Raw genomic sequence first — 57,133 nt, 5'->3', positions numbered from 1 at the left:
TATGTTTCTGTAAATGAATTATATTCCAGGGGCGGCCTTAGATAAGGCACAAGTTAGTTTAGTTAAAAGACGCCATATACAGAAAACTGAAATATTTTTCGCAGTGACGGATTTAAGTAAAAAGATCCAGAGAAAAATTGTTATTAGGTCGGTCGTTTTTTTAGGTTAAAAATTGATTTTTAATACCAAAATTGGAATAATTATGATAGTTCGGTCAATAAAAGACAAGCTGAAACACCAAAGAGTCGAATTGGAACGGATAAACTTGGCTTCTAGTGTTCTAGCTTTTCTTTTGACGTCCAGGCTTTCATTTTCTTCTAAGAATGATGATTTTAGAGAAACAGCAATAAAATGTAGAAAAATTCAGCCAGGACCTTGCCAATTCGTCATAATAACCGAATTAACTGTTTGTATTGACCTAGGTCATAGTCACGGGCTTAAATAAAGGTCAAATAAAGATTGAAAATTTTATAGTTAAAAAAGATCTATTTCTGGGGCCTCTTTAAAGACAATTGCTCGTTTGTTGTTCGGCTTAAATCCGCCACTGTAACTTTTGCTCACTGCTCAGTTAAGGCTGATACAGATTACTATTTGACAAAAATACTATTGCCTGCGATTTATAACAAATTATGTATTACTTATTAGTCTCCAAAAAAAACAAAAACAAAAACAAAAGAATTTTAATGGATTAAAAAAACAGATTAATTATTATTAATTAATAAAATAATTATGTATATTTAAAAAATAAATATATAGTGTAATTATGATTTTATAATCAAAAAGCAAAAATATAACAATTCAAATTCATAAATACCGCTCTTTATATTACAGTTAAACCTATCTAAAATCATTTAGAATCCTTAACAAATCGATGATCGATTGATTTATCCTCGTCTATTTTATCCTAAAAGTAGATATCGATTTATACCGTTGTCATTTTGACCTTAGATTTTTTATCTTCGTCAAATTAGTCCGGGAGAAATTCTTCCTTTAACATTTCGTTCCCTTAAATTTAGTTTCAGAGCTTTATTGATTCAGTTATTGATCAATTAGACGGCGTTACAGCATTTTGAAAAATTTACAGCATTTTGGCAACGCAAACAGCCCATCTTTTTTTAACGAGAATGCTTCCAGGGACGACTCAAATTTACAAAGTTGAATTTTACGGAAAATGTACATTATTAGGGTTGCCACCTCACCAGATTTGATCGTGAGATCCCGATATTAACATAAATCCTCCAGAATTCAATAAATAAAGATATTTTTGGATAATTCGGCCATATCGATTTATTTCACTATTTCCCGTCCCGACTTCCCGGAACTTTGAGATCGCAACCCCATGCATTAGCCTCCAGACTATAAGAAAAAATTTGTTTTTTTTTCCTGCAAGATGATACAAAGTTTAATAGCAATCATGAAAATTTGCATAAATTAGCATAATATTAATAAACATAAATATATTTATCTTCGGAATTTCATTGAATTTCAATCACTTAATTAACCAAATGGTTCCTTTTATTATACTCAAAATTTGAAAAATCTCATATGAACGCCACAGTACCTCCATATAAGATGTAAGATGTTAGTTTTGTTGTAACTTTAATCTCTTTGGGTAAGGTAAATGAAACTTTAAAAGTAGCTTCAAATAAAAATTCTAACAACGTCTCAAATTCGATCCGAAAAATCGCCCTTCGAGTGGGATGTTGTGCAATATCTCAGAAATTATGCATTTAATCATCAAATGAATCCGAATTTTGCATTAATTGGAAAAAAAATGGGTTATATCCAAATGGGCGACAGTAAAAATGCCTTTATTTCTTGAAATTTTTTCCCTTTGAAAAAATCGAGAATTTCCCGTTCGAAATTCGATTAAACTTGGGTTATAGGGAAATTAAGACCCAAAAAATACAAAAATCAGATTTATTTAACGATCTAGCGAGTATTCTTTGAGATATCGCCTATAATCGTGCACGAAAAACTTATTTCTCAGCAATTCTTAGAAAATATTCACCTAATTTTCCTGTGAGGTAGATTTTTACGTTCTTCACGAAAATTTGGTCAATTTTGCAATTAAAGACAAGTAATTCTCGCCATTTGCATTTTGAGTTTGACGTTTGAAAATAAATATGTAAATCATCCTACAATTTGCATTATCTATCGACTGTATAAAAATGTTTGGTTAGTTATCATTCAGAAATTTATTTTACCGGTTAATTAACCAAATAACTTACCGGTAAATAACCGGATAATTGTCCCCTAGAATCACTAGTTTATACCAAAAAGAGTCGAGTCTTAGAATAAATTAGGGTAGCGTATCTTCAAGTTCACTTCTTTGCTCTTAAGAGTCCTGTTGTTCACTCTTTTATTTCTTATAGGTCGGTAATTACCTCAATTACCCCTATTTGGAATCGCTCTTGGACCTTAGCCTAGGAAAACGAAGACGTTACCCTAAAAATAATAGGTTGAAAAAATCTGAAAATTTCATTACTCGAATCAAAAGTTAATTTTATTTTAAATCGAGCGTAAGCAAAATACTCATAACGCGAGTGCTGGTGGTTTAAAATAACTACTTGCGTTATTACATGTATATGGAAGTAAAGATAAAACCCCCTACACCCAGTTTTTTCTTGATTTTTCATTTCTCTCTAACAGACAGTGTCAACTAATAGTTCTATCTCATACAACGTTTTTAAAAGTATACACAGAGATTCGAGCTACAGCTTCAGATGAAACAGGCCTTATGTTTACTAACTCAAAATGTTTACGAATGTCAAAATAACAGAATAAATTTGTTTCAATGTAAAAACATGTCTTAAAACGGTTTGTACTGATTTTTGATTTTAAAACCATTAACATTCATCATTTTCAATCAAATTTTAATTGAATTTTTCACATATCATTTGCACAACTAATTTTAATAATTCACACCTACTTATTTGATACAATTTTCAACCTCGTTTTTTTAATTAAGTGCTCAAAAATTTTGTGGGTTTGATTTTATTTTTTAGATTTTCAAATCAAATGTTTTCCAAAATGTATGATTTACATTCGATTCCATATGAACGTAATTCCAGGGAAAATCGTGGTAAGTTTTGTATTAAAAAATGTTTCTTATTTTTGTATGTTTATATATACCCTGTGTATACGAAAAAATTTACAGGTGTTTGAAAAATGTTTTATTTTATCGGTTTAATGTAGTTGTTTGTCCGTTTGTGTAGCTTTTGGCAAAATTTAATGCGTAAAAAATCATGGGCGTCCGCACGATTTTATCCTAGAATAGGACAAGCCCTGATTGCTTAGAAAACTATTTGATATTATAAAATTTATCAGGGTCATTTTACTGCTAGGTTAAAAGGACGATGGGTTCTTTGTAACCTATTTTTGTGGCAATAATTATTTATGACTGACAGTCGACGATTTTTTTAGTAGGCGCTCCTAGGAAATACGACAACGGTGAAGAGAGCCGGACTACTTTCAAAATGGACTCAAAATTGAATTTCTATCGGGAGCTCGAATTATTTGGGATTATATTTGATTCATTTAGCCAGAGGCTGCAACTATTACTGCAACTTTGCACCGTAAAATATTGTGTTTATTCCAAAAAACTGTTAATACTAGCATGATACCAACCCGCTTCGCCAGGTTTAAAAGTAAATACCGCTGCGTTATAGCCTTCACCTCCTTTTCTCTCACTTATTCCCCTTCCATAACACTCGAAGTAGGGATAAGGATTGTTTTACACGTAGAGCCTAAACGGATGAACCGATTTTGATTTGTTTGGTTTTGTTGAAAGATAATTTGATGGTGAGTGTTCTTAGCTATGTTTCAAGTGTGAATTTAGGGTTACGTATCCGAAAAAAATAAAAATTGGCGATGATCTTCCAAATCGGCTCAGTTTGGAAAAGGCTTAAAAGATATAGGCAATTTAATGGAGAGTGTTCTTAGATATGTTTCAAATGCGAGTTTAGGGTTCCGTAGCCGAAATTGTAAATTTGACTTATGGGTTAAAATTACCGTATCGAAAATATACGTATTCTATTTTGTTCGATTGTTTGTCTAACTGTGTTCTAAGATAAAATTGTCTTTGAATTTTAGATCGTACAAATACGAAACATGCAAAATGCACATGCTGTCCATATGGCTATCATATCGATCTAGATTTTGTCCGATATTGCGAATCACTGGAATTGGATGGATCAGTTAGTGAACAAGACAGTGCCGCATTTCGACGTCGTGAACGTCGACGACAACGGCAATCCATGGAAGTACTCTTAGGTTTAATTGCAACACCTGCAAATACACCACAATCGTGTAACGATGCGCAACGAACCAACGAATGGATTATACCCGAAAAGAATCAACAACAATCGTACATGGTCGACGAAGCTTTACAAGATGTCGTCTCCGATTTTGAGCGTACCTTAGCTAGTCACAATAGTCTGGAAGGTAAGTCACAAGCAAAAAAAAAAGATAATCTTATTAGTTGAGAAAATAAGCCATTGAAGGTCGGAATTTAATAGTGAAATTCCGATTTTTATGGGCCCGGGCGCAAACTGTTTGTATGAGGGTATAGAAAAAGTTAGTTTGGTCAGAAAGTGTGATCTTTAAATGCTCTAACAAGTTCGTAATAACCAAACGGGTCCGAAACCTTGGATCTATCAACCCTGGGAGATATCCCGACGGAGACGCTTTGGCCTCTCGCCTCGACAGATTTCTACAGCTTCATCCGATTTCAATAGCGCCTCTTACCCGAGGATGTCTCGTCTTCGGGTGACTGGTCGTTCTCAGGGAGAGCACAAAGAATTTTTGGTCTAGGTGATAGGGATCCACTTGCGGTACCCCTCTTTCGTTTGATTATTATGGCCTAATTAAATAATGGATCGTATATTTTCAGGTGGCCGTCCAAACTACAAAGATCATCGAATGAATTCAACGAACAATGGTCCTAATTTATATAAATCAAATTTTAATTATCCAAAATCATCATCACAACAAAATTCCGAATCAACATCCGCTCTACATACAATCCGCGAACAAATGGCATTAAGTTTAGAACGTATGCGTAATTTAGAAGAACAAGTACAAACGATACCTATTTTACAAGTACAAATATCCGTATTAAAAGAGAAAAATCGTAATTTAATTGCACAATTATTAAAATATGAGAAAAACGATTCATCGTTAATGGTGCAATCGTTACATAATAAAACGTTACATAATAATAGTTTGTCACGGATACGTTCGTCGTCATTCTCCGATGTATCGATTAAAAATCTAACACCAAAACGAGACGTTGGTATTACTTGTACAGTGATAACACGCGATATTGGTGTTGGAAATGGGAAACAACATCAAAAAGCTCTTGATTCCAGCACCCAAACGGTTCAGAAAGCTTTGACGATTTCGAAAACATCACAAACTACATCGATATTACCGGTAACACGGCATACAATCGGAATACAAGCGATTAATGATACATCACAGCTACATATCGCGGAAAAACGTGATATCGGTGTACAGTGTGTTACAAGTAAAACGGTACATGTTGGAATTAATGTAAAACCGCAACAGAGTAACGTACATACATCACCAAAACCATCACCAACGGTTAGTTTTATTAAATTATGTTTTTACTTTAGTATTCGAATAGGTTAGGTTAGGTTAGGTTAGGTTATATTGGCTGTCCACGAAGGGCACATTTAGGCTATAGAGCCCATTTAGTACTCGAACAGATCGGTATAGTATTTGAGATTAGTGTCATAACGACTAGTTCTATTATAGCCAGATTCCGAGTTCAATTAAATGCTTCATTGACCATTTTAATATAAAATTGTTTTGACCTAGGTCCATGATGTTGGAGTGGGAACGTCTTCAGTATCACTAAGTACTGTTTTAAATTCATCGATGACACGGAGTAAATCGTTTAACATGGGTGAAAATCAATTGAATTTATCAAAACGGATGCGATCCACTGGAACACAGTATACAATGGATAATCGTATAAATCGTAGTACACAGACCCAAGTACAGCGTGTACCAAATAAAACAGAAGCATCACAATATGAAATACCGTCGGGTACGTTTATAAATCGTGGCTGTCAAAGTGCACATGTACAAACTGATGTTAAATCATGTGATACGATTGATTTACGAACAACGGTTGATGTTGGAATTGTGGCAAATTTGACAACAGTTCCGCAGCCAGCAACTACAACTAGTAATCTAAAAAGATCTGATTCTTCGTCGTCGACGTCATCACCGACTGTGTCACGTATACCTAGACCTCAAACGTTGGTTTCGACGCCACCTGAACAACGGAAATTACAACGACAGATAACTTATACAAAAATTCCAGCGGTTGAAGTTGTTAATTCTGAGCCGAGTGAACAAAAACAGTAAGTTTTATTTTATTTCAATCAAACTAAGGGGGTTTTAATCAGCAAGAAAGCTCAGGATAGTAAGCAGTTGTGGCGAATTTAGGGGTGGCAAAGGAGCAGTTGTACACAGGGTCCTCGAAATAGGGAGCCCTAAGATCAGTAACGAAGACTAAAAAAGAGGAGAAGAGACAAATTTTTATGGAAAGGTCCCAAGTTCAGTAAAAAATGTCTACATTTAGAGATTTTTAGGGCCCCTAGGGAGATTTTGTCCATTGGACCTTTTTCCTTAAATCTGTCATTGGTAAGCGGTCTTAAAAACCTTGAATTTGTCAGTATGATAGAAAGCTTTTTGAACTCCCTGTATTAAATTGAATTTTTTTTCAGTGATGTCAGTGAAAAAATTGTAGAAAATTCGAATGAAACTCATGAAGAAAATGATATGAATAATACGACCCAAATTTTAACAACTTCGTACTATAATTCGATGGATCTGCCAGAAAATAGTTATTTACTAACAGATTCATCTGACATGAAACCACGTCAAAAGTGAGTACATTTTTTTCGAAATCATGCAATGCTTAGAACTGTAATAATTAAAAAGATTGCCAGTTTGAGCTCTAAATCCGTTTCTTATTGATTTAATAATTTTGTTTTTAGGGTCCAACCAAGCAAAGAAATGCGTGCAGCTATGAAAGTGGTCAATGATTTCTTATTGAAGAATTCGAATAAGAATGTAAATCATTTGAAAAGTGCCAGAAATATTATCCAACAAGAATGGTTTAAAATATCTAGTACTGTTCATGCGAATCCAATGGATATCGAGGATTATATGGATGCTATAGAGGAAGTATCAAATGAATTGTTACATTACGTTGTTAATATGATTGATAATAGTGTAAGTTGAGCTTTATACACAAGGCCATCTCTGTAAACAGCTAGTATTTTTTAGAACTGTATATAAAGAAAATAATACTAATACCGCAAAATAGGTCCCTTACACCCGAAGGTAAGACGACTCCGGATAAGAGATGCTATTTTAAGCAGATGGAGCTATAGGATTCTGTCGAGGCCAGAGGCTACTGAAAATGCCTACGGCTCCTCCGCCGGGATTTCTCTCAGGTTTGATAGATCGAATCCGTTTAAGAACATATTATTAAGGGTCTAACCTTTTAAAATATGTAACTACAAAAAAATCGATTTCTTCAAATTTCTAGACCAGAATACTGCCTTAATTGCTAAAATTTGGGCTTAGAAAGGCGTGATTATATATTTACGGAGTCTTCTATTCGAAATTCGAGTTTCAGAGTATCAAATACCTATGTACTATCAATATCTCGCCGGGAAATAACATTTTTTTCCAGTTACAAAGTCTAAATAATTCGAGGTACCGCGTATTTAGAGGTTCAGCGGAATTGAATGGCTTTTTTTTCGACTTACTGAGGATTACGACTTAACGAGTCTCGAGTTATCGAGGTTCCACTGTTGTAAAAGGGAGGAGGCTGAACTGTAGAAGTCTGGCAAAGCCTTTTTATCAAAATTTAATGAATCTTTACCTTCAATACTTGGCCTTAAAGCGTGTACTCAGTTCTAAGAAATACAACCTGTAATATTTCCCCCCTAATCATTATTTTTGTTTGCAGGGTAATACAGCAATGCATTACGCAGTATCACATGGTAATTTCGATGTAGTGTCAATATTACTCGACTCAAAAGTGTGTATGATTAACTGTCCAAATTCCGCTGGATACACCGCAATTATGTTACTCTCCTTAGCGGAAGTTCGTTCACCAACTCATTCGAACGTAATACGCAAACTTTTCCAATTGGCTGATGTAAATATCAAGGCAAAACAACATGGTCAGACTGCGTTAATGTTAGCCGTTTCACATGGTCGATTAGATATGGCGACCTTATTGTTAGAAGCGGGCGCAGATGTCAACATTCAAGACGAAGATGGCAGTACAGCATTAATGTGCGCCGCAGAACATGGTCACATTGATATTGTACGATTGTTCCTGGCACAACCAGATTGCGATTCCTCCATACAAGATGTGGATGGGAGCACTGCTTTAAAAATCGCTTTAGAAGCGGGACATCGTGATATAGGTGTGTTGTTGTATGCACATGAGCGCATGACTAGTGGAGCATCACCGTATGCGTCGTTACATCGTCAACGGAAAACTGCTGCACGAAGTAAACCGCCATCACCTAAATTACCACGATCACCAATTTCAACGACACCCTCGACGCCCAAACATTGAATCTTTTTATTCCATTCTTATTTTATTCTAAGATTTTGCTCTCTTTATACACTGTTGTCCAAAAAAAGTGTAGCACTTAAGGGGCTATTCTGGTCTGGTCTAGTTTAACAAATTTTTAAAATTTTTCGAAAAAAGTCAAGTGCGGCGAAGAGCTGTAGATAATTTCGTTGACATTTCGGAAAAATTTGAATGTTTCTAAGTGCATCACTTTATTTAGCCGACATTGTTGTTTTAGAACTGATTACAGAAACATTTAATTCAGATCTAGAACCATAAAAAGAGGACAAACTCGAATGCATTTATTATATAATAAGTTCGAAAATTTTGGGAATGATAAAATATTCCGGAAAATTCAAGATAAACATCCGTCTTAGGAATTTAGACTCTCATAATAAATTATTCGCGTATTCTTCTCTCGTGGAGTTTTTCCCTGGGCAAAGACCTTATTCCACAAGTAATATATTGTACTTTTCCAAGGTGATGGCGGAGGGTGACAATTTCTAAATCTTTCTGATTTTTCGAGCCTCGAAAAAATAATACAAAAGTCGTGCCATTCGATGTTTATCATGAAATATTTTAATCATTACAGGACTTTTCGAATACATTGTATAAAATAAATAGGGTCCAATTTTTTTGTTAGGACTACATTGTGATCGAATCACGTTTTTTATTTTGACCTGCATGCTTTTAACCACACAAAATTAGAATATTCTAAGATTCGAACCTGTGCCTCTTAACTTCCTAATACCTTTAACTGATCACAATGGAAGTCTAAGGGATTCTTTTCATGCTTAATCCTCATTTTATAACGATTCAATTTAGTCTTTGTAGTCACAAGGTAGCCCATTTTCTCATTCCTATCACAATTTTCGAAACCTGAAGGATCTAATTTTTTAAGAAAATGTGACAACTTTCTGAGTTTTAAAGTTTTTCTGCACAATAAGAAGTGCATACCGTGAGGTCCAAAAAAATGGACCACTCGCAAATCTTCCGTCATTTTAATTAAAAGTGAAATACTTTCAGCTCTTAACGAGTTGAGAGTCGAAAAAATGGACCACCCTGTGACTAATTTGGATAATCCAAATAAAAAAAGCATGAAAAGAGTCTTTGATTTTTTAATTTAATTTAATTTCTTAAAAATGATTTTTGAAACCATATTTTAGAACGATTTTTAGAGAAAAATTTTAAAAAATTTTACATGAATTTTGTACATAGATTTTTAAAACAAAAAAAAATACTACTTAAACATTAATTTTTATTTTTTAAGTTCGAAACAAACGATCAACACTCGAATTCGAATTCGATAATTGAACAAATTTCTTAAAATCATGGTGAAAATTTCAAATAAGGGAAAAGCGTTCAATAAATTTACGCTTACAAAAAATCTCTAGTATCAAATCAATTCCGATTTTTCCAGAAGTATGGACAGGGAATTTACTAAATTATAAGTCACTTTTGTTTTTAATTTATTTATTTTAATTTTTTAAATTTCTAAGTCGTCACCATGATTTAAGGTGGGGGTAATTGATTTAAGGTGAGCCGTAATATTTGATGGTCACGGTCATTATGAAATGACTGTCAAATATTACGCCTGGCCCTAGATTTATTAAAATTTTGGTGTGTTACCCCTTAAAGGACTTTGCACAACTCTTACGGAAAAACATTTCAGTGAATTCGAATACAATCCTAATAAAGAAACTTCGTGATCCATAGACAAGGAATGAAGTCTTAGTTCGATGGCGTTTCTTTGTTGAGGCCCTATGTTCTCCTCAGGATTAAAGGACATTAGTCAAGTAAATCATGAGAAACTTCGAAAATTCGTCGGTGCACTCGAATACAATCCGGTTTTTCTGTGGGAAAATTCGGGTTTTCTGTCACAAAACAGAGGTCAAAATAGACAAACACACCTTTGATAGTTTTTATTTGCAGAGTGATCTGAAAAATCATGAATTATCAGGGAATAGGTATTATTGACTGGATAAATTCACCGAAAGAGTTTTTCCGGAAGAGTTATGTAAGCTCCTTTGCGAGATGTCGAGTATTGAATGCATACAATTTGTTCGTTAATTTTAGTTTTCAACGAGTTGAAAATTGTTGAGAAAAATTAAGGGTAAAAATGTTTTTCTTTTTTTATACAAAAACTTTTTCTTTTATATGAGGGGGGGGGGGGGGGGAAAATAACGGTAGCTGAGAAACAGTAATTGTTTTTATTGTCTCAATTTTTAAATGTGTTTGCATGTCGACAAATTCAATGGAATTAGAAATAATAAAATTTTAAATTTTCGTTTTAGAATTTGTCTGTCTGTCATATACAGGATGTTTCAAGTAAAAGTGTCATAATAAAAATTCCATTGAAATTTGTTTATTTGTATTAATCGAGTAGCTGTCAAACCAAAATCTACGTTATTTTCGCAAATTTTTTTTCACTTGGCTGACGTAGTATTTGTCTCATACTTGAAATAATTTTCGGGCGTTACAAATCGTGAAAAACAGGAATTGTTAGTCAATATCATTTAAACAATTTCCCGGATAATTTTTTGGCATTTTCCTGGGAAAATTATAAAATTAATCCTGACAGTATACCACTGCGGATTTTCTAATTATTGCTTTGCGAAAAAGACGAATTTTTTTTTGGTTGAACAACTACGGTGATATAATTGTTAACGACTTTTTGAAATTACTTCGATAACATTTGGAAATCGTAAGTAATTTACAGGAAGTGATTCTAAAATTTTATTGTTATTGGAAATTAAAACTCTATCCGCAAAGCGGTTTTACAAAGACGTCTTCATAATTTCTTTATTTGTTAAATACAGTTAAATACAGTTAAAACTGTTTATAACGACATTGAATTCGGTAATTTTTATAAGCGATTTATGTATTTTATCACCTAATTAGTCCATTTCCGGTTGTCTGTCCGTCCGTAAACAAGATAATTCAAAAACGAACAGATATATGAAGCTAAAATTTTCATATCGTGCTTAGGACGTAAAAATTGAGGTTGAGTCATTATAAAAGATGTCGTTATAAGCGATTTTAACTGTATATCTAAATATATATTATATATTATAGATGTTCAAATTTGAAAATATGGGTAGAAAGAAAAATCAAAAGACAAAGGTCACAATAGGATTTAGAAATGTGTAATAATAGTCGGTAATCGGTATGCTTAGTCCGTTATCTGATCTGCGCTGACCACGCTCACATGACAGGCTCACTAGAAAGCGTGTTGTTATGTGGACATTTACATTAAGGTTGTTGTTAACAAATGTTTAGAAACGCGCGTTTAATGGCTGGCAGGTAGCCTAAGCATACTGAATGGATGTTAATTGATGTGACAAATGGTAGGGGAGGGGATCGCAGTAAACTAGGATTCTACCCATGTTGTCAAAATAGTCCAAGAGAAATAGACATTTGTGGCTTTAGATTATTTACGTCGTTATAACGGATTATGGTTTTATGTGTACACTTTATCTAACGAGGATAATTTTCTTCAAAATGTCACTAAGAGCTAATTTTGATACTCTCCCGAAATCGAAAATTCACAAACATTTGTAAAAGGAGGAAAAATTGAATGTTTTACTACCTGAACCAAATGTTGGTGTCAATGACTTGAATATAGATATTTAGGCAGTGAAAAATGTGGTTCAGATGTACCGGCGATTGATTAAGGATAGTGAATCAACTGTTATAAATAAATACCGACTCTGGATGGCCAAATGGAAAACTGAATGTGAAAACAATTCCGCCATACCAGAGTCGGTAGCTCATCTCATCGAAGCATTCGACCAAGATTTGTACCCTAATATAAAAATGTTCTTACAAATACTGACAACTCTTCCGGCGAGCCTAACTATCGCAGAGAGATCGTTTTCTATACTTCGCGGGGTAAAATCCAAAAAGTGTCACGTTTTTACTTTTTCGGAGTGTAATTGTATTTGGATACAGTGAACATATTCAATCAATTAGTCGTAATAACGAATTCGTCGTTATAATACGATGTCGTTATAATTGTCGATTTTGATTGTATATATGCTGTTTCTATTGGACTAATATATTATATAAATATGACTTGATTCATATAATTATTGTTGATTAATTAATTAAAATAAAACCCTACTAATGAATTTAACAAAAAACCAACTCTGATATTTGTTTAAAAATATATAATTCTTGTAATTAATAATTATTAATTAGACTGAATAAAAAAATAAAAATAGTAAAAAATACGTTGTTTTGTTTATTAATCCATTGAATTGAATCTTGAAAAATTTTTAGAACAAATTTTTCTGGAAATTAATTCAGACTTTTACCCTCATGAGTTGATATTAAATGACCACAATATAGTTAGCGTGGAATAAAATTTATTAAATCATATATAAAAAAATTGCTCTCTAAATGCTCCATCAGATTCCAAAATTGCTCCAATTATTAAATTATCAATTAATTAAATATTTGCAATTAAAAATACAAAATTTTATTTCTAATATCTCAGTAAATTGATAGTTTTTCCAAACGTTTTTGCTATCAATAAATTGCTCCCGTTTATTTCTTTCGGGATATAACAATAACGATTTATAAATATCTATTATTTTTGCATAATTAATTAAAATTAATAATTGCAATTCAAACAGGTATGTGATGACGTCATTCACAAGGAGAATGTCATAAACTGGGGGGAGCGGGAAGGGAAAGAAAAACAAAAAAGCAATAATAATAGAAAATAAACAATCATATATATCAACGGAAAATATCAAAAAATTTGCTCCGTAAATACTCCTTCATATTCCAAAGTTGCTCCAGTTATATAATCAATTCAATTTTTAAACAAAATTTTCCATTTTCACGAATTTTCCGGAAATTTTTCATCGATGTTATTTGGAAAAACATTCTAAGCAAGAGGTTCAAGAGATGCTCAAAATTTTCGTCCTTTTTGCCCTAAAACCAACCATTTTCGAGATATAGCCAATTTTCCATTTTCACATGTCACTTTTTCAAAACTAATTTCACCAAAAATTATGAAAATTTTTAACATTTGTATTAGGAGAATATAAGTTACAAGGGAAATAGTAGTACCTGATAGGGAAATGGTAAGTAAGTGTTTTCACCCTAAAAACCTTTTTCTTTTTTCTAGTATTAATTATTATAAAACTTTTAACTATTTGTTCGTTTCGTTTCGTTTCGTTCCAGTTACATAGCGAATTATTTGCACCTTATGTGCAAATAAAAAAGAAAGGATTGGAAAAATCAATTTGATAATTTGTAGTAAAGAAAACATAACATAGTAAATAAGTTTTATTTAGTTATTTAAATATTTTAAAAATTTAAAAAATTATTTCAGTGAAAAAACTTAAAGGATTACAAAACAAAATACATCTAAATGCCATCTATGGTAAACTTGTTGAACTAACATCTACGATGGTGGTGCCATCTATGGTAAACTTGTTGAACTAACATCTACGATGGTGGTGCCACCTATGGCAAACTTGTTGAACTAAACATCTACGATGGTGGTGCCATCTATGGTAAACTTGTTGAACTAACATCTAGAGATTATAGAACATGCTTCATGCTGTTAACTTTCAAATTACAAAGACTTTTGTAGTTTGACATTTCTTTCACAGATGGTAGCACTGTATTAAATATATAAATAACCAGTTTATTCTACCAGTATTTATGGTAGAGAGTTTTATAAGTTCATCGTTCTTCTAAGAGATGGCCATATAAATCAAAAGTTAGTTAAATTTTTTACTTTTTATATTCTTTACTTTTAAGGATGTACGAGCGCCAGGGTAATTTGGTTATTCTGGACTAAGTCTAAATCTATTCTAAATTTTAGGGGGGTTGCTCGATTATTTAAATAATTAAATGACTTCAAAAGTAGGCATATTTAACACTCATCTTATGGGAAAACGGTAGAACTAAGTATGAAATCCTACTAAATTTCATCATATTTTTCAAATTTGTGATCAAAATTAACCTAGCTCTAATAGATTTCAAGAATCTGGAGTCCTGGTCCCGGAAATAAGCACATAGGTGATAGCCAGCGAAAAACTGACACCATAGCTGAGAAGAATGACCCAAAATTAGTGGATTTCAAAAAAAATTACAATAAGATCAAATCGAATTCGCCTGTGTTATTAAAAAAATCAAATTCTTTAACTTTATGACGTCATCAGAATCAAAAAAATTAAATTTTGACTATCGCATCCAAATTTTATCCAATTTTAATAAACTAAGTATGTAATCCTACTAAATTTGAGACATACTTTTCAAATTTGTGATCCTACGTACCCAAAACCTTGACCTATATTGCTCATTTACGAACTCGACCTTACTTTTTACGTCCTTAGCACGTCCTTAGCATGCTATAAAAATTTCAGCTCGATATTTCTTTTCGTTTTCGAGTTATCGTGTTGTCAGACGGACAGATGGACAGACAGACAACCGAGAATGGACTAGTTGATGATTTTATATGAACACCTATACCAAAATTTATTTCGCAGCATCAATAGTTTTAAGCGTTACAAACTTGGGACTAAACTCAGTATACCTTGATATATATTTTATATATACATGGTATAAAAATACTACAAAAGAATATTTTTTTGAGAGATTTTAAATAATCCAAAAAAAAGTTCCTCAATAAAAATCGATCATAAAATTTTTACAAAAAAATTTCGACTCGAATCACTCATATGAGATGATTGGTTAGAAAAGTTAAAGAAAATTATGTTATATATGTTATAATTCCAATGGAAAAACTATGAAAAACTTTGTATAAAGATATCTCGATAGTATTAACAAATTATGATTTTCCAGTGGATAGACAGGCGCGTGAACAGGAAATGAATGAAGAGTATGCGCATATATCCGGGGCGCTTATATTTCATTTGATACAGATGTTTTGTATCAGATCCAAAGCAGACGTACATACCGGAATACCGAACCGGTTCACGTATACAAGCACCTCTGGTGTCTATATTATGTACCGCGAATTTTTCGCGGGAGTTTTTTTTGTACAACAATCAAAACATTTAAAATTTTATGTGATACTTAAATATTGAAAATTATTTTTCAATTTTATTTATAATTTATCTTTTATTTTTTATTATTAAATGTGATTTATATATTTTTTTTGGAAAATCACTTTTTTAACAAAAATTTTCTTTTATTTATGTGCGTGTACCAAATGAGAGATTATATATAAACACACGTGGAAAATCATGTCTCGACGAAAACAAGCTAATCCACGATCGTTAAAAGGTAAGGAAACTATAATTGTTGATTAATACCTTAAAAAATTTAATTTTCCTCATAATTTAAAAAAAAAATTATCTAAGAAATTAGGATCTCAGATACGAGGATATCTTCAAAAAATTATGTGAGCTAAAAACTTTTTTTTTTTTTGAGAATTCGATGCTGTTAAAGTATTGTTTTCTTGATCATAGGCGTCCCTAGGATCAAATTATTCGGGGGGCACCAATAGTAGAAAAAATGAATAGTTTATTGAAAACAAAGTTAAATAAAAAAAAATCGTGCTTAAAAATCATAATAATTAATAAAAATACAAAAAACATTCACCTTTTCTTAAAAATTGTAACAAAAAATTTAAAAAAATAGTATTTTTTTTATAATATTAATAAGAAGAATAGAAATACAGCTTTTATAAAATTATAACAATAATAAATTTGCCCTTAATGTAAATCAATTCTTCTAACATGCCTAGCAAATTTTTCGACCAACATATAATTACCTACATCTGACATCAGCTCAGCATGTACTAAATTGATGGCCATTGAAAGACGTCTTTTGTCTTTCAATGGCCATCTAAGTCAATCCTGCTAGCCTTTCCTCTTTCATTTTACTCCTTAGATAGATTTTCAGACGTCTGGGAAGACTTTTACTTAAATCATATTTTAAAAACAAACCAGCATGTTTGTAAAGTGACGGTTTTTCGATGGCATCTTGAGAGTTCCTAAAGTTATTAATTGAAAAGGCTGTATATATTTTGTATCCATTTAATTTGTAGAATTAATTTCGTTTTTAAAAATTCGAAAATTTGGGGGGGGGGTACGTGCCCCTCGTGCCCCCACCCTTAAGGACGCCTATGTTCTTGATGAGAAAATTTGTGGAATTGTAACCATTAAAATATGAAAAAAGCACCATATAACGACGATTGGGAAACTAATAATCCCACGGGAATTTCATAAACGAACGAACAACAGGCAAACAATGTGAGTGGAAACACTTACCTATCTTGTTTTCATTGTCTGATCCTTAAGGATTAACTTGACAAGCACCTACACTGTTGCCAATATTTCAAAATATTTAAACAAAACGAAAAAAGGAACAAAAATTTTGCATTTAATAACGTTGTTTTATCTAGTTGGTAGCATTGAAAATAATAATATTTCAGTTCCTATGGGGTGAATTGAATTCCTACATGAATACCTTTGACTCAGTTTGTGGGAATACTCAAAGGATTTCGAACAAATTCCTTACGGTACATATTTTCCGGTAAAATACAAAAATATTTCAATTAAAATTTCTTTTGTATCCAGTACAGGAAATCAAATTTTCTAAGAATCGAATCAAGGAAGTCATCACCATAAAACACAGATAATGACGAATCAATTTGATCCTCATATTAAGTTTGATTCAGGTCCAAAAATTACGAATTGATCCTTTCAATAATTTGTTAGTTGATTCATTGTTTCATTGAATAAAAATTTTTGATTTTGGACGATTACAACAGAATTTATGGAATGTTTGAAAACTTTTAGGAATATTTTTATGAAAAAAACATCTCAAAAAAAGTTTTTTAAATAATCTATGTTGAAACGAACGTAACTTTTGAACACCTTTCGAGAAAATGTTTTGAATGCATTAATCGCTTCAGTTTTAATTATATTTTTAAAATAGTAAAACCTTAATACTTTTTATAGTTCATTTCTAATATAAATTCAATTACATCTATACACCCATTTTCATTTTTAAAGATAGAGATATCAATTTTCTTCGAAGGAGGATAATGGATTTACGGAGTATTTGTATGAAACAAAAATATTAAAAATAAAATTTCCGATACCGGGAATCGAACCCGAGCCTCCTGGGTGAAAGCCAGGTATCCTAGCCACTAGACCATATCGGATTGTGCTTGGAATGAAACGTGATTTCATTTGATTATTAATGATGTCCAATACTTGATAAAATATGTTCACTTTGAACAAACTTTCCGGATCTTGGAGACGCTTATCTTCACATTTAGTTATGAACCATTTTTCTGCTACACCGAAGCCTTCTTGAGTCGGGGGCCCTTGGCATTTCGCCAGCCATACCACCCTATGGTTACGATCCTGTGAAAAACGAACACACATACATTCTTTTTCAAAATATGGCGTCTGGTGGTCGCCATATTGAATTTTTATAAATGTCATATCTTCAGTAGAACTCGCAAGGTTAAGACAAATCGAATGACGTCTGAATCATCAAAATCGGCCCACGCGTTTGGCCTTTAGTATGCAACAAAGGAACACCAGAATGTTCGATTTACATCTAGGTACATAAATATCACAGAATGCATGCGCTAAGCAATGCATCTAAATGAGAGGTATTATATAAATGTGTTGCAGCTTCGATATGCGTTGAGATAGTTTTAAGACGCTTGGAGAGTGGGAGTTTCTTAGTTGAATAGATGAACTACAACAGAGAAGCCACGATACAAGTCACTTTTGCACTTTCATATAACACCTATAATACCTCTTACTTAGATGCATTGCTTAACACATTTACTCTGTCATACTCGTAATATTTATATGCCTAGATGTAAATCGAACATTCTGTATATAGACTGATAAACACATTACCACTCCTTTGTGTTGCTCAGTCCGGTAAAAAGTATGACTCTTATCCAAACACAATACGCATTCATGAAAGAAATGGACTATAAAATAAATAGTTGATATATATTGTACAGTATAAAAAAGTATTATAGTATTAATAACAGAATTAAAACAAGATTGTATCTATTTTAAAATGTTTCTATTCGAATTTTCTAACTTTTGATGGAGGTTAGGGTATACAATTCGAACTCGAGTCATGTTACTGTTAGAGTATGAATATTATGTCAAGTAAAAAAAAATTTCTGACGCAAAGAGATTTAAAATGAATTGCAATGGTAATTATAAATTTATAATTGTTACCAGTTTTATTTTAAATTATATTTATTTGTAGCTACTGTAAACAGGGTGTACCATTAGTCACGATCAATCTCCAGAAAATTAGTCTATCAAGTCAAAATAATTCGAAAAGTCCTTGAAAGTTTTTTTTTATTCGATGCTCCATTAACTTTATTTATGGTTTCGCTAAATATAGTTTTAATTTTCATAATAGGGAATATTCATCGATGACATATTAATATGTGAGCTGTCAGTTGGTGACAGTTCAATGTACTGTTTACTACAGGTGTAATATCCTCCTATGTAGTAATTATAGTATATATCCATGGTAATACCATACAAAATATAAGTAATTAATACCATACAGTATGTCAAGAAGTCTGACAAGCTACATACTATGACGTCACGTCCGTTTTAAACTTTGAATTTCCGTTTTAGAAATTTGAATTTCTCTCACTGAATTTGTACTTTTATTAATTAATTTTAAGTAATTAAAAAGATATTAATTACTACAATAATGGTTTAGTTCAAATGTCCAGCCAATAAAGTTACGGGAAAAAAATATTTGAACCAAATTTCGTAAATATTCCCTATTGATGAATTGACTTGAGATTGTTCGTGACTTCTGATACATTTTATAAGTTTTAAAATATAGTATTAGCGATTAATATCCAAGTATATGCAGGGTATTTAAACATTCACTTGTTTTGAATAAAGAACAATAGCGTTTGTTGATTTTCAATAGAACTAAGCTCTTGGTACCTAATTATTATTTAAAAAAGAAAAACAAAAACATTCTGTAGGTGTGTTGTAAAAGCAGCTAATACCGGCCCTGCTATGGGATTTAGGGACTAGCACTGGAGTGAAGTATACAGTTCTCAGTGTGCTCAGTGCTCAGGTGGTGGTGCACTGCGGGCCGACTAACAAAACTTTTCTATCCCAAGAGAATTTCATAACATAAGATCTAATATAAAACTAAACAGTGGCGGCTCATATGTTTTTCATTCTTTTGTTTTCACTTCGTAAAAATGTTATATGCGCTGTTTAACATAATTATATGTCGTATGACTGAAAACACTCTCTGACACTGAATCTACACTGTAAAAAAATTTACTGGAAGTAAACACGTTTACTTGGCTATTGATGTTCTTGTAACAAGTAAATATTTTTATGATTTCAATACTTAATTCAAGAAAATCTTGTAATCAAAAATTTATTCACAGTGTATAACTTATTAATTAATTTAATATCTAATAATAATAAAAATTGATAAATCTTAAAACCTAATACTTTTTTAAAAAATGGAAACCGCTAATCCAACCGCTTAACAAAAAATAATCGATATTGATTCGTATTGCTTTGATTCGAAAAACACATTTTTTGTTTAAGTAGTGCTTTATTGGTTGAATTTGATTTTGAGGAATGTATTTTTTATTAACTGATTTCGTTAATTATCTCGTAAATTAGGCCTCAGATCCAAATTTGGTACAGAACATTTTCTTCTTTTTTTTTCTCGGCTAATTCAGGAAGCGAAAGTTCTGCAGTCAATAACAGAACACCCTGTATAACTCGTAAATGGGCAATTTAATGGAATAATGGACACAATATAGTTCGTGATGAAAATATTATAATAATAATTCATAAATCTTCGGACTAACATTTTTTTAAAACTAGCGACTCCGGTTTTGAAGAATTTTTGAGTTGGTAACCGAATCGTGCGGTACCGTATGCACTAATTTGAATGTAAATAGAAATTCTTTATAAAATGTAGAATAAGTTTTTTGATAGCAAAGACTTGTGTTCTCTAGAGGTACCAGCTATGAGGCATCAGGCTAAAATACTAACACCAATCCAAAACTAATACTTTTGTGTTATTTGAATACCTATATGATATGCAACTAATATTACATACAAGATATAACAGGTATGCAGTTTATGCACTACACAATGTACTCTTATTCTATTCACTGGGCTGTATAAAGGGCCCCGCACAAACATGATGGAAATTGGCTGCTAGATAAATTATCTGAATTTTTGCATGAAAAATAGTGAATTGAAACAACGAAAAATCATTTTCGATTCACTCATAAAGCAATATTTCATTCTCATTTCAATATAGGAAGTTAGGGATGTTTTGTTGTAACTATGGAAGTGGAATTCAAAATTATTTTCATTTCACAATTAACACATTTTTAGCGAATTTTCGAAGGAAATGGAGCTATTGCTTTTGTACTGATGATAGAATTTTGAAAAAATTTCTTAAATGTTCATCGATCCTACCTAATAGATTTCAAAAATGACTAGCGGACCCGACAGATGTTGTACTGTGGAAACTGCAATTCAGTAATACCTATACTATGTCCTAGCCTTCGGTAGTGGAGCTGAATAATAATAAATAAGACCTCAATAGTATTTATAGTAAGTTGTAATAGTACATAGTAAGTTGTAATATAATAATAATAATAATAATAATAATAATGGGGTTTAACCTCCGTTTCTCTGACATATACGCCTATAACAGAGGCCACTCACACCATTATTTGTTAATCTTTATTTATTTAATTACAAACATATTTACAATTACATTTTTGATGTGGGTGGAGTCGGTTACTTCGTTCTTATCCAAGCAACGACAATGTGATCAATTCTGCACCTCTATTAATTATAAATTGTTCACACTGCCGCTGCCTGGATTCGAACCCGCAACCTAAGTTAAATGGACAAACAGACAAAGACAAACGCCTTAGACCGCTCGGCAATTTAGGCTTTAAGTTGAAACTAAACCGTTAGCGCAAAGTACAAAAAAAAAAAAAAATGCAATATTCGTTTTTAAGAAAAACATGTTAGTTTTTCTATCTCTGAGGGAATTTGCTTAGTTAACGCAGCTCCTGCTCTAAGAATTTTTTTCACTTTGATATGTAATTTATTGGATTACAAGGTATTTTTTTTCAAAGTTCCGGACTACAGGGGGTTTTTGTGAGTACTGTAAAGTCCGACAAATTCGATTATTCGACACCGCACCTTGTAAAACGTTTGTCGTATTAACACGGGTCCACTGTATATTGTTCCTGATATTGTAAAGAGATGTATTCTCAAAAGTTGAAGTTTTCCCGAATTTGAGCGAAGTGAAAACCTCTGTTCATTCCACTACAAGTCTAACGACAAAATATACACAAATAAAATCCCTGTATGTTCGTCTCTGGTCTCTGGTGTACGTACTACGTACTCGTACGAATATAAGCTTGTTCACTCCACAAGAGAATGCCTCTAGAGTGGTAATGAATGGATATGTATTTCCATGTAAAAGTACTTAGTCGAGGCGCCCGAGTTGTCCTGGTGGCCGATTGAGGTCGCGGGATTCATCCAGATTTTCCTATGTTATTTCTGAGCCTAAATGGCCGAGCGGTCAAAGACGCTAGTCTTAGAACGTTGGACTATTTAGACTAAGGTTGTGGGTTCGAATCCAGGCAGCGGCAATGTGAACAATTTATAATTAATGGGAGTGCAGCTCCATCCACATCAAAATGTAATTGTAAATATGTTTGTAATTAAATAAATAAAGATTAACAAATAATGGTGTGGGTGGTCTCTGTGATAAGGCATGCGTCACAAAAACGGACGTTTAACTTTTCAGACAGTATACTTAAATATATGTGCATCCCGGAAATGCAAAACAAAATCGATTCTTTGAAAATTAGAGCTGGATATAACCCCTTAAATAAGCCAAAGGATCTGTGATCGAAATTTTTATGGTACTCGAAAACGAAATGATTTCGAGCTTTTCCCCCTGAAGTTGAAAAAAAAAACTTGGATGAATCGACCTCAATCAACGAGAGGAATGAGTCGGGCGCCTCGATTAACTACGACTAGAGATGTATTGTAACAGAGTATACGACTACGACCCATATATATGAAATAGTTGATGGACGGGAGGGAGGGATGCATGAAAGGAGTGGGAATGGGAGCAGGTTAAAACAGGTGGGAGGAACAGGAGGTTTGGTGTATGTACGTATGTATACATACAATAATGTAACAGAATGTTACAACTAGAATGAGGTGGAGGCACCTAGAACTACTCAAACGGCGACGGCGACGGCAGTGGGTAACAGTCTCCCATGGGAGTCATGTTCCCGCCGTTCTCATTTCTATACCGTCACCAAACTCCCTGTCGCCTCTGGACTTGTGGTGATTCCCATGGGAATTCCCTTCATATCCAGGACCGTAATATAATATATTAAATTTATACTTAAAATATAAAATAAAATTTTGTTTAATTTTCATACGAAAATACATATTTAATTATGGAAGCTAATTAAACTGGAATCACATTATTTCGACAGTTTTTTAACTGTTTTTGTGTTGAATGTTATATCCATATGTGAGCTTATATTATCCAGCCTGATAAAACAGGATAACAAATATTACTATATAGTTATGTTAGTCCTGTTTGGAAGCAGGACAACAAAGATACCCAATATAAGCGTATATTATTATACATGTCCCACAGGATAATGCACAATTCAGAATGCGCTACTGTGGCCAATAATGAATCGACATTTCTAATTCCCATCGGAAATATATTTACTGTGTACACCAAATGAAAATATTTTTCAAATCATTTTCTTATTCAGTTCACCTAATTATACAAGGTATTCTAAATAAGCTTAATAAGCTTAAAAATATTAATAAAACAATAGTTTTTAATGGGCAAGCTTTTACTGTATTAAAAAGTAAAAAATAATTTTATCTATGAGTCACTCATACCTGACTATTTGTAAAAGCTTTAGGTGCTTAATATCAAGAATGAATCGAAAAATAATTAGGCATGTGGAGTAGATGAGACATTTCGATTAATTATTGATATTACGGGCCTCAAGCTTTTACGAATAGTCGGGTATGAGTGGCTCATAGATAAAATTATTTTCTACTTTTTAGTACAATAAAAGCTTGTCTAGTATTTTTTGTTAAAATTCTTAAGACTAAAAAAAATGTATATATAGTGGAATCCGGGAAGTGGATTAAATTTGACTTGCAAGATTTGATTACAGACAACGGGACAGGTGAAACTAAATAAAAGCTTGTAAAAATCGATGATATTTTGACAAAAAAATGGTAAAAAGTGGTCTGGGAATTGATACTCTTATTAATAAACCGTATATACAATTCGAATAAAAATTTTATTTGGTCTAAACTATAGATTTTTAGTATTTTTTTAGCAAATTACATCTAAACCAATACTCGACTTTATTTTTGATTCCATGCTAAATGTTATATTTATAAAATAGGAAAAACAAATTTAAAAAAATAAGTTTAAAAAAAAAAATATTAAAATTAATTTAAAATTCTTTTCGGTTTAATCTGCTCATTTAAATTTTTACCATTTATATATCAAGGTATACTAAGTTTAGTCCCAAATTTGTAACGCTTAAAAATATTGATGCTACCAACAAAATTTTGGTATATGTGTTCATAAAAATCACCTACTTAGTCCATTTTCGGTTGTCTGTCTGTCCATCTGACAACATAATAACTCAAAAACGAAAAGAGGACGTTAAAAGTGAGGTCGAGTTCGTAAATGAGTAACGTAGGTCAACGTCTTTGATCCTTAGGACTCATCTAGAAAACCGTTGGAGATAGAACAAAAGTTTAAATGTAAAAAATGTTCCTTATAAAAAAGTAAACAACTTTTGTTTGAAACATTTTAGCTTAAACATCACTGTTTACCTGCGAGGGTGCAAATTGTATAATATGTTATATGGGAATATCAGTTATATATGTGTGACATGTATGTATGTGTAATGTGACAGAGTAATCAACACTGTCTTTACATGATATTTCAACAATTAACTCAATCAGATGTTGGTTTCCACTTGTGTTTTTTTTTAAAATCAAATTTTATAAAGTATCACTTATTTTGTGAAACCCAAGTGAATGCAACTTGTTAAATATTTTCATAGGTACATCCGTAAAATCCGTATGGTATAAAATGTATAAAGATTAATTAAAAGCGACTAATGACTATCGTGTAATTAATAATCCAATATTACTACTAGATATTGGATATATATATATATATACTAACAGTTACACTTCGTATAGGTGTAGGCAATCTCATAACATAACTGTTACTAAATATTACCCTTAAAATCCTATTCAGATTAGAGTGTAGCACTACCACTGTACAGAATAGTGTGCCTAATAAATTAATATATTTATCACCTTTTGCACAGATGAGACCAACAATAACCTACTAACCCCCTACAATAACAAATATCTCCCATCTTTACACCCCCTCATAGGTACGGTACTGCACAATTGTACGTTTAAATCCAAAAAATTAACCCTTTTAATTAACACAAATATGCTTACACTGAAAAAAAAATTTCTTAATACCAGCCGAAATAAGGTTGTCACGAAATTAGGTTCTTGTATGGTGTCACGAATGTGATACAACTACCGTACGGGGTTGAGTGGTGAAGTTGACACAAACGCATGAGTTGTTTGTATGAAAGTAATATACTGTGTAACTAATTTCAAATATTATTGTTTTGAAATGCAACATAGTTTTAAATAATCCTTTTTTGATTGGTTCTACCATAATAAGTATTATAACAAAATACTGATGTGATTGTTACAACCACATGAGCAGGTTTATTAAGTTTATTTAAGTGTTTACAGCTTAACCAACTGCGCTATCGATGGTTGTTACCTAAATACAATTAAATAAATAATCAATATTTTTATTTCAAACTCTCTGTTAACTGGTAACAACAATCTTCATGTAGTTGGCTCAATCACATATGGAAATATTCTTTTAATTCATCGATGCGCTTTATTTACACGATTATATATTCCAAATAAGTACAATTTTATTTTCCATCAATAAAATGCATGACTTTAAAACTAAAATCAATCTCTTTCATAGAAGTAATGATTTTGTTTATTTAACTTCAATGATTTTGTATCAATGAATTCATATTTTAAATTAAATCCCATTCTATTGTAAATAAAAATATTTAGCTTTCGATATTTCTAAAACTAATATCGAAAAATGTTATTCTTATTTTTGGTCAACATTCATGAAGTTATAATAAATTTAATCATCAAAGTTGTAAATAAGGTACATACAAATAATTTCAAACACAAGTCTAAACTTGCCTTGGCGCTTGTACTACTTTAAGAAATTTTAATTGTAATTTTAAAAAATAAATATATAATTTACAAAAAGGATGTGTGGAGGCGGTTGACGGGTATCGGGTGAACTAGTTAGACACTTATTAGTTCAGATAATGGGTTGTTACTTGAATTTAAAGCCGCAGTCATGTGAGATTATTAAGTTCTTTTGTATCTATCTATTGTATGTTATTAGGGAAGAAGCTTAATGCATAAATAACATTATTTGTATTTGTATCGAACCCTAGGGAGCACATCATATGTATACACCGGGTGTAAAAAATGTAATTATCCCAAAACTAGTCAATGGTTTAAAAAAAAGTTTTAAGACTACGTTGAAACATGCAGGATAGTTGTTTCGGGATAAAATTGATTTCAAGAGCTTTTAAGATGATTGTTTCCCTACAGTATTGTAAAAAAGTTTTGGTTTATTGCACGGTACATACATATAAACCAAATACATGCTTTGTAGTCAAGTAATGAGTTAATTTTAGCTTTACAATACCACGCAACTACAAAAATATATAATATATTGTGTGCAAGTGATGCTTATAAATTTGATAATATAGATATCTCTCTTCAATCATTAATAAACTTACTATAGTCGTCTCTGTTTTCTGTTTTCTATATCATGGACAATCTTATATTTTGATGGTATTATTATAAACTACAAGATTGTCTAAATATTTTAAATAGTTTCTTATCACACTCTCTACATCTTTCGATATAGAAATATTCAATTGAAAAGAATAACTTATATGATTCATCATTTTTTCAGCCAACTTTGAACGATAAAAAAATTAATAAAAAGCCCGATGACCTAGAAATTTTTTGTGATTTTTGTAAACTTTGTTCATCAAAAAATGTATTTATAAAGTTTTATCCAATCCTTGCATACCTCCATAACTTGATTTTTTTTAAACATTTTGTGTTTAGTAATTTTGGAGTACCGTCATTTTTTTACACCCTGTATAAATATATATATATATTCAATAAATTAATAAATGTATGATGTAGGATTATCGAGGCAGAGAGGTTTTCCAAATATAAATTTAAAATGAGACGTTAACGTTATCGTATCGCGAGTAGTTACACTTTTATTGCGGGATTATTGTTCATATTATAAAATAAGTATTTAAACTTTATCTGAAGGGAATAATTAATATTGAAAATTATATAGTTGCTCTCTTTTCTTTTTTTTTTGTGAAAAGCTGAAAATGGCCAAATTTAAAAATAGTAAACAAATAAAAATGAGGGCACAAATTTAAAAAATATATATTTTCAATTTTGATAGTGAATTATGTTAAGTAAGAATGAAATTTTTCCATTTCTGGAGTAATTTTCAAAATATCGAAAATTGAAAATCATAATAGGATATTCTACTATTTTTGAAAAAGTACCTCAAAATGTTGATTTTGCTAAAAAAAAGCCACCAAAAATTTTTTTCGGAACAATACACAAACTTTCTTGTCAAAAACTTAAATTTTAAACCTTTTTTAAACTGTCAAAAACGTGGGCATCCAATTTGGCGACATAATATGGGTATCATTACACGAAATAACACAAATAAGTTTGACAGATATATTCATAGACATCTGATTATAATAAATATAAATACTGATTATTTATGGATATATTATACCCAGCTGTCTACACTGAACTAACTGATAGTCTATGGCTCATACCGATATGACATCACAGAAGGGCTTACACGAATTTAGGTAACGTGATATACAGTTTAAAAATTACGATTTTCCATTTTAATTTTTTAAAAGAAAAAAGGTCTTTTATGACTCGAAATCAGAATATTTAAGTATATTTTTACATAAATTTTAACTTTTTTCAAATTGTATGATTTATTTTTGACTAACGATAATACCCTATTACTTAGTTTACGATATTTTTAGAGCCTTTTTTTACATTTACGTCATACAAATTGCCTAGGACACTAGTTGACTAGTTACGTGACGGCCTGCCTACTTACGTCCACAGATAAGGACCTAATGAAAAGTCAACATTCATTTTAGATCAAAATTATTTCTTTATGATAAAAAGTTTACAATAATTAGATTAATTGTTGAAGTAACGTAAACGTTAATGTTAACTAAAGTAGTAGCTGGTAGTATTGTGGTGGGGGGATAATTTTTAGTGATGCATAAAAAATAGACATAAATTAAGATGATAAGCTCAATAAAATTTTCCAAAAACAAAAACAAACAAAAAAATTGTAATAAAAGAAAAATATAATAAAAATGAAATGTAAGAAAAAACTTTGAAGTAAATTTTAATTTGTTAGAATGAAACGACTATATGTGTGTTATGTTCGTATGTATGTATGTATAAAATAAAAACCGCGCGCGATGCTAATCATACTCGAAATACACAGTATTCAAAAACTATTCTCACATTTTAACTGATTTATCGTTTTCTGTAAAATTGAGGCATGCAAATAAAATTTTAACATCCCGTCAAATTTTGAAATATAATATAATAATATAATCATGGGGTTTAACCTCCGTTTCTTTGACATATACGCCTATAACAGAGGCCACCCACATCATTATTTGTTAATCTTTATTTATTTAATTACAAACATATTTTAAAATTACATTTTGATGTGGGTGGAGTCGGTTACTTCGTTCTTATCCAAGCGACGACAATGTGATCAATTCTGCACTCCCATTAATTATAAATTGTTCACACTGCCGCTGCCTGGATTCGAACTCGCAACCTAAGTCTAAATGGACTAACAGTCGAAGGCAAACGCTTTAGACCGCTCGGCCATTTAGGCTCTGAAATTTTGAAGTATAACGTTTCAGTTTTACGTAGTTTTCAAAAATAAAAAAATTTCTATTATTGAAACTATAAAAGTTATTATTACAGAAAATTTGTTATTGGTCTATAATTCCTTATTTTGTACCCCAACCGCAAGTGATACTATTCTGGGATAAAAATCCTCTTTTCAATAATTTGAACTTCCTTACCAGATGGAAACTTTTTATTTCGAATAAAATATCAGAGCAATACATTGCGTTTAGTCTCCGAATGACTATGAATGATAGAAGATTGCCAATTGGTATGCAACTTTGAATTGTTGGTCTTTCATACCGATAGCAGCTGATAAAAAGGTGGAAATTTTCCCAAGGTTGAAAATTTGTGGGAACCTTTGAATAGTACGTTTTTTATCTTAATATCACACCAACCTCATGCGATAATTTTAAAGAAATTCTGAAAAGAGAGATTTTTTGAAACAAAAATTTTATACCTTAAAGTTTGTTTTATAAACTGTAGATTAAAAAACAAATTCCCATAGGGATAAAGAAGTTTTTCTAAAGTCAAAAAGCAAAAAAGATGGTTAATTTTTGGGTAAATTTTTCGAAATGTACATTTTTTGAAATGAATTTCATCATATACCTACCTATTTCAGGCGAAAATCGAAATTCTGAAAATAGTTTAAAATGCATAAAAAAGTTTATGGATCAATTTTGTAGAGTTAGTGTAAAATATATGAATTCGAGTATAAAGTTTTTACAAGGTGTTACAAGACTGATTGGGCAAATATGTATTTACCTTTTCTGTAGATAAACACATCTCGTAAATTTAATTAAATTTGAAGAAGATAATTTATTTTGAAATAGAGTCCTCTTATTTTATGTTCAAACACATCTCGTCTCATTTAAAGCGATTGATATTCCACCAATAATTAAGGAGATATATAAGAATTGAATAATATCAGGGATTTCAATAAAACTTTATAAATACATTTTTTGATTAACAAAGTTTACAAAAATCACAAAAAATTCCTAGATCATCGAGCTTTTTATTATTATTTTATCATTCAAAGTTGGGTGAAAAAAATGATGGATCATATAGGTTACCCTTTTCAATTGGATATTTCTATATCAAAAAATCTAGAGAGTGTGATAAAAAACTATCTAAAATATTTAGACAATCTTGTAGTTTATAATAATACCATCAAAATATAAGATTGTCGATCACATAACAACAAAAGTTTAATTTAATTATGAGTTAATCAAAGATCCAATTTTTTTATGAACAGAAACGACTATAGTTAGTTTATTGATGATTGAAGAGTGATATCTATATTATCAAATTTATAAGCATCACTTGCACACAATATATTATATATTTTTGTAGTTGCGTGGTATTGTAGCGCTAAAAAGAACATATTATTTGACTACAAAGCATGTATTTGGTTTATATGTATGTACCGTGCAATAAACCAAAACTTTTTTACAATACTGTACTTTTACAATCACCTTAAATGTCTATTTTAATAACATTAATTATGCGTTAGAACAAGATCAAAGTACACAAAGTATGCTAGACAGAAATGATGGTGAATTATGTTATAACTTGACAATTTAAGACGAAAATTAAGAATATAATTTTTCGATATGTGGTGTCATTTTCAAAATATCGAAAATTTTGTTTCATTATTGAGCTTTCGATATTTCGAAAACCATGGCAGAAGTTATAACAAAATTATTCATCAAAGTTGAAAATAAGGTACAAATAATTTCAACCACAAGTCTAAACTTGCCTTGGCGGTTGTACTACCTTAATGTCTTATCAACCTTGAAAGTATTCCCATTATAATAAGTATTTTTTAGACAGGAGATTTTGTGAGACTCTGTATAGTATACACATAGCATAGGAAGAGTATGTTATAAGTACAAACGTTACGAATATGGAGGTAACATCGGCCACTAGAGAGATCACCAAATTTCCCGCGGGAATTTGTTAATTTTCTGCCGCCATGCGCATAGTACACTCATGGGAATTAATATTCGCTCCAGCACCATACTATGACAGACTTACACATCGACCATATATTCACAACACAACGTAAACCAGACAGACATAACGTTATTGCGATAACGTAACGTTGTATATACACTGAGAGCTATATAGCTCGTACGAGCGACTATAATATTGCAGTGTTCTCTTGTTGCCTCAAAGCGAACAAACGATGAATATACTGCTATACATATATACATATGAGAAAGGCACATGGGAAAAACATTCTATGTCACACACACTTTCAACTCAGATATTTTCAATTAATAAGGTTTTAAACGAACTTTTCATCAGAAATTTCATTCTTTTATATACAATAAAACCTTTAGACGAAAGAAGATATCGTTCATCTCATTTTCGTCTCAGAGCCTAAATGGCCGAGGTAGCCACCCGGAGCGTGAAATCCTTGAAATATGATATACAGTAATCTCGATAATATTAAAAACAGAGCTATTCCGAAAACTGAATTGTATGAAAAAATTCATTATAAATGATCAATAAAATTGAAAAAAAATCCACTCCCACTCCCACTCCCACTCCCACTCCCACTCCCACTCCCACTCCCACTCCCACTCCCACTCCCACTCCCACTCCCACTCCCACTCCCACTCCCACTCCCACTCCCACTCCCACTCCCACTCCCACTCCCACTCCCACTCCCACTCCCACTCCCACTCCCACTCCCACTCCCACTCCCACTCCCACTCCCACTCCCACTCCCACACCCACTCCCACTCCCACTCCCACACCCACTCCCACACCCACACCCACTCCCACTCCCACAACCACAACCACTCCCACACCCACTCCCACTCCCACACCCACTCCCACTCCCACTCCCACTCCCACTCCCACTCCCACTCCCACTCCCACACCCACACCCACACCCACACCCACACTCAACCCAACCCAACCTAACCCAACCTAACCCAGCCTAACCCAGCCTAACCCAACCTAACCCAACCTAACCCAACCTAACCCTACCTAACCCAACCTAACCCAACCTAACCCAACCTAACCCAACCTAACCCAACCTAACCCAACCTAACCCAACCTTACCCAACCCAACCAAAAATTACAAAAATTGTGTTTTTTTGAATTTTTTATGATTTTTTCGATTTTTACAAATTGCAAAAAGTGTAAAAAAAGTTTTTGTTTCCGATTTCGATAAAACTAAGTTTATAAGGTAATTTTGACCCGAAAATTACAAAAATCGTGTTTATTTGACCATTAAATGAGTAATTTTCGAGATATTTTATGAATCTGACCGTAGAGCCAACATTTTCATTCCGTTCAGTCACTGAAATTATTCCGCATTGAATCTAATTATTCCGAAATTGTCCGTTTCATTTCAATTACGATTCATTACTGTTTCGGACACACAGTAATAAGTTGGACAAAGACCCAAGATATTTGTAATTCATTTTATTACATTAGTTTTTTAACAAACTGTTCGAAACAACCACCTTTCCGTTGATAATTTCTTTTATCAGCCACTCAATTATTTTCAAAGGCTGAGTGTACCTTCTTTATGCATATACCATGCACTAAACCAGTCCATCGCAACCATGGCCCTAGGCATACCGCGAACGGAATTGGTTACGCCTTAACCAACTGAGCTACTAGGGTTGACTTTGCACTATAAAATTAAATTTTCGATTAAAAACACACAAAAAAAAGTGACTTAGCATATTTTTTCCACGTACCCTTCATACACATATACATATAAACTATAAACTCATACATCGGTACATATCCTCGTCGAACTTAGCTCTATTTTCATACTGGTTACTCCCAGAACCTCGTTCGGATCCCATGGGATCTGTCATAATTTATTCTTGGTAATACTGTGTACAATATTATATGTATTCTTCATAAAATACACCTATACCACTCATATCCCGTTCTCCCCTGTCTACCCTACTCCGTTACTCGTGTGCCACCCATAGTACTCAACCCGACTGTTCCACCTTCATCTCGTGTTATCTCATCAAGTTACTCATCTAAATTCAGTTGTATCTGTATCTTTATCAGTATTTCTGTATGTATAAAGTTTAAGTCAAAATCAGGACCGACCTAATCACTCGACTAAATTGGCTGTAATTCGGGAGTAACAGATGATAGCATCGGCAGTCGTATGATCTTCCTGGAGACGTATTGACATATTTCAATAACAGAAGATTTTGTTATGCCACTATTACAGTAGAGCTGATAAATGAAATTGTCAGCGGAAAAGGTGATAAAACTCATATATGGTATCACAAAGGTTCTCTATAGCCTAAGTGTGTCCTTCGTGGACAGCCAATATAACCTAACCTATAGTGACGTGTATTAATAATTTGTGGGGAATTTTGTAAAAAATCAAACTATCAAATAAAAAAACTGGTGGTCCCATTTGAAAAAATGATTTTTGGCATAATTTAACACTTGTTGAATGAAAGTGATATTTAAGATACTTCAAAGAGGTCTTAAATAAGCCGGATATGAACGTTTTACCCAATTTAGTATGGAAGTTACAGCCTTTAATAACACGTCTATATGCTGAAAAATTTCTAATAAATATCGTTTATCTCGGAAACCTTAACGATTGAGTGGGTCAGTTTATTAGAAAAGATACTCAGAATAATTTATGTAAAAGTAAATAGGGCATTCCATTTAAAATAACGATTTAAGGGCCAACTTTCGGTATAACCGGAAGTGTCGCAGATCTTTTATCGGAAGTGTCGCATATATTTAATTTCTCATAAGTCAGACTAGGTAATTTTTGAGATATCGCTAAAAATCGATCCCAGGACTCGATTTTTTCAAAATCTACCAGCCCAATCGTTAAATGAACTCGATTTTTGAATTTTTTGGGTCAAAATTACCTTATAAACTAAGTTTTATCGAATTCTGAAACAGAAAATTTTTTTGATTTTTTCTCAACCCAACCCAACTTCAAAAAAATTCAAAAAATTTAAAAAAACACAAAAATTTTGTTGCTTCGGAATTTGATGAAACACAGTTTATAAGGTATAATTGACCCAAAAAATTCAAAAATCGGGTTCAATTAACGATTAGGAGGGTAATTTTTGAGATATCGCCAGAAATCGATCCAAAGAATCGTTTTTCTCAAGAATTACTTGTCTAATCGTCAAATTAACCCGATTTTTGAATTTTTTTGACCAAAATTACCTTATAAACTGAGTTTTATCGGGTTCTGAAACAAAAAAAATTTCGCGACTTTTTCGATTTTTTCTAAGAGGTAAATCTTAAGAAAATTTCAAAAAATTCCGAAAAAATTTCTGGTTCCGATTATGATAAAACTCATGGAGGTAATTTTGACCAAAAGATGCAAAAATCAGATTCATTTGGTGATTGGATACATAGAGTTAGAAATATCGCCCAAAAACCGCATACAGGGATCGACTTCTCGGATCTATTTCAGATAACGCACACAACAAATAAGGATTTTAAAACAAAAATTAATTGACAAAATGCTGTCTTCACATTTCGCAAACTCAAATACTTCCAGCTCCTGTTCTATGTACAGGTATATCATTCTTCTGATTATTATGATTACACATATCATATACGTATATACACACATTCCCCTCACATTCTTACATTGCTCCCACCCCTACCCCAATCAAATTACTACTTTACCTTTATTTATTTATTTATTTTATTCTTTTTTTTTTTAGAATATATTATTATGCATTATCTTATGAGTAATGTTCGTAGCGCAGGCTTCAATTTTATACTTCAAGTGGTGTTTTTTTTATGTGCAAAACAATTTTGGAAATACTTGAATTCGCTAATTAGTTTTGGAAAAATGAGTTTGTTTCATTTTCTATTCATTTTTATGATATTACTTTATGACAAGTTAAATAAATCTTCTTATTAAAATGTATGACGTGCCTAAAACTTGACTGCCCTGCCAAAAAACGAACTAAAAAGTAAAAAACAAGTTTTATTTGTTAATTTGACTAAACAGATAAATAAAATCGTAGGACCCATCTTGTAAACCGTTAGAGATAGAACAAAAGTTTAAATGTAAAAAATGTTCCTTATCAAAAAATAAACAACTTTTGTTTGAAACATTTTTTCGTAAACATCACTGTTTACCCGTGAGGGCGCCAATTAGGCGGAAATTTTATAATATGCACTATACTTGATTATCAATTATGTATGTGTCATATGTTTGTATGTGTAATGTGATAAAGAAATCAACACTGACTCTGCATGGTATTTCAACAATTAACTCAGTCAATTGTTTGTTTTCACTTGTTTTGTTTAATTTTGAAAAAATTAAAAGTTGATATATTTTGTTTTCAGATCCAGAAATTGATCAGGCATTATCGCCATCAGTATGTTCAAGTGACTGTGACGATGGTAAGTTAAAGTAGAAACCATATCTGTAGTAAACTATAGGGTCTTTCAATAAGAGTGATACTTTTTAAAAATTTTAAACATTGAAGTTTAGTAACACGAACAAATTATCATTTCCATATTCATTCAAGGCTAAAATTAAAGTTAAAACCTTTAGAAATTATTGAAAACAAAAAAAACCCCGTTGTGACCGACTAATTAAGGATGTATGAGCACGGTAGTGGGGGCACAAATTAAACAAATATATATTTTCAATTTTGATGATGAATTATGTTATAACTTGACAATATGACACGAAAAGTAAGAATACAATTTTTCGATATCTGGAGTAATTTTCAAAATATCGAGAATTGAAAATTTTGTTTAATTATTAAGCTTTCGATATTTCGATATTTTTTTCTTTATTCTTATTTTTCGTCTACATTCATGAAATTATAAGAAAATTCATCATCAAATTTGAAAATAAGGTACAAATAATTTCAACCTCAAGGGTAAACTTGTCTTGAAGCTCATACCTCCTTAGGCTAAAAAATAAAGCACAATTTATTTTGATACGTTTTTCATATTATAAAAAGTATCATTCTTTTTGAAGGACCCTCTAATTAGATTAGAATAAATACGTAGCTAGGTGATTCTAATTAAATAATGAATTCGGATAAAAGTTTTGTTTTGTTTAAAAGTGTACCGCTGTAAGTGTAAAATGTTTGAGTGCAAGTGCAGACGACACTCGTGACTCGACACAGAGTCAGTCTCATAATCTCTTTACATGCATATGAAATCAGTATTTAGATTCGTATGTTATAGGTAACGTAAGTTAAACTATAAGGTAGATATCTCATACTACAGTTAAACCTGTATAATGTGTTGTGTGGTGATAGTTTGGTGTCAAACATAACAAACAACCGAAAGAAAAGTTTTATACTAATACAGAGATCACAAGTAGGGTTGCCATTTATCCGGTTTTTGGACATTCCTCCAGATTTAAGCAAAAAAATTATATTTATGTTTGAAGTTAATAATTTTTAATATTATCAAAAAACGCTCAAATCGGATTAGTTTAAGGAGATATTCAAGGATTGAATAATACTAGGGATTTCAATAAAACATACATTTTTTGATTAACAAAGTTTACAAAACTCATAAAAAATTCCTAGGTCATCGGACTTTTTAATTTTTATTTTATCGTTCAAAGTTGGCTGAAAAAATAATGAATCATGTAGGTTATCCTTTTCAATTGGATATTTCTATATCAAAAAATCTAGAGAGTGTGATAAAAAACTATCTAAAATATTTAAACAATCTTGTAGTTTATAAAAATTACCATCAAAATATAAGATTGTCGATGATATCAAAACATAATTTTACTTTAATTATGAGCTCATATGATTGAAGAGCGATATCTATATTATCAAATTTATAAGCATCACTTGCACACAATATATTATATATTTTTGTAATTGCGTGATATTGTAAAGCTTAAAATTACAAGCATGTATTTGGTTTATATGTATGTACCGTACAATAAACCAAAACTTTTTTACAATACTGTAGGTTTACAATCATCTTGAAAGTTGGCAACCCTAAGATTAAGTGAAATAAAATGATACATAGATGATATTTGATAAAATGTGATAGAAATTATTTTAAAATGTTTTACTCAAATGGAATCCCACATGTATAATAGGGTGATGGGGTGAAATGAACCAACACCACCAGTTAAAAGTGTCAACTAATATCCGCCAAATAACATTTTAAAACTATTTATAAATATATTGAGTGTGAAAAATTTGTTAAATAATAATACTAAAAAGTAGAAAATAATTTTTTCTATAAGTCACTACATGACTTTTCTGTAAAAAGCTTGAGGCACTGCGAATCTTTCATGATATTTTAAATTAACGAAAAAGCTTGTAAAAATATCGATTAAAGTTGAAAGTTTCGAACAGGTCTACTTGGTGTTTGATCTTTAATTTGATTTTCAAGGAGATTTTGTACCTAGCTTACGAATTCCAAGTAGAAACACTCATTTTTGACATCGATAATGACTAGAGTACAAAAATTTTACGTCAAGACATGCCCTGGAGTAGCATTGAGTCGGAAGGTTTCGAAAATCGACTTTGACAACCTTAAACAACGACGAAAATCGACTTCAGGGTATATTTAAAAATCATCAAAATCAAAATTGTCCTAAATGATGGCTTTAAAATATACCTTGAAGGATACCAGACTTAATATTATCCCGGAATATTGATACATGTTTCGACGTCGATTATGCCAAAATTTCAAAATCAATATAACGACAATAGCTATATTTTTCTTGCAAAATTTACTAAAAAAAAATTAATCGAATTAAATTTATAAAATTTTATGAAAAATTTATTTGACTAAAAAACTAAATGATTGTATACATTTTAGTTTTAGTGAAAATATCAAAATCACCAAAAATGTTTTTAGCAGAGCATGTCCATGTAATGTACACAATGTCCATGAGTTCATGTCCATATGACAATTAATACCAAAACTGTCAACGTATTGCAAAACATTTGACTAAGTGAACAAACAAACATATACACAAAAAGATAGTCCAGATAGATACATTCACATATTATTATAGAACGGGATAACAGGAATGAGGAATGTTACAACGGGAATTGTCCATCCAACTAAAACTCTCAAACTAAATATCAAACATTCAAAAATATTTTTCATGTTGTTCAGAAATTCATTCAAGTCTTACACGTCATTTTTTTGTTTTCATTCAACATTTTATATAAGTACATTAATTCATTCTCTTGTGTAGTACGCTCAAAAACACTAACTATCCCACAATTTGGGTTCACCATTTATAGATATTTTTTGTATCAAAAAGTACACTTCGAGCGTACTTTGAAATTACTGACTTTCAATTCGAAATTTTGAGATCATTTTCAATATTCTGAACAGATTAAACAGAAAAATTATGAACGATTGCTGTGTTTACAACTTGTCAGCCAAGAATATGAATCAGATCGTTTTGTGTTGAATTTACGATTGACTTTATCTTTAGCTTGTATTAATTACAAATCCGGTGTACAACGACCTTTCACGATTTTGTTTTTGTCATCGAAAGATAGTTATGATTTTTTTTTTTCGATACACACACCATCTGAACAAGTTTGGCAGTGAATATTATCCATTTTTCTCTACTATTAACGTGATAATATTCGACTTGACTCAGTATAAAAACAACAAGACGAAAATAATAGTGCTTTATGTGCGTAGATCACTAATCGTTATAAATTATGGAGATCAACTCACAACTGATCAATCAAACTTGTAGTGTTGGTGTATTTAAATGAATAAGAAACGAAGCTATTTCGGTAAATGTCGTAGTTTGTCCTGTTGTAAAAGACACTGTCTTTAGTCTGTCTTTCTATGCGTTCGTATGTGTGTCATTTTATTATATTTATACGAACGCACACACGTATGACTATGAGTGCACACATACTAATATTTAGACAAGAATAGTTCTTTGCCTGGAGGTACTCAGCAGCGCTAGTGTAGCGCAATGCGAAGTTACTTAAAATTCAGTGTATGCCGTATAGAATTATATATTAGATATCAGAACAAGATTATACATATTTGTCTGAATTATGTAGGGTAGGCAGTGTCTTCCTGTCTATATGTAATGCACGGCACTGTTCAATTGTTTATTTTAAATTGTTGGAATTCCAATTTGATTCGTTGTGGTCTTGAATAGATAAATGAACAATATTCAGAATGTTTTGAAAACAAATATATAATTTTGTAACAAATATAATTTAATTCATTTATTCATTATAATTTGGTAATTTTTAGTAAATGTACTTAGATACAGTTGGTAATATTGCACCTGTACAGTAATATAATGATTATATATTTGGTACTATGTAGTGGGTACTGGTCTATACCGAACGTCCCCCAATTTTAAATTATCTAGCGGAAAATTTTTTCATCGAATTGCTTTTGAAAAAATAACCTAAAGGAGAGTTGCTTTACTTGAAAGAATCATATTGATCTAGGCTTTTGAAAATCAACTCAAGTTCATAATCGATAAATTAAAAACTTTTTAGAGGCTTTTATTTAGTTTCACCTGTCCCCTTGTCTGTCTGTAATCAAATCATGCAAATCAAAGTTGATCCACTTCCTGGTTTCTCATTTAGCTGAAATTTTGCATGCACATTTAGTTTGGATGACAATGCTTGGCGTCCTGATGAAAGTTGTGGCGTCCATACCCGACTATTTGTAAAAGCTTGAGGCGTTTAATATGAAGAAAGAATCGAAAAATAATTAGGCATGTGGAGTAAATGAGGCGTTCCAATTCATTTTTGATATTTTAAATTGAGCGCCTCAAGCTTTTACATATAGTCCGGTATGAGTGACTCATACATAAAAATTTTTTTTTACTTTTTAGTACAATAAAAGCTTGTCCCTTAAAAAGTATTTTTTTTTTTAATTTTTGGTGTCTTTTTTAAAATGGAGGTAGGGGACAGCTGGTATATAGTGATCTGATGTGATGATAATCATAGTCATCTCATAGTTCGTGTATGAGTAGACAATGTTTTTGGTTTGTTTTCAAATCATTGTCCAAAATTATTATATATCAGTGTAGTCCAAGAAAATTAGCATAGATATTTATGTTTTTTTTTTGTTTTTTTGAAACGAGGACTTTCTCTACACAAAGTTGTAGGAGAATATTTGAACATTTTGAAACAACTTTTAACATATTTGTGAAAAAAAATTCTTTGTATACAAAAAATTTATAGGCCTTGTTAAGATGCTTTTCTGATACTCAATGATTAAAATAATACTTGAATAACATATTTATGTCAATTTCTTTTTTGTATTCGATATTTAAAATATAAACATTCAAATCCTAAAAAATAGTCGAAAATGAATACGTTAATACAGTGCAACCTTAATATAACGAACCTCAATATAACGAATTCCTCGATTTAACAAATTTTTCGCAATCCCCTTGAATTGTCCATAAGAGTCAATATAAAATATACCTCTACATTACGAATATTTTTTGCAAACAGTCTCTTTATAACGAATTTTCAACTATAATAAAAAATTTAAATACCTCTAAATAACGAAATTCGTCAATTCAAAACCTTTATATAACGTATAAAGTCCCACCAATATATGACAGTTAGTATGCTCCATAGTATGTAATTCATGTCGCGAGAGGTTCCGACACTTTTTTCCTCTTTATAACGAATTTTAGACCAACTTAACCTCAATATTACGAACCTCAGTTTAACGAATTACTTGATATAACGAATATTTACTGATTCCCTTCAGATTTGTTATATCGAGGTTGCACTGTATACAGGGTGTTCTATTATTGACTGTAGAACTTTCTCTTAATAGATAAGCTGAGAAAATATGAGATGAAAATGTTCTCTACCAAATTTGGATCTGAGGCCTAATTTACGAGATAATTATCCTACTCTTATTATAAAAAATACATTCCTCAAAATCAAATTCATCCAATTTTTATCGATAAAAGTTCTTTTTCGAGTTCGAATGCTTGGACTATTAGTCCAAAATGATAATATATGAGTATTAGTATTCAGATTTAGATCAGTATTAGTATGAGTACTATCAGTACTATCAGTAGGTACAATATTAGTTTATTAGTTTAGTTTATGTATTTGTATCAAATGAATCCAGACAGATGTTAAGTGTAAAATAATGTTCAACATTTCAATATACACACATACATATCTATGGTACATATACATACCATAGATATCATACATACGTAGGTAAACGTACATTATACCTTTCATCTATTACACATTTTGTAACTATAGTCAAAATCGATTATAACTACCAATATGTTATTGCGACTAATAGTTCAGTTCTCTTATCAGCCAAAAAACGAGATTAACTTTTTTGAGATACATACTTTGTGACCATGAGCTTTTTTGCCACTACCATCTTTCTCAAATTTCATCGAGTGAAATTTTAATAATAAGTCAGTTTTTTCCTAATTCCACGACCTGGACTCCATATTCTTGAAACCTATTAAAGCTAGGTTAATTTAAACCACAAATTTGAAAAGTATGGCCCAAATTTAGTAGAATTACATACTTGGTTTATCAAAATTGGATAAAATTTGGATGTGATAGAGCAAAATTAAATTTTTTGGATTTTGATGACGTCATAAAGTTCAAAAATTCGATTTTTTTGATAACTCAACCAAATTTGATCGTATCTTATTGGAATTTTTTTTGAAACCCACTAATTTTGGGTCAATCTTTTCAGCTGTGATGTCAGTTTTCCGCTAGCTATCACATATGTGCTTAATTCCGGAACCAAGCCTCCACATTCTTGAAATCCAATAGAGCTAGGTTAATTTTGATCATAAATTTGAAAATTATGGCCCAAATTTAGTAGACTTACATACTTGGTTTATCAAAATTGGATTAAATTTGGAAGTGATAGAGCAAAATTAAATTTTTTGGATTTTGATGACGTCATTAAGTTTAAAAATTCGATTTTTTTGATAACACAGGCAATTGTTATCCGATCTTCTTGGAATTTTTTTTGAAACCAACTAATTTTGGGTCATTCTTTACAGCTGTGATGTCAGTTTTTCGCTAGCTATCACATATGTGCCTAATTCCAGGACCGGACTTCCACAATCTTGAAACCTAATAGAGCTAGGTTAATTTTGATGACAAATTTGAAAAGTATGACCCAAATTTAGTAGAATTACATGCTTGGTTTATCAAAATTGGATTAAATTTGGATGTCATAGAGCAAAATTAAATTTTTTGGATTTTGATGACTTCATAAAGTTAAAAAATTAATGCCTTAGACCGCTCGGCCACTTAGGCTCTGACTGAACTAGTTATAATTGATTTAGACTCTATTTATTATAACATACGAACCCATCCCCTCTTACTTTTGTCCTGTATTCCCCCTGACTCCTACCTGGACAATAGCATAGTAGGATGATAAACCACCGACATAGATCATATTTGATAGTATTGCCATTACCATTTACATTACATTATAATAATATAAATAAACATCAGATTTAATTGTATGCATTTCAAAATTGTTTTTATCAATTTATTTTGCATTTTAACACACTTCATAAATTTAATAATCAAATAGCTAGATGTCACAACAGATTAACTGACGCTTGTTGACCAAGATCCAAGTCACCATGTAACCTTGTTATCTTTGGGGGTAAGATTGGTTTTAACCCATCCCAAGCCCATCACATAAGCATATGTGATGGGCCACCCACATTATTATTTGTTAATCTTTATTTATTCAATTACAAACATATTTACAATTACATTTTGATGTGGGTGGAGTCGGTTACTTCGTTCTAATCCAAGCGACGATAATGTGATCAATTCTGCACTCCCATTAATTATAAATTGTTCTTACTGCCGCTGCCTGGATTCGAACCCGCTACCTAAGTCTAAATGGACAAACAGTCGAAGACAAACGCCTTAGATCGCTCGGCCATTTAGGCTCATTTTACATATTTTCGGGAATATTTCGAGATGTTTGAAATTCACGGCATCATTCTTGGGAAGAAATTTCGCTGGACTTTTATAACTTGTTAGAATCGTTTCTGATATTCTGTATTATTTATTTTTTTTAAATAAAAACAAACAATTGACTGAGTTAATTGTTGAAATACCATGTATAGACAGTTTTGATTACTCTGTCACATTACACATACATACATGTCACACATATATAACTGATATTTCTATATAATACATATTATATAATTTGCACCCTCGTGGGTAAACAGTGATGTTTACGAAAAAATGTTTCAAACAAAAGTTGTTAATATTTTTATAAAGAACATTTTTTACATTTAAACTTTTATTCTATCTCTAACGGTTTACAAGATGGGTCCAACGAACCCAAAACCTCGACCTATGTTGCTCATTTACTACTTGACAGCTTCAGACAACCAAAAATGGACTAATTAGGTGATTTTATGACCACTTAAAAAAATTTGGGACTAAATTTAGTATACCTTGGTATAAAAATTGATAAGAATGCCGATCAATTTTTCTAAAAAAAATTTCATCTTGTGAGCTTTGTTGTTGTATATTTTCCGATATGCTTAATATTTTCGTCATACACCAACATATTTGCGTATGAATGGATGTTGGGATCAAGCATACAAACAGCAATATAACCTCAAAGTAATGAAATTTTGTGCGGTAAACTACACTACAAGTACAAAAAGTCCAATATAGTTTATTAAACCTAATACATAATAAAAAATCTTTTGTGTGTTACGCACATGTACTCACGTTACTTTCATACACAATAATAAAAACAAATAAGACATATTATAGTGAAACCTGGTTAAGTGTGACATCAAGGAGCCTGTAAATTTGTCACACGTATAAAGGTATTCCACTTAGCCAGAAGCGTCTCAGATATCCGGGTATAAACAAATATTTGTCTTATTTACAGAGGGTTCCATTAATAGCGCTACTTTCTCCACAATTTTAAACTCTTCCAACCAACCATTGCTGCAACAAAAATTATGAATATCCAGCCTTCAAGCGAAATATTGTGGGCTTTTTCCTTAATCATCGGTCCACTTACTGGAACGTAATGCATATAAAATTCACTCGATGTCTCAGTTACAGAGGTAACTATGACGATTAAATCGAAAGAACAAATCCAAGATATAAAGGTTTGCTTCGTCCCAATAACAGAGGTAATTCCGTGCCTGAGACCTTAGCATCACTACCAGTTGTGGAAGTTTCTAAATTATTCAGGTTCTACTTAACCAAGTCTCATTGTATCTGTCTATTGAAATTGTGAACAAATTGGGGAATAAATGAAGCCAACGGGTAACTGCTAGTATTGGATATATACGAAGGTAACACAAAGTCGTAGCCAAAAAAAAAAACGCACACACACAAAACTGAATGGGATTTTTAAATAAATTATGAATAGAAGATGTTACGAGAACGAGATATTACGTAATAACAGAGATGAGCAACGAATACGTTTTATTAAGGTAAGAATGTGGGGGTGGGTTTGGGAGTATAATAACAAGAATAGAAGGGGTGGTGATATGTCTAAAGTGTGCGATGAGATACGCAACGAAATAAAGGTGCCGAAAATATAATAGCATACGTGAGTAAAATTATAATATTCTATCAAAAAAAAATATATATATATATACACAACACATTCCTATGCATTTATTGTTATTATGTCATCAAACACGACTGCGACACACTCACCGTTCAACTTAGGCAACATACATAACATTAGTCGTATATTAAACTTTCAACAGTGTTTACAAATTTAATACTCGATAAGATTATGTTTTTTTTTTTGTTTTTGTTAGACTTTTTATGTGAGGCTGAAAAATTTTCATGTAAAAACATTTTCACTTGATAAAATATTTCAATATTAATTCCATTAACTTAAATGTAGGCAATATTATTACATTAAGGTAAGTAAGCTTAAGACTGTTCTATACACAGTTTTGATTGGACGTGAAATCCTTGGCTGACAAATGATGAATCATATAGGTCATCCTTTTCAATTGAAAAATATAAGGTTGTCGATGATATCAAATCAATCACCATAAGATCGAAGATACATCATTTGATGAACAGAGACGACTATAGTTAGTTTATTAATGATTGAAGAGCGATATCTATATTCTCAAATTTATAAGCATCATTTGCACACAATATATTATATATTTTTGTAGTTGCGTGATATTGTAAAGCTTAAAATTACAAGCATGTATTTTTACTGCAACTTGGCAAATCCAGCTTTACATTTTTACCGCACACCACTCTATTTTCAAATTGTAAAACAATAAAGAAATTTTATAGGTTATATTATTAGTTGAAAACCATACCACAAGTATTTGTAATACATAGTTAAGTTCAGTATTCGAACTGAGGAAGGAGTTCTTTCTACATGATTCTATGTTATTATTTTAAGAGTATCATATTACCTCCATGTTCTGATATACACGTGATTACTTACTTAACTATAGCATTTACTATGAGTATCTTCTCTGGAGGTGTGCCTTCGATCTCCAGAAGCCCGGACAAAGTTATGAATATTTTGGAATTAAAATATTTCTAGCATGAAAGCAATTGTCGACAAATTTGGCCTATTTTTTAGTCTTAGACTGAGAATAGTTGTTACCTGTGAGATCCCGATGTTGCAGAACTTTTGCAGAAATTTTGCGATGTTGCAGAGCTCGTTACTCGCATTTTTTGCGAGTAACGAGCAGAGATAAATTTGTGAGTAACGTTTCAGTACGGTCTTAGCTCACAAAAACTTGCAAATTCTCCGATGTAGTCAGGTTTCGTCGGGCATATGGGAGTATTGTGGAGTGTTTAAATAGGATTTATTTTTTTTATGTTATCCTTGTTGTTCCAGCTAGAGTATTAGAGTAGGTATCTGGCATAGTGAACACAAACATGGGACTGGAACGGTGATGGCAGAACGTAGAATGAACGTATGAACGAGGAACGTAGTCAGCGTAGAACGATATGGTTAAAAGTAGACTTGATATGTGTGTCTAGTTTTAGTATAGTATTATTAGTCCAAGTAAATTGGCAATTGGTTATTTTATTTTTTTCGACATTTTTGGGAGCCGTACTAAAAAACAATACGGGGTGTTCTGTTATTGATAGGAGAAAATTATACCAGTTAATTAAGCTTATCAAGACAAATGTAAAAGGTCTTTACCAAATTTCGATCTGAAGCCTGATTCAGGAGATATGGCTAGGGGAAAAATAGAAAGATTTATAAATTCACAGACCTATCAAATTTATTAAATTAGTAGGTGTCACTTAAGAGTATAGAGAGGACTATCATAAAACAATAATTGATTGTAAATTGATTTAATTGGGTACCGAATACTAAAAAATATTTTTGTTGTCTTTATTTATAAAGAATATAAAAAAAAAAATATATATATTTATCAAATTATTTCGCCAATACAGAGACACTTAGATGTGGGAGGTTTCAATTAAACATTAACATAGATACGGAGTTGATTAAATTGTGTAATACATAACACACAATGTCTTAGGATAACACAAAAAATCAGAGTTTTTGTGTTTTGCTATGACATTATGTGTTTTGCTATATAAATGTTTAATTTGATACCTTCTACATCTAAGTGTCTCTGTATTGGTGAAATAATTTTATAATATCCTAATATAATTATATTTTAAAGTTTAATATTCTATCCGTATGTAACCCTTTAAGTTGAGGATACGAAGAAACAGCTCGATTCCGAGCTTAAAGTAATAAAATGTCTAATTTGATTGGACTATATAGTAGTTGTGTGATGGTGATCGAGTCCCATACCAAATGGGAGCAATTGTAGCATAGTTATATAACTGTCTAATTCAATGCATTACGGATATGAGGTGTAACTGGTCCCTTGAGTCAAACTATCGCTTCACATTCACATGGGCGAATCAAGCACCACCACCAATAGTACCACCACTCATAGCACCATAGCACCATAGCACCATAGTTATCCACATTCGATTCGAATAATTCTACTAAACCAATATAATACAAATACATACATGTACACATGTTGTATATATACTATATATTTAGTATAGTGAAAATTGCTTATAACGACATCGGTTATAATGACCAAATCGGTTATAATGACGAAATTGAAAGTTATAACGACATAGCGGCTATCGCGATTAATATTTATTTGAAATACAAATCGATATATCGGTTATAACGAGCAATGTATGTAGGGGAAAGTGTTCTATAATGATTTCCCTAAGAAAAAATGTAATTTATAGCCTAATTATTCGAGATATGTATAATGTCGAAATATTTTTGGTTTCTTTATTCAAGTGTTACAATTTTAGCATGCTAATTTTTTTTGATTTCTTAACATTTTTAAAACTATTCAATATTTCTAAAAATTGTTTTACTGACCTTGTAAGAATAGGTGGGTAAAATGATCCCATTGCATTTTTTATCAAACACTTCACATAAAATATTAATTGTTCTTTTACATTGCATCAACGAATTAGTATGAAAACAAAAATCACTGGTTAAATCATCTTAATCAACACATTCAAGATCCGCCACATGATTGCGGATCATTTTACTTATTATAGTTTTAAATACAAAATAGGTATCATTTAAACATTTATAAAAGGGATCATTTTACCTGTAACGACATAATTTAATAAATACTGCCCTTAAAATTTATTATACTACTATCGAAATGTGTTATAGTTTTATTAAAAGTTAACATAAGCCAAGAGTTAAACGATCAGCCGGCGAAAACTAACACAAAAAAACAAATTTTCCGTTGAAATTTGTCTTACCATAAATCATAAGCAGTAAACTTAATCGATTCTTGTACTACACCTGTAGCAACCGAAAGGGTTGAACACTTCAGTGTCCTTCAAATGAGTTAACAGCAGATGTGAATGAAATTCGAAAAAAATAGATAGTGAGACAGTTCATTAGAGCCGGTTTTGACTGTACTAAATACAACACATTACATTTCGATATTAAATCATTGGCGTATAAAAATTTACTAAATTTTGCTTAGGGTTTACCCTCAATTCAATCGTTACAAAAAAAAGATTACTTATCTAAATTATACATTTTTAATACTTCACTAAGATTTTAACGATTTCCAAATCAAAATTTATCTCGCTCACAATTCAGGAAATTATTTGTATTGTATACAGGATGTTCTAAGAATATAGAATGTCTATTATAACCAACTGATGTACTGAAACCCAGGATCTGCCTAGCGCTGAGTTTCCTAATTTCTTCTGGTTCGACTATGGCCGGACCAAACCATTTCCTTCACTGCTGTATGAGCCGGGCATTAACAGAGCAAGTGGATCGATGTTTCTTCTGAATTTTCTCCGCATCTGTCACACGCGGGAGATAGTCTTTTTCCAATCTGATGTTGGAACTTGTTCAGGCTATCATGCCCTGTGAATAACTCTACGATGACTCTAATATCAGCTCTGTCTAGTTTCAAGATCTCCTCGGCTCTGCTGCCGAGCGAGTTTCCTTCACCCAACAGGCTTTTGGCGATTCACCCTCCCTCGTAGCTAGTCTATGCCTTTAATTGTTGGTTTTTCAGATTATCTCCTAATCTGTTAGGACCTTCTTGGTATGGCATCCTCGCATGCTTTTCTTGAGTGAGAGCCATGGTGGTTCCCGGTTTGGCCAGCTTGTCTACTCTCTCATTACCGTGAAGTTATTAAACTTTACTTGTATGTATGAGCTTATAATAAGAAATAATAAACTTTGTTGACCTACGCTCCTGCATTTCTCTATCTGGTATAGTAGTACAGTATAGCAAATGAGATGTAGATTGACAAGACCGCATAAGCTAGGAATTGGTTTGATCATATCGAATTGTTGAACATTGTTGCACGGGAATACGGATATTACATATACTTAGGATTCGAATTATATCTAGTATGTTTAATTATTGTTGCGAACGAGGTATTGGTCACCATACTTTGGTTTCAAACCCTTCAATATCGGTCCGTCTTGAATTCAATACCATGTTATGACATAAATTCATTGTATATCAATCAATCAAAATTCTTTCCAAATTTTGTAAAAATTGCAAATTTTGGGTAAACCATGAGAACAGGGGTAGCGACCCTTCATGTACCATCGTGAAATTTTTTATAAAGAAATGCTTAATAAGGCCATAGACGTGACGTCAAATAATTTTGACCTCGTGATTAAGATTCTCAATTAATTCTTCCTTAAGGACGTTTAATACGCAATATCGAGCAAAAACAATTAAATGTTCAGATTTAGTGACGTCAGTGTTCTTTTTAAGGCACAGCATTATAAAAGGAGCGGAGTTAATGGCAATTTTTAACCGACTTCAAACAAAAACGGAGGAGGTTATCAATTAGACTGTAGTTTTTTTTTTTTTAATGTTTGTTACCTCAGAACTTTTGACTGGGTGAACCAATTTTGATGATTCTTTATCTATTTGAAAGCTTGTGCCTCCCGTGTGGTATCATTTTATTTTGGTCCAGTTCTGACAACGGCATCTATGAGAAAACCATAAAAGTCTTAAATTTGCATTCATTATGCACGATAAGAGGGCAAATAACTCAATATCACGCCAACCGATTTCGATGAGTCGTTTTTACTGAAAAATTAGTAAGTGTACTTCAGATTCACTAAAAATCACAAAATAAAAAAAAACTTTTAACAAAAAGAAAACCGACTTCAAAAGAATAACTTTTCCAAAACAATTTAATATGCACTAAAAAGTAAATAAATTATTTATAATATAATGTAGTAGTTAAAATTATTGTTATTTTTGGAGTCGGTGTCAGCCAAGGAAACAACTCTGACAGAACAGTTTGCAACATTAGCTTGGCTGACACCGACTCCAAAAATAACAATTATTTTAACTACATTATATTATAAAGTATTTTTTACTTTTAGAGTGCATATTAATTTGTTTTGGAAAAGTATTTTTTTTGAAGTCGGTTTTCTTCTTGTTAAAAGTTTTTGTTTTGGTGTCGAAATACCTTAAAGTGTTAAAAGGTTTTAAAAAAAATAAAATATCCAACAAAAAGTTGTATTTTTCAGGTAACAGTTTTACAAAAATGGTTGATATTTCACAGTTTGTTTCAGTTACAGTTACAGTTTGGTACAGTTATTATTTTAGTGAACAAAATTCCCTGTAGATTGAATGAATAGTTAGTTATCAGTCGAATGTCCGTGGTATGGTGATGTTAACAGCACATACATGCATGCTATACAGATACAGATACACAACATACCCTTACACTCTTACAGTTACAGTCAGCCTACTCTACAGTCTGAAACTACACGGTACACGGTGTGTTATTTTTAGTCCAGGCAATACAGTCAAATATTAACCTTGGGCTCAAAAATTACGTCAACAAGATGAAAATATGGTTATTGATAGTTTATACGATCACAAATAATAATTTCGGTGATTGTTTCCTTATGGTATTGTAAAAAAGTTTTGGTTTATTGCACGGTACATACATATAAACCAAATATATGCTTTGTACTCAAATAATGTGATTTTTATTAGCTTTATAATACCACGCAACTACGAAAATATAAAATATACAAGCTGAATACAGAGAATTACAAAATTATTCCCTTTTTGTATCTAATTATTCCATCTGGCAGTCCTGGAGCAAACCCCTAAATCAACAGCCAAACCAATGTTTATGAAAAATAATGTGATTGGCAAATTCCATCTATGGGGTATGGGTATGGAAGTTGCTCTAGCATCGCCAAATAGACCCTTGCACTCTATCCCCGCTACGCTTTTCAGTGGCTATAATAACCAACTGATGTACTGAAACCCAGGATTTGCATAGCGCTGAGTTTCTTAATTTCTTCTGGTTCGACTATGGCCGAACCATACCATTTCCTTCGCTGCTGTATGAGCGCCGGGCAGTAACAGAGAAAGTGGATCGATGTTTCTTCTGAATTATCTCCGCATCTATCACACGCGGGAGACGATGACTCTAATATCAGCTCTGTTTAGTTTTTTTTTTCTAAACCATCCCTGAACTATAGCGAACAAAACAAAAAAAAAAATTTTGAAAACCGGACTAACGCACAGCAATTTATTTTTATATATACAGATCAATAAAATTGAAAAAAAAACCCAACTCAATCCACACCCACACCCGCACCCGCACCCACCACTACACCCACCACCACCTTCACCACCACCACCACCACCACCACCACCACCACCACCACCCACACCCACACTCAACCCAACCCAACCCAACCCAACCTAACCCAGCCTAACCCAGCCTAACCCAGCATAACCCAACCTAACCCAACCTAACCCAACCTAACCCAACCTAACCCAACCTAACCCAACCTAACCCAACCTAACCCAACCTAACCCAACCCAACCCAACCCAACCCAACCCAACCCAACCCAACCCAACCAAAAATTACAAAAATTGTGTTTTTTTGAATTTTTTATGATTTTTTCGATTTTTACAAATTGCAAAAAGTGTAAAAAAATTTTTTTTTTCCGATTTCGATAAAACTAAGTTTATAAGGTAATTTTGACCCGAAAATTACAAAAATCGTGTTTATTTGACCATTAAATGAGTAATTTTCGAGATATTTTATGAATCTGACTGTAGAGCCAACATTTTCATTCCGTTCAGTCTCTGAAATTATTCCGCATTGAATCTAATTATTCCGAAATTGTCCTTTTCATTTCAATTACGATTCATTACTGTTTCGGACACACAGTAATAAGTTTTTTTTTCTAAACCATCCCTGAACTATAGCGAACAAAACAAAAAAAAAATTTTGAAAATCGGTTCAGCCGTTTTAGAGTTTTAGCGAGACTAACGCACAGCAATTTATTTTTATATATACAGATAGTGTGCATATAATGTATTGCAAGCTTATAAATTATTGTCGTCTCTGTTCATCAAATGATGGATCTTCGATGAACTCATCATAGGGTATTATCGTTAGTCAAAAATAAATCATGAAATTTGAAAAAAGTTAAAATTCATGTAAAAATATACTTAAATATTCTGATTTCGAGTCATAAAAGACCTTTTTTCTTTTAAAAAATTAAAATTAAAAATCGTAATTTTTAAACTGTATATCACGTGACCTAAAACGCGTTCAAGCCTTGCTGTGATATCGGTATGAGCCATAGACCATCAATTAGTTCAGTGTAGATAGCTGGGTATAATATATCCATAGATAATAGGTATTTATATTTATTACAATCAGTCTATGAATATATCTGTCAATTTGTGTTATTTCGTATAGTGATACCGATATTACGTCATCAAATTGGATACCAGCGTTTTTGACAGTTTAAAAAATGTTTAAAATTTAAGTTTTTGACAAGAAAGTTTGTGTATGTTCCGAAATAAATTTTTGGTGGCTTTTTATTAGCAAAATCAACATTTTGAAGTACTTTTTCAAAAATAAGAGAATATCCTATATTGCATATCTCTTTAAAATGATGGAACGTGTAAAGATAGAGCTATCTGGTGAAACATATGACATTGATAGTGTAAGTGTAAGTGTTGGTGGTATGATAAAGCTTGGAGTTTGGAGCTTGAAGCTCTAGTGTTGATATGTGTATGATAGTACTATAGTACTCTATGAAAAGGTAACTGGGGTGCCATCGCATTGGTAACACCAACATACTAACAGTACATATGTGTATACATCACATACACAATACACACTATATAATATAGTTAGAGTGGTAGTGTTGTGAGTGCCACAAGAGGCAAATCAAATATGGTGTATTTGGTGGAACATTGTGGTTAAAACGACCCCTCAGGTGACAATAATCTTACACAGCACAACACTTAAGATTTGTTTGTATATTTGAGAAATAGATATTTTGTTTTAGTATCATTGTATTACCAAATGAACATTATATACAACTCAACTCAACTCAACCAAATTCAACTCAATATATTTGTATCTGCTCACTTGCTGTATCTGATATATCTGATGTATCTGCTATCTGTAACTCATTTGAACGCAAGTAAAAAAAAATTAAAATACAGACAATCTCATTTCGAAGTTGACCGTTTCATATTGAAATAAAGTAAAAATTTACTAAAGATTGGAACAAGTACAGCTAAATATTTGTATTTATAAGAGAATGGAATTGAATTTAAAATATGAATTCATTGATACAAAATCAATGAAGTTAAATAAACAAAATCATTACTTCTATGAAAGAGATTGATTTTAAGTCTAAAGTCTTGCATTTTATTGATGGAAAAAAAGAATTGTACTTAGTTGGAGTATATAATCGTGTAAATAAAGCGAATCGATGAATTAAAAGAAAATTTCTTTGCGTTTGTCTAAAGATTTAATTACTATGATCGTATATCTGTCATGTCTAGTCCATATGTGATTGAGCCAACTACTTGAATTACTACATACATACAACACAATATATTTGAAATCCACCAAATTTTTTCCCAAAACACCCTCCAATTTTCATCTAGTGTAGAAGGTATGTATACTTATTAGAGTTGCGGCAGTCGACACACCACTGGAGCAAGAAAAATGTCTCAGATCTCATATTTGTCACCCTTTTTACTCCCTAGATGTGTAGTGTTTACCCCGTCTTGGAAAAGGTTTTGGCGAACATAATTCAAATTATTTAAAATTTAATTAACAATCAAAATTGGAAATTTAGGTTTAAGATTTCGTTAATTTTATAATTCACATTGAAGTGTGACAATGAAATGTGTTATGAGCAAAAAATTTAGGGTAAAATAAATAATGATCTTAATCAATTCGTTGATTATAAACTATTGTAATTGTAATTGGTAAATATGTTGCAAAATGTAATTTTATGGGAGTTAAATATTGTTTTTGTGTAATGTTCATGTATTGTTATGTTCAGGTATAAGATACTGTGTGTACAAAGTGGCGAGAAGCGATCTTAAATTACTTGTTTTTATACCATGTATATATGAAATATACATAGAATATTAAGTTTAGTCCCAAGTTTGTAACGCTTAAAAATAATGATGCTAGGAAAAAAATTTTGTCATAGGTGTTCACTAAATCACCTAATTAGTCCATATCCGGTTGTCCGTCCGTCCGTCCGTCTGTGGACACGATAAATCAAAAACGAAAAAAGATATCGAGCTGAAATTTTTACAGCGTACTGAGGACGTAAAAAGTGAGGTCGAGTTCGTAAAGGAGCATCATAGGTCAATTGGGTCTTGAGTCCGTAGGACCCATCTTGTAAACCGTTGGAGATAGAACAAAAGTTTAAATGTAAAAAATGTTCCTTATAAAAAAATAAACAACTTTTGATTGAAACATTTTTTCGTAAACATCACTGTTTACCCGTGAGGGCGCAAATTAGGCGGAAATTTTATAGTATGTACTATACTTGAATATCAGTTATGTATGTGTCACATGTTTGAATGTGTAATGTGATAAAGAAATCAAAACTGACTATGCATGGTATTTCAACAATTAACTGAATCAATTGTTTGTTTTCACTTGTTTTTTTCCATTTTCTTATCGTAAAACACTCTTACTCCCTTTATTAGTTAGTTACAAGTAAAGCTAATAAAAGCGTGTTAAAAATCGAACTAAAATGTGCCTCATACTATTATTGTAGACGCTGTACATATGTATACAAATACAATGTTAGGAATGGAATGTAAAAATATATATTTTCTTTTGAATTCCCGCTTCGATCATCCAAAGGAGAACGTCTTTAATAACACTTTTTGTTGAATCTATTCGTACTCCGTTCAATTCAGTATGATATGTTTGTATTTGTGTCTAGTTTTTAACACTCATATGCGATAGTTTGATTATATAGGCTGGGCCAACAAGTCCCGTTGAGTACCATAAAGTGAGTGAAAATGGCCCACGATACACCTATAACATCGCAACGCTAATACACTGTTTTTCCTACACAGTTTTCATATATACAAATAATTGTAAAAGACGGATATACGTACATATACATATACGCTATGTCGGTTGCATAACGTTTGATGTTTTTTTTTTAATGAACAGTACACGCGCGCTTTTATATAAAAGGGGCTTTCAATAAGAGTGATACTTTTTAAAATTTATTTTTTAAGTTATTAAATTTTTGGTTTGGTTTTTTTGATGGTGGAGGTTCCCAGAAGTATCTCAACTTTGAACTCTTCTACGATTTTCTACTTAGACTAAGATTCAAGGGCAAAAAAAATTTTTGTTTTTAGCAAAAAATATCAAATAATTAGCAAAAAAATTTACCAATAAATTTTACAGGGGTTTGATGAAAGGATTCAGATAGGTTAAGTGACTTAGAAAAACTTTTAGAATATCTTAATTAGGGCGTTATTGGAATTCTATTTTATTCTACTTTGTAACCCATGGATGGATGAATGTTTGTTACTCAATTACGCCGAAACGGCTGAACAAATCTGGATGAAATTTGAGACAGAGATAGAATATAGTCTGGAATTATATCGTGGTCCCGTGGAATAGATTATTTAAAATTTTTCATAGAACAATTGATCGGCCTGACTTTTTGCATAGGTAGTGATAGTTTCGGGATCAGAAAATAACACAGGATAATTTTTTCCCCGGAGAGATGCAAGGTTCCTATGGGATAGCATCCAGGAACCGTGTTTTTTTAAAGGGTTTTGTAAAAGTTCGTGAAATAGAAGTTCAATTTTATCAAGAAGGCTTGATTAATTTACACAGTAAAAAAACTATCAAAATTTCTTTTAATCGCGGGTTACACCACCCTATTTTAATCGTGGATAACATCGCGGGGCGCTAATTTAAAACAAACTAAAACAAATACTTTTATTACACTAAAAAGTGAATAATAATAATAATTTTAACGTAAAATTAAAAGCGTGGGGTGCTCTCTCTCTCTACATGCATTTAACAGATATTAACCACCCCACGCATTGAATTTTTCAGTAAAATAACAATTATTATCCACTTTTTAATGCAATACAGCGTATTTTTTTTTTAGTTTTTTAAAACTATAATTTTTTTCAGCGGATGTTGTCTCTGTTCAAACCACGTATTTTATAGATCAATATTATATTATTATAACTGAATTAATATTGACCGTAGGCGGCTAGTCTAAGATTACAAACAGAGAAAATATCATATCATAGTTCAAAACAATAATTGTTGTCGGTCGGATCGTTGCAAGAAATTTCTGTAAACCTTCATCAAATGCTGGTTAGTGGTTTCTTAATTTCTTTCAAAATCTATTCAAAAATATTTTTATTAATTGAATAACTCAGGAAATCGGTCGGAATAACATTTTTTTTATTAAATTAAAAAAATTAATAGACAAGTATTGAATCTGTAATTCAATACTTTTTATATCATTTGTCTAAGATACAAATAAACCTCCTATTAATATCAGTTTTATTGTTTCACCCCATGCATGTAATCTATTCCCTCACCACATGCGTTCCCACAATCACCTTCACCCATCCGTTCAGAAAGTTCATTCTTTTATAAAAATTTTTTCTGGGTGTACACAAGTTGGAACTATTTTATCTTACCTGAGAAGAGAGTAAGGATTTAATAATCGGGTAACTAAAAAAAAATGTAATATTTTATTATGTTAAGGTTGTTCGATCATGGTATCGGAATGAAAATCACAAAAAAGGATTTTATGAAAATTTTTGAGATCTACGTTTCAAATTTTGAGGGTATTGAGGGTAATACATTGATATTAGCTCAAATATATTGACCGTGGATCGTGTTCAGAGGACAGGAAGTGGAGTTGATGGTTTGTAAATGGAATAGGGAATATTAATGTATCTTTTTTAATATTTTTAATTCATTGTTTACACCGTTATAACATAGTAAAAAATATAACTGTTTAAAAATGCTGTAAATATTTAAAATAGAGAATAATTTTGAGAAGTTTAAACGCAGCCTTTTGGCACTATCTGTTGATGACGTATTTATATGTGAGCTGTCAGTTGGTGACAGTTCAATCTACTGTTTACTACAAGTATAATTCCGTATGTAGTAATTATAGTAATTGTAGTATATATCCATGGTAAAACCAAACAAAATATAAGTAATTAATACCATACCGTATGTCAACAAGTCTGACAAGCCACATACTATGACATCACGTCCGTTTTAAAATTTGAATTTCCGTTTTAGAAATTTGAAAGTCTCTCAATGAATTGGTACTTTTAATAATTAATTCTAAGTAATTAAATAGATATTAATTACTAAAATAATGGTTTAGTTCAAATGTCCAGCCAATAAAGTTACGGGAAAAATAATATTTGAACCAAATTTAAATTTCCTGAATATTCCCTATTATGGAATGGATATTTAAGCAGGTAAAACTCTTTTGGGGAATCGAATTCAAGAAGAATAT

General features: G+C 31.6%; 1 protein-coding gene and 1 non-coding gene across 2 annotated transcripts; one reads left to right on the top strand and one right to left on the bottom strand.

Annotated features, from left to right (window-relative positions):
* Nucleotides 1-2,719: 2,719 nt before the first annotated feature.
* On the top strand, nucleotides 2,720-9,749 carry LOC123302731 (KN motif and ankyrin repeat domain-containing protein 2). Its single transcript, XM_044885801.1, has 8 exons — nucleotides 2,720-2,820; nucleotides 3,009-3,085; nucleotides 4,096-4,446; nucleotides 4,895-5,607; nucleotides 5,845-6,395; nucleotides 6,762-6,923; nucleotides 7,035-7,272; nucleotides 8,018-9,749. The coding sequence occupies exons 2-8, from the start codon at nucleotides 3,022-3,024 to the stop codon at nucleotides 8,636-8,638; spliced, it is 2,700 nt and encodes an 899-aa protein (XP_044741736.1). The 5' UTR covers nucleotides 2,720-2,820; nucleotides 3,009-3,021; the 3' UTR covers nucleotides 8,639-9,749.
* Nucleotides 9,750-17,720: 7,971 nt separating this feature from the next.
* On the bottom strand, nucleotides 17,721-17,792 carry Trnae-uuc. The gene has a single exon. It is a non-coding gene; the product is annotated as a tRNA-Glu (tRNA).
* Nucleotides 17,793-57,133: the final 39,341 nt, after the last annotated feature.

This window comes from Chrysoperla carnea, chromosome X (genome assembly GCF_905475395.1).
Source record: "Chrysoperla carnea chromosome X, inChrCarn1.1, whole genome shotgun sequence".
NCBI classification, from domain to species: Eukaryota; Metazoa; Arthropoda; class Insecta; order Neuroptera; family Chrysopidae; genus Chrysoperla; species Chrysoperla carnea.
This window is presented reverse-complemented; position numbering and strand designations above follow the sequence as displayed.

Bases quoted from the DNA above. Each gene is read 5' to 3' on its own strand.
- LOC123302731 (XM_044885801.1), top strand. From the start codon at position 3,022: ATGTTTTCCAAAATGTATGATTTACATTCGATTCCATATGAACGTAAT. The intron at 4,447-4,894 runs GTAAGTCACAAG...GTATATTTTCAG, and splicing joins TAGTCACAATAGTCTGGAAG to GTGGCCGTCCAAACTACAAA. The intron at 7,273-8,017 runs GTAAGTTGAGCT...TTTTGTTTGCAG, and splicing joins TTAATATGATTGATAATAGT to GGTAATACAGCAATGCATTA.